Below are 59,347 nucleotides of genomic sequence, written 5' to 3'. Positions count from 1 at the left end.
CAGTTCTGTGACATATTCCAAGGCTGATATCTGACACAGGGTAATGTAGTGTGAGCTGGATAGTTAAGAATGAAAGTTTAATCTCATGACATGAAACCGATGGCACAATCGGAACATAAAAAAACATTAATATTAAACAAATTACATTATTCTTTTCTTTTATAATGTCATTAATAACTGGCATATGGTAGATGGCAGAGTATTCTATTTGAGCAAAAGATTGCTTTTAAGTCATATGGAAGATAGTATCTAGTACTTTTCTTCTAGAAGAAGGTGAGGTCTGCAACCTACTGTAGTGCCTACTCTCAGATGATGAATTCGAGAGCCAATTGAAATTCATATGCGGTCTGCTGTGAAACTTCATCGATTCATTTTCTCACAAAACAGGCAAAGGTGAGACCAACATACATCTTGGCTTAAATGTAATACACATACTAACTAATTGATATACACATATATCCTTTGTTTTTCAAATTTAAAAGTTCCACGAACATGCAGCTGTTCACAGACTGGTGAATTGTTTCCCGAAAGAATTCACGTACTTCTGCAACATGTAATATCTGAACTACGCCAACTTATTTCAGTTTATATAAGACGCTTCTTTACACCTCAATACTTCTTGAAGGCCAATCTAACATAAGAGAACCTCCTTGCTTCTCAGTGACAGTAAAAAAACATGTTATTTTATTTATAAGTTCAATGAAGTGGCAAATATGATTTACTATATATTTTGTATTTTGGATCCACAAAATAGAGGGCCAAAATATTTGAACCTTTAAATTTTTTTACCTAGGGCTATGAACGTTTCCAATATACATCAGAAGCATGATTCATGTGCACTTTGCCAGCTGAACATACTGCCAGCTGATACACATAAACACAAATTTTCCCATGGGTCATTCTAATCCGCATCTCGAGGCTATATTCTGTGTAAAGCAATTGATTTGCTCAAACTAATTGACACGTAATAAAATGTTATTGAATGTAAAAAAATACGTGTTCTCAGAAAATAACACACGCAATTAAAAATTAAATGTGATAATATGCTAATCTTTAAGAAAAATGCAGCATTCATAAATTGTCCCTGTCAGAAAATAAAAGAAAATTCGCATGATGTTCTAAAATATTCCAATTAAAATAGAAACCAATTTATTACATTGTTGATCAACTATACATCAACATAATCAATACAGTTACATAAATTAATATATTTAATACTGTCCCTAAATTAACTATCAACCCGTAACTGCACAAAAATTATGATCCCACAAATCACATGACCCTGAGCAGGCAATATTATCAGCATGGGAGAAGATATTTGAATACCACCTGAAATTACGTGTCTGAATAACAGTTCATATAGTTTCTGCACAAACTTACCTTGGGATACATAGAGTACTTTACAAGTATCAACCATGTGATATGACGTAAATAAGAAAGCCAGAAATTTTTCCAAAAACTGTTTCATAAACCCCAAAAGCCCTTTACGAGAACACATGTGCTCTCATTCGGTTTACTACATGGGAAATAAATACCAAACGCTGCTATACATCACAACTCTGTTAAAGGTCAACACAGTATTATGTTTAGAGTAACAGAGTTGTTTGGAAGTAACAGCGTTGACTTTTGCACAAAATGTAAAAGGCATTTTAATGGAAAAAAACACCTTTACATGCACACACATATATTATTATATTATATCTTTCTTTTTTTTTTCTTATATATAAAAGTCTCCGTGCGCTCGAGCTTGCGGGGGATTTGGCTCTCGGACGGTGGCCTTCACGTAGAAAAAAATTTGCCGGGCGACACGCCCTAAGCCCCACAGTGGGAATAGGCTATTCCGTTTTCCTATCCGTACACGTTAAAGTACTTTAATTAACAAATTTGTGCCGTTTCTATTATTAATTATTTACTTATTGTGCGCCGTCGACCGTACCAAGTGACGCCAATTGCGTGGGGGGGGGGCGGACCCTACCAAGTACTGTGCGTTCGCTCCAGCTCACGGGGACATTTTATTTCATGCGTTTAACACGGAATAAATATACACATCACGTTGCCGATTTCTCTTCACAGTGTGATGTCCCCCCCACCACCCCAATGCGTGCAGTTACAGCTATAAAGTTCTTAGATATTAACTTAATATTCTTAAAGCGCTTACATAGTATTATTCTGCCTCGGGCGGGGGGGATGGTGGGGGGGTAGCGGCCCAGCCAGCAGCCTAGCAATGTCTCACCTCCTCCGGCTTGCCAAACTAGGCGAGGCCGCAGGCTCTGCACGGGATGAGGCATCACCATGCCAATGTAAAGTACAATTGTATTGCATCTTTCGCTAAGAACTGAGGTGTATTGTTTACTATTATTAAACAAATAAGTTTACAAATATTACAATGATAATGTTTGTATGCACATAACAACTCTGCTTCGTTTACTATTATTAAACTAATAAGTTGCCTAAGATTCCAAAGAACACAGGATGAGATGTTACTATCCTTTGTGCAAGCACTTCCAAGAGTTCATGAACAGTGAGCCTGGTGAAATTTGGGGAGCGCATCGTCAGTAGTGAACCTTTGGGTCCTAGGGTGTTTCGGCCTTTCACACTATACACCCTCCCCAAAGGCGGCCAGCGACAGGGTGATCAATCCTACGCTTGCGTCCCATTCCCAATTAGTCATAGGAGTTGCCTTGTTGTTGATAGCCAACATCCCATGGGACTATGCATGGCAGGGGCGTCCTCCTCCCTGAGTCAAGCATTGTTGACTGCATACCTCCTGGCCCTCTCACTTTGGGGCCCAGCTGGGGTCTTTCCTCTTCATCCAGAGCCACAATTATAATGTTCGTGTGCAGAAACTACATGCGTCCCTAAAGTCCATGTCTGTGTGTGAGTCCATATGTGTTTGTGTGCGTGTAAGTCCATGGGTTTCTACGTGTGTGGGTCCATGTCTGTGTGTAAGTCCATGTGTGTGTCTGTCTTTTTCAAACGGACAACACCCCATGTGTGTGTGTGTACGTACAAGTGTGTGTGTGTCAGTCCATTTGTGTGCGTATCAGTCGCTGTGTGTGTGTTAGCCCACATGTGTGTGTAAGTCCATACATGTGTGTGTGTCACTCGATGTGTGTGTAAGTCAATGCGTGTGTGTGAGTCTATGTGCCTGTTAATCCATGTGTATCTAAAGTACATGTCTGTGTGTCACAGTCCATATGTGTATGTGTGTGTGTAGGGCAATGTGTGGGTCAGTCTATGTATTCTCGATTTGAAGCTTTCGTGACTGCAAAGATTCATATTCTTAGGTTTTTTCGGTTAAGTCACGTAAGTAAAACATCAAAATAAAAATAAAATAAAAATAAAAATCACGACGTTTCGGAGGCAACACAAGTCTCCGTCATCAGGTGGGACCGTCACAGCCGAATTAGATGCAGCTAATTCGATGCAGCTAATTCGGCTGTGACGGTCCCACCTGATGACGGAGACTTGTGTTGCCTCCGAAACGTCGTGATTTTAATTTTTATTTTATTTTTATTTTGATGTTTTACTTACGTGACTTAACCGAAAAAACCTAAGAATATCAGTCTATGTAGTTGTGTGTAAGTCCATGTGTGTGTGTCTTAGTCGATGTGTGTGTGTAAGTACATGTGTGTTTACGTCAATGTGTGAGTCCACGTATGTCTGTGTGTGAGTCGATGTATGTGTGAGTCGCTGTATGTGTGTACGTCGATATGTGTGTGTAACTCCATGTGTGTGTATCTCAAGTGGATGTCTATGTGTGTGTGAGTCCATATGTGTGTGTGAGTGATGTGTTTGTGTGAGTCGATATGTGCGTGTGTGTTAGTCGCTGTGTATGCATGCGTCCATGTTAGTCAGTGTAAGTCCACTTTTTTCGCGTGTCTGTAGGTCCATGTGTGCGTCTTGGTCCATCTGTGTGCTTTATAGACCTGCTCAAGGCATATGACACCATCAGTAGGCCTGGGCTCTGGGTTGTTCTTCGTGCTTTCGCAGTCCCTCACCCTTTGCTCACGATCCTAAAGGACCTTCCTGCTGGTGAGTGGCCCCACGTCAAACTACGTGGCCGTCAGTCAGAGCCATTCCCTCTACACCTTGGGGTGTGACAGGGATGTCCTCTGGCTCCCACATTATTTAACATATCTTTTGACCACGTAGTTCGTGAAGCCTTCGATGGCTGTACCGGAGGAATTACCATATGGTACAGATACAATGCGAGGCTGATTGATGCCCGGTTGCGGTCAAGGGATGGCTCTCTATTGCTCAACCATGTTATGTATGCTGATGCTTTGGTGATTGCCTCTCACTGCTGCTGAACCTGGAGCTTGCCACTAAGAGGTGGGGCCTTACCATCAGCCCCACCAAAACTAAGCACCTGCCTGGGTATTTTGTACCATGGAACAATCCACCCCCACAACTCACAATTGGTGATGCAGCAGTTGTGGAGAGATTGCCGAGATTCCCTTACCTGGCCAGTGTGCTCATGACCGGCTCCGGTTTAACAGCAGATGTCTCACTCCAAATCAGTCGAGCGCCATTATCTTTTCATCGGCTGCGTTACGCTGCGTGGAAGCTACCTGGTCTCTCGCTTCGCATGAAGCACCAGGTCTTCTCGCCCACGGTAATTCCCTCCCTTCTCTACGCTTGCGAAACGTGCACCGCCCTAATGGAACATCTTCGCCGGTTAGAAACATTTAGGCAGGCCTGCTAACGATCCATCCTGGATTTAACCATATATGTGTGTGCGTCTAAGTCGATGTGTTTCTATGTGTGTGGGTCAATGTCTGTGTGTAAGTCCATGTGTGTGTCTGCCTTTTTCGCCCGAGCAACGCCGGGTACTTACTGCTAGTATTGTACATACATACAGTATATCCCCCTATAGATTTAACAGACTGCTGGAGCAAGTGCTGTTCGCAAGCATCGATAAAGACCAACACAAGTGGTGTGGCGAGCACCATACCTGGCCACCTATGTTTCCCCAGTGGCCATAGTATCTTCCCAGTGATTCGACCTCAGTAGCAGAAGCCCAGGTCCGATTCAAATATTCGTCACTGATGTTGGCCATAAGCGGAAATCAAATTTGGGTCACCCGGTTCAAAGCGTGGCACATTAAACACTACACAACTGCATGGTACACATTAACAAAAATGTGCACATGTGCATATAATAATGCAATTTATAACACGCACAATATTCACAGACATAAATAACCGTGACTCTGAGGCATGGAGCCAAGCTCAATGTCGCTTAAAATCCAGGCTAAAGAGGTGGACCTTTTCATGTCTCTTCAAAGCAGACGTAAATTGAATGCTGTGAATTTGCAGCGGGATGGCATTCCAGATGGCGGGGGCTGCCATAAAGAAACGATGCCTGGCAGTGAAAGTCCTGGGGTCCAAATACTGAATAGCTTATGCAATTCAAAAATAAATTTTGGTTGTTAAAGTGGTTTATGGTTGTGGTTATTTGAGCGCGTCCTGTGATGTATGGTTGTGGTTATTTGAGGGGGGGGGGGTTGTTGGTAACTTTAATAGTTCTTTGGTTTTATCGGTAAAGTCACGTATAAAAATAAAATAATAAATTAAATAATAGCATACGACGTTTCGATTGCAACACAAGCAATCATCATCAGGTATAATGAAATAGCGACATAGAATATAACCAGAAAACTATAGACAGACATATAAGCAGACAGATATCACCAAGATACATAGAGAGAGCAACCCAGGTACAGAGAGAGGTGATCGTCTCTGTGGGGTGGCCTTAAATAGACAGAGGGGGGCGGAGGCAGAGAGAGGGAGAGGGTAGGGAAAACATTTACATGTCAATGAGTACGAAGGGAGGGGAGTAAGGTAAGCAGGCTTAGAGGGAGACAGAACACACTAAATTAAATAACCTAGCAAAGTATCGAAATGTTATGTAAAACGACACAGAGAGTCGGTCAACACACAATTAACGCATTGCCTGGTCGATTACGTATTTCAAAGATTGCTAAGTTAGAATTTAAGTGTGAAAATTCCAAAGAAAGACAAAACATAAAAAAAGAGGAACGGAGACACACAGACAGAGCAGAACCTAAGAACGATACAAAACGAGTGTAGACAGAGAAAATTACACTAAATATACAGGCAGAGAGAGAGAACAAGAAACCCAGAGAGAGAGAAAAAGGTAAACTTGGAACTTCCCCGTAGAAGTGGTTCAATCTTAATTTTGGAGCTTTCGTGACTGCAGGAATTATTCTTTGGTTTTTTCGGTAAAGTCACGTATAAAAATAAAATAATAAATTAAATAATAGCATACGACGTTTCGATTGCAACACAAGCAATCATCATCAGGTATAATGAAATAGCGACATAGAATATAACCAGAAAACTATAGACAGACATATAAGCAGACAGATATCACCAAGATACATAGAGAGAGCAACCCAGGTACAGAGAGAGGTGATCGTCTCTGTGGGGTGGCCTTACATAGACAGAGGGGGGCGGAGGCAGAGAGAGGGAGGGGGTAGGGAAAACATTTACATGTCAATGAGTACGAAGGGAGGGGAGTAAGGTAAGCAGGCTTAGAGGGAGACAGAACACACTAAATTAAATAACCTAGCAAAGTATCGAAATGTTATGTAAAACGACACAGAGAGTCGGTCAACACACAATTAACGCATTGCCTGGTCGATTACGTAATTCAAAGATTGCTAAGTTAGAATTTAAGTGTGAAAATTCCAAAGAAAGACACTCGTTTTGTATCGTTCTTAGGTTCTGCTCTGTCTGTGTGTCTCCGTTCCTCTTTTTTTTATGTTTTGTCTTTCTTTGGATGTTTCACACTTAAATTCAAAACATAAAAAAAAGAGGAACGGAGACACACAGACAGAGCAGAACCTAAGAACGATACAAAACCAGTGTCTTTCTTTGGAATTTTCACACTTAAATTCTAACTTAGCAATCTTTGAAATACGTAATCGACCAGGCAATGCGTTAATTGTGTGTTGACCGACTCTCTGTGTCGTTTTACATAACATTTCGATACTTTGCTAGGTTATTTAATTTAGTGTGTTCTGTCTCCCTCTAAGCCTGCTTACCTTACTCCCCTCCCTTCGTACTCATTGACATGTAAATGTTTTCCCTACCCCCTCCCTCTCTCTGCCTCCGCCCCCCTCTGTCTATTTAAGGCCACCCCACAGAGACGATCACCTCTCTCTGTACCTGGGTTGCTCTCTCTATGTATCTTGGTGATATCTGTCTGCTTATATGTCTGTCTATAGTTTTCTGGTTATATTCTATGTCGCTATTTCATTATACCTGATGATGATTGCTTGTGTTGCAATCGAAACGTCGTATGCTATTATTTAATTTATTATTTTATTTTTATACGTGACTTTACCGAAAAAACCAAAGAATAATTCCTGCAGTCACGAAAGCTCCAAAATTAAGATTGAACTTTAATAGTATTTCCCACAATATAATAAACTATTATAACATTAACATTGCATTCTACTTAATCATCAACTCTGATAACTAACATGGTTAATACTATTTATAATATAATAAACGATTTAAATTATAAACATCACCGTGCTCCCCTCTGCCACACATGCTATTTTATTGCGTGCCTCCCGCTGCTGCTTCTACTAAATGCCAGGTTCATTTCATGGAGGTGGACACCACCCGCATCATAAACGAGGCTGTCCATCTCATCAGACGCTCGCTCTTCTCCCTAAGAGATGGAGCTGCTACTGCAGCAGAAGTAGGGTCTGTAAAATTGGTGCCAAATCCCTTTTGCAGCCGATGGGCTGGTGGAGCAGGGAATGATGACACCGCCGTCTATGTCTACAAAATGGCTGTTCTGCACCCAGGGACTGGGGCGCCACTGTGGAAAAATGTTAACAACGTCGCCTGGTGTACAGGAGGCCATTGGTTCAATCCCAAACCTGGCGCCTGTATATTCGGAATTTGCATATTCTCCCCATGGTCGTGTGGATTTTTCTCTGGGTCCTCCGGTTTTTCCCTCCACATTTAGAAACATTCTTTACAGTATTTGGCTGCTATACATTTCCTCATGATAAGCCACTTCGTTGAGCTATTATTTGTGGCCAGGTCGCTTCTCAAAAAGAGCTATATCGCTCAGTGGACCATACCTGGTAAAATATTTATTGTTTACATCGTAACTTCTCTTTTCTGACTTCACATTTTAGTAGCATACGCAATCACTTCCTGCTTACATTTAGGTCATTCTTCTGTACTCAGGCCCCTAGCATTTGATGTAGAGAGTAGGTTGTGAGTTTTGCTGCATCCACCGTATCTCTCCACACTGGGGAGTGTTCTTCCATATGCTGTAGTGCAGGGTGACAGGAGCAAACAGAGATACTGTGGACGACCGAAAATAGAGGAGCGATGGCACTGGCAGTTGGCGACCTTGTAGCTGACCCTGCTGGCGATGTGAAGTCAGTGGAGGGTAGCAGGGGGAGGTGAGGGAATCTAGCCGAGAATGACAGGCGCCGAGGATGACACGGGCGAGATTACACTGCAGCCGGTGTAGTTTCTTGAGGATACGCAATGAAGTTCGAACTAGGACAGAGTTGCAATGTTTAAGGCGAGATCCGACTATGCTGCAGGCAAGGTTATCGGCGATTTCGGTGGTGGTGAGTGGACGGCAATGACGTGAGTGCCCTGAGGTGGTAGTTACAATATATGATATGGTTCATCTTCTTGGTTCTTTCGGTAAAGTCACGTAGAAGGGAAGTAATAAAATAATAAAAATAAAACATAATAAAACAATTCTCACGACGTTTCGGCCACAACGCAAGCAGCCGTCCTCAGGTGAAAACCAGGTCCGTCGAGGCGACAGAGTCTGAATGAAACAGCACACGAGCTTGGAGCATATATATAAGCTGGGCGCATTGACAAAGGAATTTGCATATCAAAAGGAATTTAGCATATTTATGGGAAATGCAGGAATGTGATTAGTACTGCATATGCATGTGCATTATGCAGGATTAACAGCATCAAAGGGAGCTGCAGTTACTGCTGCTGCTGCAGTTGCTGCTGCTGCTGCAGTTGCTGCTGCTGCTGCACTTGCTGCTGCTGCTGCACTTGCTGCTGCTGCTGCACTTGCTGCTGCTGCTGCAGTTGCTGCCTTATCCATTTTAATATAACACTATGTATTATTCTACCCACCCTAATGTGTATCATACTGCTATATGTTTACTGTACAATTACGACACCATACATTACTCTGCACACTGCACCATGCCAGTGAGTGGAACGCGGTCTGAAAGTCACCGTTAACGTGAACACAATCAGTTAAGATCCGAAATGGTTTATTACGTCCTTCCAATGATTGCTAAGCCAGAATCCATCTTCTCGGTTGAAATTGTCTCTGTGTTTGTATATGTGGATCGCCTCATGAACGAATCTGGCTATCATGAGAGATTCGTTCATGAGGCGATCCACATATACAAACACAGAGACAATTTCAACCGAGAAGATGGATTCTGGCTTAGCAATCATTGGAAGGACGTAATAAACCATTTCGGATCTTAACTGATTGTGTTCACGTTAACGGTGACTTTCAGACCGCGTTCCACTCACTGGCATGGTGCAGTGTGCAGAGTAATGTATGGTGTCGTAATTGTACAGTAAACATATAGCAGTATGATACACATTAGGGTGGGTAGAATAATACATAGTGTTATATTAAAATGGATAAGGCAGCAACTGCAGCAGCAGCAGCAAGTGCAGCAGCAGCAGCAAGTGCAGCAGCAGCAGCAAGTGCAGCAGCAGCAGCAACTGCAGCAGCAGCAGCAACTGCAGCAGCAGCAGTAACTGCAGCTCCCTTTGATGCTGTTAATCCTGCATAATGCACATGCATATGCAGTACTAATCACATTCCTGCATTTCCCATAAATATGCTAAATTCCTTTTGATATGCAAATTCCTTTGTCAATGCGCCCAGCTTATATATATGCTCCAAGCTCGTGTGCTGTTTCATTCAGACTCTGTCGCCTCGACGGACCTGGTTTTCACCTGAGGACGGCTGCTTGCGTTGTGGCCGAAACGTCGTGAGAATTGTTTTATTATGTTTTATTTTTATTATTTTATTACTTCCCTTCTACGTGACTTTACCGAAAGAACCAAGAAGATGAATCCCTGCAGTCACGAAAGCTTTAAATCGAAATATGATATGGTTGGTGTAGCCGTCGAAGGAAGAGATGTAATGGGAGAATTGGAGAGTAGAGCCAGCGATTAATATGCGCGAAGGATGCGTGGAGGTGGCGAGGGGCTGTCTGGTGCCAATCAGGATGGCTTCCGATTTGGAACCATTCAATGAGAGATTGTTGACCCAGAACCACTGCTTGCAAGGCGGCGGTGCACTCTGAGAGCCTCTATAACCCAGAGGCATCAGTGGAATCAACAGATGTAAACAGTAGAGTGTCATCTGCACAGGAATGGCATTTAACACCTGAGCTCTCAATGAGGCAGCCAACAGAATATACCAATAAAGACAACAACTCCACGCATAGCCTTAACAGACTGTTGGGGCGAGTACTATTAGCAAGCACCTATGAAGACTGGCATGGCACACGAGCAGGTGGGTGGGCTGCACCATGCCCAGCCGCCTTTGTCTCTGTAGTGGCGAAGTTTACACACCGCATCAGGTACTTATTTAAGGTTGAGTCGACCTAGGGGAGGCCCAAGATCAGTTCAAATAATCGTTACTGATGTTACCCCATAGCTGTCAACCGCTTATCAATGCCTACCTTATTATAGACCAATTCAGACCTTATTGGTCACCCTGTGCCCTTATAAATCTCAACGTTCATCCTACAAAGTTCCATCACAAGGGAGAAACACCAAAAAATTTACACATTTTTTTAAACTCAATTTCCCTGTACAAGAATACAGGTAAACCGTATGGGTTGACAAGTATGTTACCCGTGAGTGGGAATCAAACTCAGGTCATCGGGTTGATAGTGCAGCACGCTAACTGCTACACTATCGCTCCCACCTGCATATATAAACATTAAAGATCCCCCATATAGCCTTAACAGATCATTGGGGAAAGTGATGTTAGCGAGCACCTATGAAGGTCGGTACGGCACACGAGGGGAGGGGGGTGGCCAGCATCACGCCCGGTCGCCTTTGTCTCCCTGGTGTTCATGTTTACACATCTGCACCAGGTACACACACACATATATATAGACAGTAGAATCCCGATTATCAATCATAATTGGTGCAGGACATCCACAGATGAGTGAGAACCCAGTTAAAGAGAATCCAGTTATTTAAGGTGCTATAAACCACTATAATGGGATGGAGTGGTGGTTTAGTGGTTAGCGCACTGCACTCTGAACCCTGTGACCAGTGCTTGATTCGCAGGCACAGCTTATATCAGTGGCAAACGATATCTGAACTGGTCCTGGGCCCCTGTTCACAACTCCCACTGACCAGCATAGTGAAGTATGGTCAAAACCCCCATGACTAACACAGCACAGAGGCCTTCATCCAGTAGTGAATGGACAAATGACTGTAAATTGTTATAATTAATCACTATATAGCAACAACAAATGTTTAAAACTATAGAATTTCGATTATAAGTATATATTTTTTTCTTCCCAGCTCCAATAACTAGTATCAGGCTTTGCTTGCTTTTTTAAGGGCTTTAACATCACATTGTGAGAGGCGAAATGCCTGATTAACTAATAATGTGCATCATATATTTTTAAGTGTTCAGCATGACCAGGGGTCAGCAACCTGCGGCTCCAGAGCCACATGCAGCTCTTTAATGACTGCTTCGTGACGTTATTTATTGAGGACCACCATATCGTATTCACATGCATTGAGGCTCTTGAAATACAATATTGAGGGGTTTTTTCCCCGAATTAAATAAAAAGTCTCTTCTTGTTATTTTGGTTCCCGACCCCTGAGCATGACAATTGAAACAATTTCTTAATATAATCAAGCTCCAGGACATATTTTTAGGGGGAACGAATATAAACATTTTAGTTCTATGATTCTTTTAGTTATAAACCTGAGCTCAACTATATTTGTGCCAATATTTTTCCATTCTATTCCACCTAGAACATATTAGATGACAGGAAAGCAGCTTTACTCCCTTGTTGAGGCTCTCGAAACTCCCATCTCAAGTACCCGGTCACACTTTATTGAATCATTCCACATGTAAACATGTGTTTTTACGTGTCAAATGGATTGGGGAAAGAGTGGTTGGCTCTTTCCGTTAGAAGGGATTACGCTATGGCATATGATATTTCCCGATGACCAAATTACCCAGAATGCACCTGATCTTGTCAGATCTTGGAAGCTAAGCAGGTTTGAGGCAGGATTGTGCGTGGATGGGTTAATTTAATCTCCCGGTTAAATAAGGATACAAACACTTTGGACACAGGCGTACAGCTGTATTGTGCCGTAACAGGATTTAGAGGAAGTCTGGTGTCCCAGATGTTGACTCAGATGTTCCCCCTGCTACAAATTTAGCATGAGTAATCACGTATTATACTTCTGAAAGACACAGGAGACAGTCAACCCCCAGTGACATCTCTGGAATGTGTTATGGCAATGCGCTTTGTCACATTTTGACATGTGGGGAAAAAATTCATGAATGAAGCTTCAAACTCATGCGGGACTGTCTGAAATAAACAGACTAGGTAAATAACTACAAAACTATAACTATTCGTTGTTTCGGACTGCATCTGCCTTTTAACGTTTACAGTGAATGCATAATTTGACTATGACTACACCCACTGTAATAATTGTTTTATAGTCTGAGCCTTTTTTTAAGTTGTGCAACATCATAAATGCAAATACATGCTGCATTTACAATAGGTACTAGAGCAACGATGTGTAAAACATTAATTAACTGACATTTCATAATAATAATAAACATATACTTCATAGAATTAAAAAATAAAGTTAAATTGTCCCACTGCTCAAACAATCACGGCGTTGGTGCGTATGTTTAATGGTGGCCATGAGTTTGTGGTAATTCTACATCACCATAGCGAGGGCTGGCCTCTCATTGTACGACTGTTGACATCCCACACATTGGTAAATAGTGGCAACCATAATAAATAATCTAACAGTACAATTCATTACTATTAAGTAGATGTCGATAACAATTTTATAAACAGCCAAAATGTATATACTATAGGTATGATCATATATTGTATTATTATTACAATGGAGCAGCTTAAAGTAATGAGATCTATGGGTTGCTGCAGCTTTATGTAATCTAGCTGCTATTTTATACACAATATTCACTCAAAACTAGATTAAATTTTTTAAAAATAAATTCCAGTAAATTCAATAAAAAAATAACTCATGACTAATAAATGTATATCTAAAGCTCTAATATGCATTGTACATGTGTATGGGAGATAACTCTGTGGCCATACTGCCCAGAAAATAATCAGTATGAAGACTAAGCGTGTGATTCATGTTGGCAGGGGACTTATTAAGTCTGGCAGGGTACTCAGTTTGGCACAACCAAGCCAAAAACAATTCATATATTGGACACGTCCGCCAGCAGAGGCTGATTGAACATTTTTGTGTGATCTGACGGCCATAGGACCATGACAAAGGGCATATTCTTCATAAGTCAAATGCACATCTACCCATTGAGGCTGGAGGATCTATTACATATTTTAAAGGGATTCTCCACAGAAAAAGGGGCATTTCCTGGGCAGAACGATGAAACCTAATCCACAATTCACATCCTGAAAAAAGCACCAGCCGTGCTGAAAGATCACTCATGTAGCCGATCCAGGGGCCCATGTGTAAATTCAGGTTTAAATAGGGAGGCATAACTTGCTATTCAGAAATAGTGATTGTGTTAGTCTATTGTAATAGAGAAAAGCAAGTGGAGAGAATAGAATATAGAGGCACATTGCACACACAGCGGATCTAGCGAGAACAGAGAGAGATCGAGGGTAGAGAGAGAATAGTTATAAAACAGAAGACATATAAACAATGACAATTAAAGCAACATCAATACAAACATCACTGATCATTATAGTCCATCATTCTCATGTTTCCCAGAACCATACTATGGCAGCATTCGGAAACTTGGGTTATTATATAAACGTTTTAGTCTCATTTGAAAATGTGGTGGTGGGATGTTAATATTATGTATTGGGCACATACACTGCCCCACGGGCATGCCATGCACAACCTATGATGAGCTCTTTGCGCTGGGATATGCTGATGTCGTGACACCAACACTATCCAGCCCACAGCCTGATTAGTTGGTGCCACTGGAGGATGTCTGGCAGATCTGCTAACTCATCTCAAAATATGAGATTGATTTGAATGGAGAAGCCTTGGTGGAAATCAGATGATTTATGCCAAACATTTTATAGATCCTCTACGACAGTGCGAAATGCCTTATATAATTTAAAAATGAAAATGTATTGTATACAAGCACAGCATAAAAGTTGCCAATTCTCTCAGAAAACTGTACACATGGGGGGATGCTACCATGGTGCAATGGTTAGCAGACTGGACATGCAACCCACAGGTTACCGGTTCAATCCACCCACCTCTGTCCACCCAGAAGTATAAATGGTTACACCACGGTTAGTTGAGTGGCAGGTTGCATGTGGTAAAGTATAGTATGGGTATTCCCACCTCTTCAAAGATATCTGGCCAGCATGGAAGAGTAGGCCAAATTCCTTCTAGAGGAGCTCTCCAGAGCTCCCCCTAGGGGAGGCATGTTATGTTTCCAGTGGCATGAGCAAGTAAATGCTGGGCTGCACCCTTACCGTTATCTTTTTTACTGATCATTTTTATGAACAGTTACTTGTACATGGGGACATCGTGCTTAATGAAGTGTAAGGACTGTATTTGTGTATAGTGGCAAAGTGAATTCACCATACCCTTCAGATCTGTGGGTCACATAACGGCTGGCAGGCACAGGAACCTGCATAAGTCCTGGCCTCCGCCCTCCCGCTTTGGCCTGCTGTCTCTCGAAACCACCACCGTCCTGAGGGGAACCACCACTTGAGAAACTCTGCGCAACTTCAGCTGGCCACGTGCCAGGGCTTAGGGCTGAGCCTGTAAATTTCAAGAGACATAATTTTAAAACATTATAGATAAGAATTGGTGCGGATGCCCTGGGGTTTAGATATGCAAAGGCAGGCTTCTTAATCTACATTCAAAGCATGTGTCAAATTCTAAACACATTTGGGGCCAAATACAGTTTTTCTATTTTAAACAATTTAACTATGTGCACTTATTCATTTACCTAAATAAAATGTTGATGCATCAGGACAGTTTATCCATTGTTAAAATTATTATTTCAATGAAGAAACATTCATCTAATCGTGCAGGTAAAATTTATATTGTTTATGATTTATGGAAATTTGAGGTAAACAAAATACTGTTACATTTAGGATAAAAGGGCAAACAAAACTGTACAAAACAGAACAAGATGGTAAAAACTAGACAAAGTTAATTAATTCTTGAATCAAATTACAGCCCTGAATCTTGACAATTCATTGAATCGCCAGAGACAAATAATTCCATGCATATTATACAGGACAATAAGTAAGAAGCATGGTAAAACTTGAACGATGAAAAGTATTTTAAAGTCAAACATGTTGAAGGAATATTTTTTTACATGCTGGCTGTTAATATGCCACCTGCTCTATGAAAGAAAAACATTTCACCAAATCATGTAGTACTTTAACAATTAAGCAACACTACATAACAGCAACCATTTCAAACTGAGGCACATTTGGTTACATTCCATCCGATCTGGTTTATGGACATTTCTAACAAAAAAATCCACACAATACTGTGCACTGCATAATTTAAATCTTTCCAAGGCAACAGGAGCATGTGACCTTCTTTTGACTATATGCCCTGTTATTTAAAATTGGCAACCCTACATCAAGGTCTTTGGTGACAATAAATATAATTGCACATTTTCCTTCACTTCGGTGGCAACAAATGTAAGAATTACATTTCAGCAGAAGCACAGGCATGCAATTAACCGACGGCTGACATGCAATCTTTTTTCCTGTGTAACATCACCAGGGATTCAATCAAGAAAATGTAATGTAATTGGTGAAGGCACTATTTTGCCCAGTTTTACCTCACAAATATTCATCTATTCATTAGTAAAATTTGTAACGCACATAAATTATGCAGAGGGAGAGGTGGGAGTGAATTCCAGACGAGAGCTATGGCAGAGAAACAACCTCGTCTGGTTCGCGCTACAGGGCTTCACAAGCAGACTCACTTGAGGCAGATTAATCATTAGAAATGAATAGGGGTTAATAATGGCTTTACTCGGTTAAACTATACACGAGTCTCAAGAGCATTTCAATGGTCAGTTAATAGGTCTGCAACCAACAGTAGTAAAATGTTTGCTGTTTTTTCCCAAGCTTTTTGATAGAGATACCGGAGGGTGTCTACAGCACCATCTGCTGTCAAAGTGAAATAGTTCAGTTTGCTAAATCTCGGCTGCATACTTTCCCATGAATTTAAGGTCTGAAATGGCAGTGAACATTACACTGAAAAAAATGTGAAAATGTGGAGTCACTACAAATGCCTCAGACCCATTCTATATATGTGAGTCTCACCAGGTTATAGACACCAGTAATTAATATTAGAGCCGAGAAGATTAGTCGATAACTAGTTGACTTTTTGTGGCCGATTACTTAGTTCCCTTTAAAAAAGTGTCAATCTCCCTTTCAGTCCATGGCTTAATATGAAGTAAGCCATGATATGGATAACGTCACCAAGCCCTGCCCATCACCTCCCGTCCAGCGTCACACCTGTCATTTTTTCTCCGGGTCCTCTTGGTTTTTCCCTTCACATTTAGAAACATGCATTTCTTATTATTTAGCTGCTATAATTTTCCACGTGATAAGCCACTTCGTTGAGCTATCATTTGTGGCCAGGTTGCTTCTAAAAACTAAGTTAATTGCTCAGTGGGCTTTACCTGGTAAGGTATAATTAGTTTAGTTTTATTTGTATATTTTGAAGTAATTTGTTTACCTTTCCTATACTTTGCACTCCTATCATGTTTTTGTAGTGTTTGTTATTCTAACGTACTGACCTGCCCCTACCGGACATGTGAAAGAGCTTTATGGCTCATCGGATTGCTCTATTATAAATATTTTGATACTTTTTTCCAAACTATTTTTCATGATATCCCATTTTCTGAGTAATTGTACCGATAAGCGGCTTAATTAACCATCTACTACCCCAACTATGAATTGATTTCTCTACGCACAATACTGCAGCTGCCAAAAGTAAATTTCAGCAGTACATGAACTCACCAGCAGCCCCCCACTGGGAAGAATGACTGGCGGGGCTAGCCAAGGTCTCCATTAGCTCACCATCAGAGGGCTCAGAAGTCATGGGTTGTCGGACACGCTTCCTCTTGTTAAACAACGGTATCAATGGGAGCCCTGCATATCGTAAAAATATATAAAAGTACCGTTACAATTAAAAAAAAGTAAATGTGCAGCCCTGCAATTTCTGGCTCACGCCACTCCTTGTAGAAGGGCCCTCCATTAGAGGGAGCTCGTGTCCCTCGAGAGAAATGGTTCACGGAACTGTTGCAGATACCTAAACTTTTACTGCCCACAAAACACTATATTACGACTGCCTGTTGCGCAACTTTTTAGATGTTATGTGAGCCAATAAAAAGCAAGTTAATCGTTTTCTTGGCTTTTTAATTAACATTTTATGACACTTTTAAAGTAGTTTTATTATTTTCATTGGTGCATGATGGCCCGCAAAAATGTTGGTGGTTGAAAGTCCCCTGCGGGACCAAAAAGGCTAGGAACTACTGATCTAGAGGGTATATTTGGCCTACTCTTCCATGCTGGCCAAACATCTCGTAAGAGGTGGGAGTACCTCCATTTTACCCCACCACGTGACCTTCCGATTGGGGTGCACCCATTATACTGTTGTGTGGATACAGTGGGATTTAATAAACGTGAGACCACTTCATTGCAAGTCCAATGTGCTTATCATTACACCACAACACGAACATACCATTACACGTTTCAACATATGGTGAATTAAATGTCCAAATGGGTTTAGTGCATGTCACGTGTTGTACCATTTTACAGTGCTCTCGTACCTGAACCTGCTCCACGGCTCTCTGAAAAATCTGGGTTCATTTTATATCTGGTTCTCCCTTACTCTGTTTACAAAACAAGGGGAGAAATTACTTTTTGTATTACATGGTACATCATTATTTTACAGTCGTCTTTTACAGTACAATGTGGATTTATACAGCGTAGAAATACATCTCAAGATGATGTGTAAATGCAGATCATTTTTCTTTTGGAGGACAAAGAACAAACAGTCGAATACTTCAAAGCAAATAATTAAAGGAAATTACTTTATTGTGAAAGAGCTCAAGGAGACATTATATAGGCAGTCAACAAAGGCAGAAAATAAATTGAAGGTCTTCAGACTGTACTTGTAAAGGGAGTTAATTTAGGAGTGTGGACAGCCAGGAAGAGGGAATTCCAGATAACACGGGCAGCAGCAGAGAAAAATAATCCTCCCATTGAACAGATGTTGACAGATGGGAAGTGAGATTTACTCCCTTTCTGTAGGAAACCGAGGACGAGGTGCAATTTGGAAATTAGTTAATATTAAGGGCGAACTGGACGAGTGCTTGTGGAAAATTCATTATCATGATGTTATTGAGGCAGCCTGAACAGGTATGGCACAGGTGTGTGTGTGAGGATGCATTTTAATTATTCTTGAGACGGGAAAGTAGTTGAGGGTGGTATAGGTGAGTGAATATCGTGGTGTATGTTGAGTTGATTTTGCTGGGAGATATAAGATTAATTTACAGGGTTAGTATATGGATAAATATTTATCTCCATAATATGGGTTTTTTTGGGTTATATCGAGTAAATATGTCGTTAAACCCACCACCACCCGACACAGCCAATTAGTAAGGTGTGTCACGTAAACAGAACATGCCAATTTGTTACTAGTACAGCACACCGGTGTGTTGGAGAGCAAATCCATTATATTTACAATCTGAGTACTTAATGCCACATTTATATATTTATGCAATCTAACCCAAAAAAACCTGTATTATGGATATTGGTCGTGAAAGCCTACGTGTTAAACCAAATATTTATGATTACAAATAAGTAACAAGATGACATTTCACTGGCATAAATAATTAAGTCAAGTGAAATACAGCATTTGACTAAATACAATAATAGAACTGCATACATGAGACGTTACTGTAAAAATATAAAGATGTGACTATGATTCTGGATTAATTCCACATGTTTTTCAATTGTTACATGCACACTAACTGCCCTTGCACAAATAACTTTAGATCTTTCTAAAGATACAGATTTGCTGCACACAACAAAATCTAGACTATTGCCACTTTTCATTAAATTGCCATTAGGTTAAAAAAAGTGTCTTGACGGTGTATTTTGAGTCTAACCAAAAACGGATTACACTCGTAATTGCCTCTGTAGATGCACCCATAATACAACCATGCTATGGAAAATCCAAAATGCCTTTCCTTTCACCATCAGAGAAAAAGGCACGGCCAATTGTATGGATTCTATGCAATAAAATTGCCCTCGTCAGGCCTCAATCAATACACACACACACGCGTATTTTATAACACACAAGAGAGAGCTGGCTCTCTGTGCTGTCAGTGCCGGCCACATGCCACGAGGAGATTGCGTGAGTGTAGGGCCATTGTTATGGAAAACCCTCCTTGTCTGCCCATTGACATCCCGCGTCTGAGTGCCACCTCAACCCACCCAAGGGTGGCCCCATTTGAACCAAAGTCACGTGCTCGCCCTTCTTCACCATGGCTCACTTAAAATTTACTCGCAACGGGTCAACCACTCTGGGTACAATAGCATTGAAAGGCTAAATAAAAACGGAAGCATACAATTGGTTTTCTAATTTTCATATTCGCTCCAATAAGTGGTGTCTATTCACACGTGGGCATTTGGTAAATACGCCATAAAAACTGCATTAGATACAATAAAAGCCCTACCCAGAATATATGTAGAGTTAATATGTTTTGAAAATGTTTTAGTGTATAATATGCACGATTTATTTAAGTATTTTTCATCATTAACATGAGCAATACTTTTGAGTGAAACCCCACTTAATAGCCATGAACACAAATACATTGAAAAACCAATTGGAAACAGTTGGGATAAAATGTTCAATATTTCACATGTATTTTACAAATAAAAACCGCACGATAATACTAATTATCAAATGATTAATTACATTATAAAGTGTGGGTATTATTCTTGAAAAGGAAACATTCAGCACAAATGTAAAACATCGCCTCAGATGAAAAAAGGGGTTAGCAGTGGTGCAGCGACATGCATTGTTGTTGGACTGTACTATGATCAACCTGCTATGCTCCTCGCCGTGACCAGAGTGGTTAAGTATTCATACTCTTAGGTTTTTTTCGGTAAAGTCACGTAGGTAAAATAATAAATAGAAATAAAATAAAAATAATAGAAATAAAATAATAAATCACGACGTTTCGGAGGCAACACAAGCTTCCTTCATCAGGTGTAAAAAGGCACAGCAAAATAACTGTAGTTACTTTAGTAATTGTAGTTATTTTGCTGTGACTTCTTACAACTGATGAAGGAAGCTTGTGTTGCCGCCGAAACTGTCGTGATTTATTATTTTATTATTACTATTTTTTTACCTACGTGATTTTACCGAAAAAACCTAAGAGTATGAATCCTTGCAGTCACGAAAGCTTCACATCTAGAATGGTTAAGTATTGTCTAATAGTCATCACGACCAGCAATAGCGTGGAGACCCTCATTTAGCAGTGGATTATGCCCGTGTCAAATTATACAAATCTGGTTTCACACAAATACCGGATTATAACACGCACACCCAAAATTATTATGTTAAATACAAAGGGAAAATGCGTCTTATTATACGGGGAATGCGGTACAATAATTGGATTTTGTTCGAAATTGAATAAATATCGAAAATTCGGCAGCGATTAAATCGCCTCAGGATTCGATATTTTTTTTTTACTCTGCCATTTGGTCCACAGTACTTTTACTATCTCGTTATTTCTATTTACCTTACGGTAAAACCTATATATCGCAGACGACACAACACCTTTAATAAACTCGTACAATATTTAAACAGTCTTAGACGGATCAAATTCAATCGAACCTCAAGCTCACGACACTCCAACGGAATCGAATCGGAGAAAAAGCGCGGGAAACGGCGGGATTGTATTTCATAGACCGCATTAGCCCGATTGGTTCGGCGCGGGCGCACGCGACACGGCCGCCGGGCCGCGCCTATGCGGTCTATGAAATGTCAGGGTGACGTCACGCGCCTCGAGGTGACCTTGATTTTTGTAAACACCGGCACGGTGACCTTGACCCTTGTAGACACCTGTACTTTGACCTTGACCCTTTAAACACCTGGGCAGTGACCTTGACCCTTGTAGACACCTGTTCGGTGACCTTGACCCTTGTAAACACCTGTACGTTGACCCTGGCCCTTGTAGACACCTGTACGGTGACCTTGACCCTTTAAACACCTGTACTGTGACCTTAACCCTTGTAAACACCTGGACGGTGACCTTAACCCTTGTGGACACCTGTACGGTGACCTTGACCCTTGTAGACCCCTGTATGGTGACCTTGACCCTTGTAGACACCTGTACGGTGACCTTGGCCCTTGTAGACACCTGTACGGTGACCTTGACCCTTGTTGACACCCGTACGGTGACCTTGACCCTTGTAGACACCTGTATGGTGACCTTGACCCTTGTAGACACCTGTACGGTGACCTTGGCCCTTGTAGACACCTGTACGGTGACCTTGACCCTTGTAGACACCTGTACGGTGACCTTGACCCTTGTTGACACCTGTACGGCGACCTTGACCCTTGTAGACACCTGTACGGTGACCTTGACCCTTTAAACACCTGTAATGTGACCTTGACCCTTGTAAACACATGTACGGTGACCTTGACCCTTGTAGACACCTGTAGGGTGACCTTGACCCTTGTAGACACCTGTACGGTGACCTTGACCCTTTAAACACCTGGACGGTGACCTTAACCCTTGTGGACACCTGTACGGTGACCTTAACCCTTGTGGACACCTGTACGGTGACCTTGACCCTTGTAGACACCTGTATGGTGACCTTGACCCTTGTAGACACCTGTACGGTGACCTTGACCCTTGTAGACACATGTACGGTGACCTTGACCCTTGTAGACACCTGTACGGTGACCTTGGCCCTTGTAGACACCTGTACGGTGACCTTGACCCTTGTAGACACCTGTACGGTGACCTTGACCCTTGTAGACACCTGTACGGTGACCTTGACCCTTGTAAACACCTGTACGTTGACCCTGGCCCTTGTAGACACCTGTACGGTGACCTTGACCCTTTAAACACCTGTACTGTGACCTTAACCCTTGCAAACACCTGGACGGTGACCTTAACCCTTGTGGACACCTGTACGGTGACCTTAACCCTTGTAGACACCTGTACGGTGACCTTGACCCTTGTAGACACCTGTACGGTGACCTTGGCCCTTGTAGACACCTGTACGGTGACCTTGACCCTTATAGACACCTGTACGGTGACCTTGACCCTTGTTGACACCTGTACGGTGACCTAGACCCTTGTAGACACCTGTACGGTGACCTTGACCCTTTAAACACCTGTACTGTGACCTTGACCCTTGTAGACACCTGTACGGTGACCTTGGCCCTTGTAGACACCTGTACGGTGACCTTGACCCTTGTTGACACCTGTACGGTGACCTTGACCCTTGTAGACACCTGTACGGTGACCTTGACCCTTTAAACACCTGTACTGTGACCTTGACCCTTGTAAACACATGTACGGTGACCTTGACCCTTGTAAACACCTGTACGTTGACCCTGGCCCTTGTAGACACCTGTACGGTGACCTTGACCCTTGTAGACACCTGTACGGTGACCTTGACCCTTGTAGACACCTGTACGGTGACCTTGGCCCTTGTAGACATCTGTACGGTGACCTTGACCCTTGTAGACACCTGTACGGTGACCTTGACCCTTGTTGACACCTGTACGGTGACCTTGACCCTTGTAGACACCTGTACGGTGACCTTGACCCTTTAAACACCTGTACTGTGACCTTGACCCTTGTAAACACATGTACGGTGACCTTGACCCTTGTAGACACCTGTAGGGTGACCTTGACCCTTGTAGACACCTGTACGGTGACCTTGACCCTTTAAACACCTGTACTGTGACCTTAACCCTTGTGGACACCTGTACGGTGACCTTGACCCTTGTAGACACCTGTACGGTGACCTTGACCCTTGTAGACACCTGCACGGTGACCTTGACCCATGTAGACACCTGCACGGTGACCTTGACCCTTGTAGACACCTGTACGGTGACCTTGACCCTTGTAGACACCTGTACGGTGACCTTGACCGTTTGTAGACACCTGTACGGTGACCTTGACCCTTTAAACACCTGGACGGTGACCTTAACCCTCGTGGACACCTGTACGGTGACCTTGACCCTTTAAACACCTGGACAGTGACCTTAACCCTTGTGGACACCTGTACGGTGACCTTGACCCTTGTAGACACCTGTACGGCGACCTTGACCCTTTAAACAACCGCACGGTGACCTTGACCCTTTAAACACCTGCACAATGACCTGCTGCCTGCCTTCAGTCGCACTCAACTGGCACTGGCGCGGGCACCACGAGAAGGACATGCAACAACATCCAATGCAGTGATAGAACGAGGCTGTAAGTCTATGCCCATCCGCCCTCACACCCCACAATGGCCAGCGTGATGAAGTGACCGGACGGGTGGCGCTGTAGCACGATAACGACAGATTGCCCCGCCCCCACCCACCCATATATGGAAGGGGGCGTGGCGTTAGCGGAAGGGGCGTGTCTTTGCCCATATATGGTCATTGTTGATCGTGAATCGCGAATCATTGTATAGATTCCCGCTCACTCGATCCGGCACTATCCAGCTCAAAGTCGATCGGGCTTGAAAATGTACGATTTAATCTTACGTTAAATTACACGGCTCACAGATATACAACAACGGTATTCGTGTCCGATTTGTACGTGACTTTTTATAGTAGTTTGTTCATGCTGTGCTAAATCCCTGTTCAACAATGTCCTTTTTTACGCTTAGAAATCAATGTTATGCTAATGTACGATTTTATCATAGCCCGTATTCAGTGTATTTTGATTTTAATATGCGGTCCACAGATCATAGAAAACAACAATATTGATGTCCGATTTTGTACGTAAATGTTGACAATAGTTTGTTCATATGGTCGATCAAAGTGCTGTGTTAAATTTCTCCGTAAAAATATAAAATTGTCAACTTAAAAATCAATGTTATGCTAATGTTCGATTTCTATAATAGCTGCGATTAAGTGTATTCTGGCCTCCAACTTGACTGTCAGATTTTCTATTCAACTTCAACTCGGTGAGTGCATGCAGCAAGGCGTCCGCATGATGAACCATGTGGACATTCGAGGTTACCGAATTTCTGGAAGCAAATGAAGAAACTATAAAGGTCGTCACACTTGTTTTCATTTGGTTAACAGATAACGACATGCCGCTGTAAATGCAAACTATGACAAACACAAAAATGGAGATGTGAGCAGCACATCACAAGGTTGCCACACACTCCAGAGAAATAGAACTGTAGTGGGCCCAACTGGGTCGCAGACATTCTTCTTAGAGACAACACATTTATTACACCAACACGAATACACAAAGGGGTAGCTGCTGCCCCTTTACCAGATAACAGCCTAGGGTGTTGGACCACCAGGCTAACTACACTAACACACTGGGAGCTGGCTACAACGGACCGGACCCCGGCTCGGGTCCCGGACCACGTGTTGGAGGCTTCTTCTTGACGTAGAACGTAGCTCTTCAGATGACGATAGCAACGACGACTGCGGTCCCTTGCGGGGACCCGGCTTATATGCTCCCGGGCTGGGGCCGGCTCCGCCCTTGGCCCCGCCCACCTTCGAGAGAGCTCTGGCTCTCTCTCGATTCTTCTTGAGACAACTTTCCCCGGACACGTGACCGCCCCTGAGCCCCCATCTGGGCCCCCCCCCCGCCCTGTAGACTTTACCGATCACGTGCCTTCGGGGTCAACCAGAGTACCATGGCCCAGGGTAACCCTGTCCCTGGGCTGACACTCTCCCACTCCCTCCGGTAGGAGACAGCACTGCACGCCACACGTGGTGCCACTGCACTATTGCAGTGCTCACCAAGCCCTCACTAGGTCTGGTACTACACCCACCTACGGGGTGTCCGCGATGACGATGCGTCGCACGCCGTGCCTTGCCAGAGCCGGCATTACTTGGTGACATACATGATGCTGCTACATACGGGATGTCCGCGATGTGAGTACATCGCACGCCGTGCCCCTCTAGGGCCGGCACCATACAGTGACATCCGCAATGTCACTAAAGAACCACAAAGACATGTGCATAATAAGGCGTAAAGTCAGAACTTCATACGCCTATGGCCCTACACAATCCTGACACACACAAGTCCACAGAGGCCATGTCTGCATAGCATGTCTGCTCGACTGAACTTCAGCTGGCAGGCCAACACAGAAGCTTGTCATGTTGCCTAACCACGGAGGGCTGACGGTTGGGGTGTATCGCGTCGAGCTGGTGTTAGACCACTCGGCTGTTAGGGATGTCAGTTTTTAGTTCTACCTGAGCTGACACCGACCACCCCAAGCAGAGGAGTTATAGCCTGGGAGCAGGCTACCACGAACATCAAACGAATACAAATCAACACAAGATCACCCACACACATCCAATCACACCTAATGTCCCTACCGCTTTCCCGAGACTCACACACAAGCTTTAGGGGAAGGGGGGGGGGGTCATCTCCTTCCCCAATGCAATTCGGCTTCACAGAGTGCCCCGTGTTCCTCCTTCGGGGTTTCCACCCCTCGCCTGCTAACCCCTCTTCAGACAGTGGGAGATGTCCGTGGGCAGCCAAGCAGCCACCCCGGTCACCAGATGGTAACCGATTTCACTCTTGGCCAGTGCCAGGCTGCAGTCAGCTTGGTTCCCCATTCCTGCCGCTCTTGGCATGGTCAAGCTTCGTCCCAGACGTCCCACCGGCCCTGGTTCAATGCCCAGGTCGGCCCCTGGAAGTATATAACAATAACTGTCACCTAACGTTTCCCTATAAAATATGTATTCAGTAGGGTTGGAGACAGCCCTCAACTGCTGCTTACAGTGATGATCCCCTGGTCCTCTCACTCGTGCCGCTGCTTGAGGGTGGGAGCTCGCCCAGCCACTCCTGCTGCCGCCGCCGCCACCACCACCGCCACCACCACCACTGCTGCTGCTTCTGCCTTGAGCCCCCACTGCCGATTCGGGCACCCCTTTTCTAGGGCTGCTCAGTCTATTATTTAGTCTCTGGGTCAATCACGTTGGAGATCCCTCGATAAATAGTCTGAGATTCCCTACCCCTGGTTAGAGTGTTCTCCTCAAAACCTGTTCCCACACCAGTCTGATCACGCTGTGGTGGTTCAAGGCTCCACACAAAGGACCGCACCCAAAACCACGAGTTTCTCTCTCTCCAGCTCACGGGATATGTTTCATGCACTATGCCACAGCTTCAGCTGTCAGCAGTTTTTTTTAGGGTAGACAGGCCTGGGCTGGATCCCAGCTCCTCCCGCTCACTCTGGTACACCCACACGCCGCCGCTCTATGCGTCGCCTCCGGCTGCTGCAGCTGCTCCCAGCCAGGAGTGCCTGCCTACACGCCATCAGGAAAAAAAAGGCAGAGGGAGAAAACCACACTCTGTCATCTTAACATTCCATTCACCACACTTCAAGAGCCGAACATAGTGAAGTGAGCATGAACTGCAGGTTTACTGTATTTACAGCCGGCTCCACTGCCCTACTCGCTGCTGCTGCTGCCTGTGCCACTGTTCTGCTGCTGCTGCTGGGTGCTTGTGTAATGAATGTAACTCTAGGCAATAACACCTCTACTGGCCACATGCACAGCTGGTCACTCGGCATGGTCCCCTCGCCCTCACTCGTCTCCGCCGCTGGCTGGCGGCGTGACAATGACGGAGATGAAGCCCACGCAGGAGATCTTCCACGTGGCCTGACGATGGCGAGAGATATCGGTGAACAGCAACACAGCCAGGACCCACCGAGCTCCATGCTCCGGGTCCGCTCCTTCTTATATCCCCCCAGGTGTGGCTAAGCCCCGCCTCCGGCCGCGCCCTCTCGTGGATCGTTTGAACAGGTTCCCGGAGCATCTCGGCTGACCCCACCTGTGACCTTTGCCCCAGATACGCCTCCTTCCCTGATTGGCTGTTACCTCTGTGCCTGTACCCGTGATTCTCTTCCCAGGCCAGCAGGAGTCACGTCGTCATGTTAGCAGGTGTAAGACTGTCATAACACTTGAACCCGTGACAAGGAACAATAAGAAACTGATCATTTCTCTGTCGTACTCTTAGCGAAAAAAAGTCCCGCCCTTGTCTTCCAGCTAGCCCAGCCTGTAAAAGGAAACTCACGTGAAATAAGCAGAAGTGTAGTGACATAAGAAGGGAGGGGCTGCTGGGGGCTCTGGGACCCTGGGCGGGCCAGGCGCTTAAGCCTCTTGGCGCCTGGCGCTGGGTTCCCAGGCGGGTCAGACGCTTAAACCTCTTGGCGCCAGGTGTTGGGATCCTGGGCGCTTAAGCCCCTTGGCGCCGCCAAAGGGGGGGGGGCTGTGTGTGCTTTGTGGAATATCTGGGGGCACACACGGCCCCACCCCTCGTTGGGGACTAGGCATAAAAGGGGAGCTCCCTGGACGATCAGGGCCAGTTGTAGCTCAAGACCCAAGACCAGCCATCTGAGGACCCTGAGATGATGTGAGAGCGAGTGGTGGGACTCTGGAACTCCCGACTCTACGACCTTGTGAGGCCGAGTTCCAGAGCGTAGCCAGAGTAGTGTATCTAGGCTGTGTACCTAGGCTGTGTACCTGGGAGCTGTTACAGAGTATCAGGACTGTTGGACTGTTGGAGTGCTGTTGGATTGTAATAAAGAAGTTACCTCTACAAGTGTCTCCGGAACCCGTTACAGAAGCACAGAGGTGCCAACTCTGCAAACCTACCGACTACCTTCAGAGATGCGTTCATGAAGCCATCCAGATATATAAACACAGACACAACTTCAACCGAGAAGATGGGTACAAACTGAGCAATCATTGGAAGGACGTTATTAACCAGGTAAAGTCTTAACTGCCTATGTCAGCTGTTATTTCCGACTCTCTGTGTCTCTCTCTTTGGATTGCACTCTCATGTTCACGTCCTTGGATTGCACTCTCACGGTGCTAATCTCTCATTCACACTGCTGTTGTGCGCATATGCGGGCATGATACTCTTATCGGAAGCTCATTCATGCTCATCTCCATCCCTAATCCCTCTCTCCATAATCTCCCCCATTAACACAACTGAGGTGCTTGCGTCCGGGAGTGGAATTCCTTTCCTGCTCAGACCCCGCTTGCTTGCCCATCGCCACATATATAGCCTTGTTGTAGCTGCTCTCTCACTAGTTCAGCAGTTCCACTGCTGGATTATATTTTTTCCGCCTGAGGACGACCGCTTGTGTTGCGATCGAAACGTCCTGATTTATTTTATACCTACGTGACTTTACCGAAAGAACCAAAGAGTATGTGCCAACAATACTTTCACATCAAAATTCTCACTTGCCACGAGTCTACTACACTTTAATTACATTTTGAGAAAGATAACAGATTATACAAATTGTCTTACGTTTGCTCTATCATTGTCCCACCACCACCACTGTGACCAACAGCGCGATATCAAAAAAGTTACCTACACCTTATGCATTTGGTCAAGTTGTTGTCATGGACAGCTTCTAGTGCACATGCATTTGTATGTGGAAAGTATCTTTGACTTAACGCATGTCCAACTTATATATTTATTTTCAAACAGCTTGCACGTATTTAGCCATGGTGCACATCACTATCGTTAATGGCCATCCTCTAAATCAGCGATCAGGAACCTATGGCTCGCGACCCATATATGGCTCTTCCGGTGACGGCATATGGCTCCCAGACAATTTTGAGTTGAAAAAAAAAATCAGTTTGGAACTGATTTTAAAATACTTGTGATATTGCTTAACAATACTGTGTCATTCTAAGTAAACAGAAATTAGTTTTGAAGATAAATTTCACGGGTCACGGGTCCCGTGACCCGTGACCCGTGGGTCGGGTCGGGAACCAATGGCTCGTGAGCATGTCACGGGTCATTGTAAAGGTGAAGAAATCCATTTGATCAGATAGCCAACTAGTTTATCCGCTTCAACCCTTGTAACGGAAAAGATGGCGAAAAGAAAAAAAGACGATGATTACCGTGCATTCCAGGCTGCGTGGACAGAGGAATTTGCATTTGTGGAGAGAGCAGGATCTGCGGTATGTCTAATATGCAATGATAAAATTGCATCGATGAAACGGTCAAATATAAAGCGGCACTTCGATACGCACCATGCTTCATTTGCATCGAAATATTCAGCGGGGGACAGCAGGAAAAAGGCATGCGAAGAGCTACAGCGGAGAGTGCAGACGAGTCAGCAGCAACTACGTGTGTGGACCAAGCAAGGTGACGGGAATTCCGCTAGCTTTGCGGGTGCTTTGGCAATAGTAAGGAATGGAAAGCCATTTACAGATGGCGAGTATGCCAAAACATTCATGCTGGATGTGGCCAATGAACTGTTTGATGACTTCCCAAATAAAGACAAGATAATCAAACGAATAAAAGACATGCCTCTGTCAGCAAGAACTGTTCACGATCGTAGCATCATGATGGCAAATCAAGTCGAGGAAACACAAATTAAGGACAACAGACGTTAGCCATCTATCTCAGTTCAGTATAATTGCCAGGTATGCTGCAGGTGACACACTGCGTGAGGAAAGCTTGGCTGTTTTGCCAATGAAAGGGACAACAAGAGGAGAGGATTTATTCATGTCTTTCATGGAGTTTGCTAAAGAAAAAAAACTACCGATGGATAAACTTATTTCTGTCTGTACTGATGGTGCACCCTGTATGTTGGGGAAGAACAAAGGATTTGTAGCGCTTCTCCGTGAACATGAAAAGAGAGCCATCCTAAGTTTTGCGCTCAGACGTGTGGCCAGGAGCTTGGTGAGGTGATGTCGGTCAACTTTATTGTTGCCCGAGCTTTAAACGATCGCCATTTTAAAGCTCTGTTAGAAGAAGTTGGGAATCATTATCCCGGTCTGCTTTTACACAGCAACGTGCGTTGGTTGTCAAGGGGGAAGGTGCTCAGCCGTTTTGCAGCTTGCCTGAGTGAAATCCGGACTTTTCTTGAAATGAAAGGCGTCAAGCATCCTGAACTAGACAACACTGACTGGCTCCTGCAGTTTCACTATCTCGTGGACATAACTGGCCATCTTGTAATGCGGGTGTAAACGGCCCTCCGGAGGTGCCGTCATGAGGGGAGGAGTTAGGTCACGTGGGGGGGAGAGGGGTTAGGCTATAGAAGGAGGGGAACCGGAAGAGGACGGGGAGTGACGGGGAACCAGGAACAGAGAGAGGCCACGAAGGGCGAAGCGGAGCGTGGCGAGATCGCCACGAACACGGGGGAGCGAGGATCGGCACCGTTGGCCAGCGGTGACCGACCCGAAGCAGCGAGGAGGCTGCAGTCAGCAGCGGGGCTGCACAGAGAGTCAGCAGCGGGGCTGCATACAGAGTCAGCAGCGGGTCTGCATACGGTAGCAGCCAGAGGGTCTGCACATAGGGGTAGCAGCGGGAGTCTGCATAGAGGTAGCAGCGAGTCTGCAGGGAGGAGGTTACAGTAGATGAAGCAGAGAGTCAGAGGGAAGAAGGAGCTATAATAGCAGTGAATAGCCGGGGGCTACAAATACAGAGTTATAACAGAGTGCCGTGTGGGTGAAGACGAGAACCCAATAAAAGACACGAAGACAGAAGGAAGTGTCTGAGTCCCTTTTATTACACTGGAGTCAGAAGTGAAACGGCATGGCGAAACAACTGAGGAAAAAGAATATTCCATCCCCGGCGTCGGCTTCATCTTCGGACGACGACGATCTTCCTCCTGCGGTCGGCTTCACTTCGGCGGAGGGAGAGATCCGTGAGGGCCCGGGCGTCGAGGAGGTGGCCCCTTCGTCCGACCCATCTGCGTTGAAGGACGAAGATTTAAGATGGACCCGGATGGCGGAGCAACTGGCAACCCTAAAAACCGTCATCACAGAGTTGTGTGACCTTGTCACGCCAAGGGCGGCGTTGGAAGGTGATGGTGGTGATCGGCAGGAGCCCGGGTCGTCTTCGATGGCGCCGCCATCGGCCACGCGGCGTGAAGACGCCATCTTGGGCGTGGCGCACCACGGAAGGCGGGAAGCCGCCATTTTGGGGCCGCCGCGAGGATCGTCCGCCATTTTGGCGACACAGCGTTGCGACGCCTTGCTGAACTTACCGCCGGAAGAGTCAGCGACGGACGGAAGCAAGCCAAGGAGTCGCAGTCGTCACCTTACAACCGTCAAAGAGTTCTCCATCGGGGGCGATTGGAGTGCGTTCGCCTGCAGATTTTTGGCGGCGGTACGTACGGCAAGGTGGACGGACGCTGAGGCACTGGAGGTGCTCCCGACTCTTCTTGATGATGAGTCCGTTCGTTTTTTTCGCTCTATAAAAGCTGCGAAGAAGAAAACTCTGCGAGGGGTGTTCGAGGAAATGGCGGACGCGTACGAGCCACCGGATGACGCCCATCGCCGATTCGTGCAGCGGCAACGCGCACCTGAGGAGTCACCTGTAGCGTACAGGGGCGCCGTGTTGGAACTCGCTATGGCCGCTTACCCGGAGACGGAGCCTGACCTGCTGGAACCACTCATCTTGGGGAAGATGTTGGAGTTGTCCCGAGATCTCGGCATTCCTATGCCGGCGTGCGGTCACGAAAAACTCACGTCCAGGACCGCAGCCAAGTGTTTGGACGCCCAGTTCAATCTCCGCCGCTGGAAACAGGTGACGGCGTGGACGGGCGGTCCTGTCGTCGATGGGGGGGCCGTAGGGTGGGACCCTACGAAGGCCGTGTACGTGCCGGATGCGACCGGCCCAAAGGAGTTGTCGGCCGCCTCCACTCCGTGGCCGGCTCGAAGCGGGCCAGGGCCGCGGGCTCCGCCGCCGGCGCGGCCGCGTCGGGACGGGGTGCCCGCTGCGCGCCGCCCCGACGTCGACTGCTTCCGCTGCGGCCGTCGGGGCCACTATGCCAGGGACTGCTGGGCCCGGGTTCCGGGGCCGCCCCAGCAGGAGGCCTCGACAGCGGACGCCCCAAAGAAAGACCCTCCGGCACAGACAAGCCGGCCGTGACAGCGCAGGGAGGAGGACGTTCCGCTCGTGGGATGCCGACCGGTGCCGCGGAACCCACGGGACCTGCAGCTCTTCCTATCCCTCCGCGGACGCGAGTACGGGATGTCTCTGGACGCGAGCGGGACAGTGGCGGGCCTCCAATGGCGACGGAAGAACTTGCGCCCGTCGCCCCTAAAACCCTTCCACGTTCCCGCTCGGCGGGTGGGCTGCCGACCGTCCGGGACGGCCCGGCTACCCGTACTCGCTCGAAATCCCTCACGTTTCGTTAGATTGTGTTGTGTTGTGTTCATTGTTATATTGTTCTTGCATGCTTCGTGTCTTTTTACGTGTTGGCCCTTTACACCCGCATTGCTTTTCAGGTTGCAATTCAGCCGAGGTCGGCTGGATTTTCTTTATGGGGGAGGGTGATGTAATGCGGGTGTAAACGGCCCTCCGGAGGTGCCGTCATGAGGGGAGGAGTTAGGTCACGTGGGGGGGAGAGGGGTTAGGCTATAGAAGGAGGGGAACCGGAAGAGGACGGGGAGTGACGGGGAACCAGGAACAGAGAGAGGCCACGAAGGGCGAAGCGGAGGGTGGCGAGATCGCCACGAACACGGGGGAGCGAGGATCGGCACCGTTGGCCAGCGGTGACCGACCCGAAGCAGCGAGGAGGCTGCAGTCAGCAGCGGGGCTGCACAGAGAGTCAGCAGCGGGGCTGCATACAGAGTCAGCAGCGGGTCTGCATACGGTAGCAGCCAGAGGGTCTGCACATAGGGGTAGCAGCGGGAGTCTGCATAGAGGTAGCAGCGAGTCTGCAGGGAGGAGGTTACAGTAGATGAAGCAGAGAGTCAGAGGGAAGAAGGAGCTATAATAGCAGTGAATAGCCGGGGGCTACAAATACAGAGTTATAACAGAGTGCCGTGTGGGTGAAGACGAGAACCCAATAAAAGACACGAAGACAGAAGGAAGTGTCTGAGTCCCTTTTATTACAATCTGAACCAGCTCAATGTGAAAATGCAAGGTATTGGAAATACAATCTCATCCCTTCAACAAGCAGTGTTTGCATTTGAAAGCAAGCTGGAAGTCTTTCTCAGGGACATTGGAACAGGTCGTCTTCTGCACTTTTAAAGACTGCGACAATTTAGAGATGCATGCTTAGCAAGTGACTCCACTCAACATCTGGATCTCCAGCAGCTAGCTGGCTTTACGTCCAATCTCCTGCAGTCATTCAAAGTACGTTTTGGAAAATTTCGTGCGCGCACTGGTCTTTTCAAGTTCATCACTCATCCACATGAGTGTGCAGTGGACAAAGTCGACCTGACATGCATCCCCGGGGTCTCTATTGGAGACTTTGAGCTGGAAGTTGCTGACCTGAAGGCATCAGACATGTGGATGAGTAAGTTCAAGTCACTTAATCGAGAGTTGGAAAGTCTTGCGCGACAGCGAGCAGAGCTGGCGAGGGAACACAAGTGGACAGAAATGAAAAATCTTCAACCTGAAGACCAGCTGATTCTTGAAACTTGGAACGAGCTTCCTGTGACATACCACACAATGCAGCGTGTGAGTATTGCCGTATTGACCATGTTTGGCTCTACATATGCATGTGAGCAGTCATTCTCGCATATGAGGAACATTAAGACCAACCTACGCTCAAGTTTAACTGATGGAAGCCTCAACGCCTGCATGAAGCTCAACCTCACCACGTATGAACCAGACTACAAGGCCATCAGCAAAACCATGCAGCACCAGAAGTCGCATTAAAAGTAAGACATATTTAATTTATTATACGTTAAAAATACTATATGGCTCTCAATTAAATATATTTAGAAATATTTGGCTTTTATGGCTCTCCCAGTCAAAAAGGTTCCCGACCCCTGCTCTAAATGCTAATTAATTAATTATAATTATCAATCGAGCAAATGTACGTTTTAATGGGCTTTCCAAATCTTTGGTACAGGCTCACTAATGCCTTTGCAACTGTGTCGGCGGTTTTGTCAGGGAATGCTTTAACGATGACAAATTTTCTAAACAGACACAGCGACGTCAACAGATATCTGCTACCGTTGTCTGTTTTTGGCATGTTCACAAGATCAATGCCCACCAGCTGCCAAGGTTATAATGCCACTATGAGCCTTAGTGGTGGAGGCACTGTCTGAATAGACCGCTGTCTTTGGCAATCATCGCAGCTTTCAACCCAAAGCTTCGCCTCCTCTGTCACCCCTTTCCAATGTTTCTAGTCATGACCAGCTGCGTTCTCGACAGCCCACAATATCCAGAAGCGTCGTAGCACCACCCAAGAACTTCCATTTTCTCTATCTCGTTCACACAGCAGCGAACCCAAGCATGTGTGCGTCATTTAAAACGTTTTCCAAGTTCCGATTTAAAGCTTTCGTGACTGCAGGGAGTCATCTTCTTGGTTCTTTCGGTAAAGTCACGTAGAAGGGAAATAATAAAATAATAAAAATAAAACATAATAAAATACAATTCTCACGACGTTTCGGCCACAACGCAAGCAGCCGTCATCAGTTGAAGAACAGGTCTGTCGGAAAGACAGCATCTGAATGAACACCACCAAGCTTGGCAGTGTATATTTAAGCTGGGTTAGAGGAGTAGTCACTAATCCCATATCTGCATTTCCCATAAATATGCTAAATTACTCTGTTGATATGCAAATTCCTTTGTAACGGCGCCCTTCCTCTAACCCAGCTTAAATATACGCTGCCAAACTTGGTGGTGTTCATTCAGACGCTGTCTTTCCGACAGCCCTGTTCTTCACCTGAGGACGGCTGCTTGCGCTGTGGCCGAAACGTCGTGAGAATTGTATTTTATTATAGTGATAGGTTTTTACCCTTTCAACTGGTACAAAAACTGACACCTTTATACAAGGCATCATGTTTGCAATAACCACAACACAAGCAGTCAAAATGCAATGTGGTTATTGCAAACATGATGCCTTGTTCTTTGGTTTTTTTCGGTAAAGTCACGTATAAAAATAAAATAATAAATTAAATAATAGCATACGACGTTTCGATTGCAACACAAGCAATCATCATCAGGTATAATGAAATAGCGACATAGAATATAACCAGAAAACTATAGACAGACATATAAGCAGACAGATATCACCAAGATACATAGAGAGAGCAACCCAGGTACAGAGAGAGGTGATCGTCTCTGTGGGGTGGCCTTAAATAGACAGAGGGGGGCGGAGGCAGAGAGAGGGAGGGGGTAGGGAAAACATTTACATGTCAATGAGTACGAAGGGAGGGGAGTAAGGTAAGCAGGCATAGAGGGAGACAGAACACACTAAATTAAATAACCTAGCAAAGTATCGAAATGTTATGTAAAACGACACAGAGAGTCGGTCAACACACAATTAACGCATTGCCTGGTCGATTACGTATTTCAAAGATTGCTAAGTTAGAATTTAAGTGTGAAAATTCCAAAGAAAGACAAAACATAAAAAAGAGGAACGGAGACACACAGACAGAGCAGAACCTAATAACGATACAAAACGAGTGTAGACAGAGAAAATTACACTAAATATACAGGCAGAGAGAGAGAACAAGAAACCCAGAGAGAGAGAAAAGGGTAAACTTGGAACTTCCAAGTTTACCTTTTTCTCTCTCTCTGGGTTTCTTGTTCTCTCTCTCTGCCTGTATATTTAGTGTAATTTTCTCTGTCTACACTCGTTTTGTATCGTTATTAGGTTCTGCTCTGTCTGTGTGTCTCCGTTCCTCTTTTTTTATGTTTTGTCTTTCTTTGGAATTTTCACACTTAAATTCTAACTTAGCAATCTTTGAAATACGTAATCGACCAGGCAATGCGTTAATTGTGTGTTGACCGACTCTCTGTGTCGTTTTACATAACATTTCGATACTTTGCTAGGTTATTTAATTTAGTGTGTTCTGTCTCCCTCTAAGCCTGCTTACCTTACTCCCCTCCCTTCGTACTCATTGACATGTAAATGTTTTCCCTACCCCTCTCCCTCTCTCTGCCTCCGCCCCCCTCTGTCTATTTAAGGCCACCCCACAGAGACGATCACCTCTCTCTGTACCTGGGTTGCTCTCTCTATGTATCTTGGTGATATCTGTCTGCTTATATGTCTGTCTATAGTTTTCTGGTTATATTCTATGTCGCTATTTCATTATACCTGATGATGATTGCTTGTGTTGCAATCGAAACGTCGTATGCTATTATTTAATTTATTATTTTATTTTTATACGTGACTTTACCGAAAAAACCAAAGAATAATTCCTGCAGTCACGAAAGCTCCAAAATTAAGAATGATGCCTTGTATAAAGGTGTCAGTTTTTGTACCAGTTGAAAGGGTAAAAACCTATCACTATATTTTGGCACTGGTAAAGGAGGTCTCATAGTGTATTTTATTATGTTAAATGTTTATTATTTTATTATTTCCCTTCTACGTGACTTTACCAAAAGAACCAAGAAGAAGTTTTCCAAGTTGTTGTACATCTCTTCAATTGACATCTTTGCTGCCTATTGTGCAGAAGGGGCATGAAGCCATGCTGTAAATATTTTATTATTATAATATGCTCACATGTCCACCCCATTCTATCATGCAGTTTTGAGACGTGTGTGTGTATAAGTAGGATACCAGGAATTACCTGGGTGAAGGTCTGTGGCAGAGGCCCACGGGTGCCGTCGGAAAGTCAAAGCTTTGAATTGTCTCTGGGAATTAAAAAAAGAAAAAGAGTTACGATCCGATGCCTTTCTTATCCGACTCATAAGCAAAGCCATGATCCGCAACAGAGTCCATAGATTTCGTTGCGATCTTGAACAACATTAAACAAGTGCATGAACAGACAAGTTTTATATGAAATCGGACGCAAGAACACCATTAAACTCTGCACACCATTAAAAAAATGCGCTAACAGTCTTAATTTTCATTTAAAATCGGACGCAACAATCCATAATAATTGTAATACCAACAATATAATAATCAAAAATATATTGATCAATGGATGCAGTTTCGTATTTGGCAGGCAACGCACAATCCTGGCGATTCATTGGCAAGCACCACTTGGATCGAGTAATGATGTGACACGTGCCCCCTTGGTTGGCTAATACCAGCAAGATCGGTGATTCCGTTGAAGTCCGCTTTTATTGTATCACAGCGCGCCACGGTGGTTTGGAGATGTTAGGGGCCGTCCATAAATGACGTCACGCGAATTTTGACGATTTTTGACCTCCCACCCTCGTCACACGGCGTCACAAAAGTCAGACCCCCCCCCTCAAATACGACGTCACATAGCTTTGCCCCCCCCTCCCCCAAAATAAAACATGCTTCAAATCGCTTAAACTATTGTCATTGTAGTGCGTATTTAATGTGGCGATGCACTCTGATGTTGTGGGAGAAAACATTTATTAAAAAGTCAAATTAAGTAGAACGTGTTGTCTATATTTATTTAAAGTTGCACATTTTGATGTGACGTCACATTTCTCAACCCCCCCCCCCCTCGTCACACATCACAAATGTATCACCTCCTCCCCTCCCTAGGTGCGTGACGTCATTTATGGACGGCTCCTTAACTACCTCGCCTGGTCTACAGAGGTCGTGGGTTCGATCCCGACCCTAGCGCCTGTTGTGTCTGTGGAGTTGGTCTCTCTCCCCGTGGTCGCGTGGATTTTTTTTGGTCCGGGTCCGTCCGTTTTCCCTCCATATTTAGAATCAACATCACGCGTTTCGAGTATTTGGCTGCTGTGAATTTCCACACGAACGATAAGCCACTTCGTGGAGCTGTCAAGTATGGCCAGGTATGAGCTGCATAGCTCAGTGGGCTTTACCTGCTAAAATGTTAAATATTTAGTTGAGTTCATAGTTCGTGTAATGCAGCGTGAAGCTATCGTCAGCTGTGCTCTTTGCACAACAGAGAGGTGTGACGTGGAAAGGGGTTCACCAACCTAGCGTCGAAGTTGTCACCTTACTGTGCAATGAGGGATTGTTGCTTCAAACCTCTGCGTTATCTCCACAGGTATTTGCAAACGTGGCTGTGGAATGTTTCTGCTTTGAGACAGCTTTAAAACAGTTTTAAAAAACCTGCATTTCTCTGCAATGAGCCAGCTTCCGTTGAGGGGCCGTGTTTAGCATGGCCTCTGGACGCAGTGATAGTACAGTACAATAATATGGGACGCCCGACGACATCGCCAATCAGAGACCTGCCCATATATAGGACAACAAACATAGACGTGCTGTGGCTCAGCCGTGTCTCGGGGGGCCTACGGCGTGGTGGAGCAACGTTGAGCAGCGTCACTGGACTCGCAATCCACGGCCCAACGGCTGGACTCCACCTGCCGGCGCAGCGGTTGAGAGACTCCGCTGCCCACGCAGCAGCAGCAGGAGCAGAATCCATGGGGAGGTCACCACAGCAGGGCGCGTGTGGTGGGGTCACGTGTGGATGCTTCTGCCTCTTCCAAGATGCCTGGCCAGCATGGAAGAGTAGGCCAAATACCCCCCAGAGCGGACTCGAGAGAGCGCCTACTCGGTGATGCACTTCCACAAGCAGTGACGCAAGCGAGCAATTGCAGGTCTGCGCCTTTACCTAGTTACAAAGCAATGCTTTGATGTTATACACTGTACAGGATTTACACGTGTCTTTTTTGTGGACTTTTGTGCCATGCATTTTACATTAAACCGTGTTCGCAGTTTGTAGTCGTAGTTTACACTGATTGAGAATTGTAATTGGTGCACAGAGTGTGATCGTGGTGGGTGTTGGCGAGCGGTTAGAGCTACGCTGCGCTACGAACCCGGCGACCCAAGTTCAATTCCCGCTAACGGCCAACACCAGTGACGAACATCATGTGAACTGGGCCTCCCCTAGGTTGACTCAGTCTCAAGTGAGTATCTGGTGTAGTGTGTAAACATCGCCACTGGGGAGACAAAGGCGGTCAGGCATGAGGCAGGCCACCCACCCCCTTGTGTACTGTGCTGGCCTTCAGAGGCGCTGCTCGCTATTAGCACTTGCCCCAAAAGTCTGTAAAGGTTATACGGGAGATCTTTGTGTTTACACAAAGCGTGCGTCTTCAGGTAGGGGGGGAGAGTGGGTGAATGGAAGCCTGGCTTCATGAACACAACCGATGCTGTTATAACAATGAAGGTGCTGTGATTTGACGAACATTAAACCTGGGATCTTTGGAGATGTCACTGCCACTGTTAAATTGATGGTTAATCGAGAGCTTTATATCAGTCCACAGATGCATGAAGGCCTCCACTCACCGTGTCGTTCCTAGAGTTTGTATGACCATACTTCACCACCCTGGTGAGTATGGGTTGGTAACGAGGGAGGGACCAGCCCGGACCGGTTCGGAGATCTCACCTCGCCACTTGGTTGGCCGAGGGTGGGAATTGAACTCGGGTGACCCAGGTTCATGGTGTTTTGCGCTAACCACTGCGCCACGACTCCAACTTACAAATGCGTAAAATAACAAAGACATCTCAAGTTGGTGTACGGATTGAGCGGTGATGCAGACCACCAAAGACAAAGCCCCTCCCCCACCCCCCGTATAACCTTAACAGACTGTTGGGGAAAGTGCTGTTAGCGAGTACCTATGAAGGCCGGAACGGCGCACAGGGGGGGTGGCCAACATTACCCCCGGCCGCCTTTGTTTCCCTCGTGGCGATGTTTACACGCCGCACCTGAGACTCATTTGAGGCTGAGTCTATCTCGGGAAGGCCCAGGACCGGTTCAGAATCGAACTCGGGCGCTTCACTACCGCTCCCCACGCTGACTGTCATCACTTTTGTCAATGACGACAAAAGCCAATCACAACAGGCCGATAAAGCCGTACGTTACAAACGACAGATACTGAGGTGTGTAAAAAGCACACGGGCGCTTTGTATCAGCAGTTCCTAAAGAAGTGCATTGCGGGCACGAATTGTTCACGTGTCTGCGTGTCGCTTCAAGCTGACGATACACATTATTGAACCGTGAAATGGTATAAACGCATCTACATTTATAGTGTGGGGCGGGGATGGGACACACACAAGAGCAGCAAACAGATTGGGTTTGGGACTTAATTCCCACCAAAGCCACGTTTTACATGTTTTGTAAAACTCTAAATCCCAAAGGGTGAAAGCTGCGGTAACACATCGGGACAGCCCCAAGAGTCGCGGGTGGAACGTGCCAAGATGCCGTGTGTGGCTGGCTGCCTTTGCTGTTTTGATTTCCGTTCACAAGCCCAGCAACAGCGCTGCATGAATCCATAACTCGAGCGTCGCATATTGGGGTGGGCGTAATTATCAATAGATATTGACTCGCTGCAATAATCATGCACGCGGTAGATTGCATGTGTACGTTGTGCCATAATCAGATGTAAATAATGCAAATTAAATCGCAATGCATTTAGAGTCATCGTCATCACCCGTGTATTTCGTGGTCGCATTTTTTTTAATAGAGCGTCACAGTCGGAGACAATTGTGTTTATCTAATTGACCACTGTCATTTGCAGTGTCATTTTTCAAATTCGGAAATTTGTACCGATGAGGCTGACACACAATGGCCTACTCCTGGTCGAATAACATCACGGGAGATCGTCAACGTCCACCATTGAAGCTGACGGCACACAGCACAGTAAATATGTTTTTCATTAATGCACCCGCGATATATTAACCAGGGCGGCCGTTAGGATCGAACCGCGAACTTCTGCAGCAAGCGGCGAAACGTGCCCGCGCTGAGTCACGTGCCGTGGTGGGCCACTCGGCCTACCACGTGGTACAACGGCTCCTGCGTGCAGAGACATCGCTCAGCAACAAGCAGCAGATTATTCACCGCACACTTAAGGCTCACTGGAGTGTTGCGTGTACTTTACGTCTATTATATACCTGCCTAGTGTTTATTTTAGCGACAATGTATGAACTGACCATCAGCCGTGATCTTTAGGACTTCACTGTGTGTGGTTTTATGGCTATTCATTAGTGGCGGTGTTTGCCAGGTTCGCGGCTTTGTCGCAGTCGGGCTCCAGCGGCCGCCCTGGTTAATACTACGGCGGTGTGTAATAACCATAACACCACGCGCTGCCTGCTTCGGAGTGGACGTTAAAGATCCCGTGACGTCGACGTCATTCGCAAGGGTAAGCCATTGTGTGCCGGCGTCTTGGGTCCAGAGAATTTCACCAATTTCACAAATTTATATCGCAAATTACTCAGCGACTCCCCCCCCCCCCTTCCTCCTACTGGCAGACTGATACCTGCAGATCACGTGATGTCATTTATGGACGGCCTCTTACCTGGTTAAAAACATTTGTTTATAGTTTGGAAATACGATCTCACGTGTTCAGTCACACACGGCATTCTCTGTTTCCTTCCGAAGCCATTACAAAAATAATCATGCGACTTTGCCAGTGAAGAATCTCGTTCAATCAAACTGTCAACCGATTTAATGGCACACACATAATGAATAGGGTTGACATGATTTCTCATAAAGGTGGAGGGGGGCGGAATGGTTAGCGCACTGTTATGAATCCGGTAACCTTAGTTTGGGGCACAGCGAACCGAAATGTGCTATGAAGAAGGACCATTGCCCGAAACGTCGCCTATTATATGTTTCGTTTTTAAGGCCACACGCGGTGTTGTTATTACTGACGGCATGTGTCGAGTGTTTAGCCACGGGAAATATTGGGAACCACTTAATCATCATCGTCGTCGTCGTCACACGACTGATGTTGACGGAGAGCAGCAACAACCATGGACGTTGACATCGAGGTAGATGAGCCCAAGGTGATCGCGCGAGTCGTAGCGGACACACGGACACTCGTGTGTGAGTGTGTGTTGGGTGGAGCGGTGGTGGAGTAGGTTAGCGCCCAGCGCTACGAACCCGGCGACCCGTGTTCGATTTCAGGTCACGGCCACCAACACCAAGTGACGATTATCTGAACCGGTCCTGGGCCTCCCCTAGCTCGACTCGGCCTCAAATGAGTGCCTGGTGCGGTGTGTAAGCATCGCTACTGGGGAGACAAAGGCGGCCGGGCGTGGTGCTGGCCACCCATCCCCTCTTGTACCGTCCCGGCCACATAGGTGCCGGTCAGTGAAGGCGGCATGTACACCAACTCGTCATGGCAAAACCTAGGCTCGTCAATTGTGGGGCCAATCCAACGGGCTGTGAAGTAGATACAATAACGTTCTCATCCAGAGACCGCTACACTCACCACAAAGTGAGGGGCCGTCCATAAATGACGTCACGCACCTGGCGGGGGGGGGGGGGTCAGACATTTGTGACGATGTGTGACGAGGGGGGGGGGGGGGTTTGAGAAATGTTACGTCACATCAAAATGCGCAAGTTTAAATGAATATAGACAACACGTTCTACTTCATTAAATAGACTTTTTAATAAATATTTTCTCCTACAACATCAGAGTGCAGCGGCACATTAAATACGCACTACAATGACAATAGTTTAAAGCGATTTGAAGCATGTTTTATTTTCAAAATGGAAATATGGTTTTTGGGGGGGGGGGGCGTCAAAAATCGTTCAAAATCGCGTGACGTCATTTATGGACGGCCCCTAAAAATACCGTAATCGATAATTGAATGGAATCCCATCAGTCCGCATTGTCAGCTGGTTGTGGAAATGGCATCGATAGACACGGAGAAGAGAGAGGGGGACACGTGGGTGGAGCAGAAGAGGTCACACGCAGGCGAGAGAGACTTTCATTCACAAGCTGTGATGATGCAATGTCAGTGTGGGGCTAGGGCCGGACTCGTCACGCCTCGGGGTCAAATAATGACAACGGAGTGGCGGCGGCGGCGGCAGCAGCCTGCAACGAGGACATGGAACGCGTCCGAGAGAGGGAAGCCAACGTGGGAGACGGAGCCATTCCATGAGCCGGTGGAGCGTGAACATCAGGCGCGTGGCGAGCGTCATTAACATAATATATGCTCGCGTGAACGTATGGACACCCTTCACAGAAGCACACTAGCCACATTAACATAATACATGCTATCATTAACATAATAGATGCCCTCATTAACATACTACATGGAATAATTGGCAGCACATGGTGCCGTTACCCGCGGTGACAGCCAATGGCAGCGCGGAGCGGGCGACGCCGTCACTTCCAGGCAGAGGGTTTGTAGGAAGCGCTGTGCGAGTGCGTGCGGTCCACACACCGCACGGGCCCTCTGAGTTATCTTCAGTCGGTTAACACATCACACACACACACATACACTTCGTGTGTGGATATGTATAGTTTATAGTGTGTCCGGCTATCGACCGCTGCTTGGCACTCGCGCTAACGGTCTGCTGAAGAAGGCTCCACGCCGAGTCGACGGGGACCGCTTGTTGTGACAGTCGGAGGGGGCGAGGGGGTTACCGCCACTCAGCGGTCAGCAGCGTCGGTCATCAGGGTCGCGAGTGTCCCTCTCAGTGGGGAGGTCACTCCACCGGGGGAGGTCGGTGACCTGCGGGTGACCGGTGGATGCTCCGAAGGTCGGACGGACACACGTGAGTGTACAGGTGATACACGTGTGTGTGTGTCAGTGTGTACAGGTGACACACGTGTGTGTGTAGAGGTGAGTGAGACACGTGTGTGTGAGTGTACAGGTGATACACGTGTGTATGTGTACAGGTGATACACGTGTGTGTGTGTGTACAGGTGATACGCGTGTGTGTGTATAGGTGAGTGAGACACGTGTATGTGTGTGTACAGGTGATACACGTGTGTGTGTGTAGAGGTGAGTGAGACACGTGTGTGTGAGTGTACAGGTGATACACGTGTGTGTGTGTACAGGTGATACACGTGTGTGTGTATAGGTGAGTGAGACACGTGTGTGTGTGTGTACAGGTGAGTGAGACTGTGTGTGTATACATGTGATACACGTGTGTGTACAGGTGAAACACGCGTGTGTGTGTGTGTACAGGTGAGTGAAACTGTGTGTATACATGTGATACACGTGTGTGTACAGGTGAAACACGCGTGTGTGTGTGTGTACAGGTGAGATACGTGTGTGTGTGTGTACAGGTGAGTGAGCACGTTACAATATTTCGTTACAATATTTCGAGCGGACGTGCATCATAATTACTCTTGTAATCATCATCCAGCCTTGGTCAATCCACTGCTGGATGATGGCCTCCTCCCCAATCCGCGGCGTAACTCCGTCTCGTCGGTGGGTGACAGCAAGCAGTGGCATCCATCACCCCGTGCTGCGGATCGGCAATTGAAAGATGACGTCATAATACAATTACTATTATGACGTCATTTACCGTGGTGATGAAATCGAGGACAGACCCGGTATCGAGCGGCTCATCAATGAAACGGCGACGTGAGTCCGTGGAGCCGAGGCTGACGTTCACAATTAGTGTGCGGGTCAGATGGTGTGAGTAAGCAAACTGTGTGTCGTACACCCTCCTCCACCCTGACACAGCCAGTGAACAGAGTTGTCACGTGACGAACGAACGCGCAAGTTTTTATCACCGCTTCACCACCGGTATCAACTTCTTGGTTCTTTCGGTAAAGTCACGTAGAAGGGAAATAATAAAATAATAAAAATAAAACATAATAAAATACAATTCTCACGACGTTTTGGCCACAACGCAATAGCCGTCCTCAGGTGAAGAACATGTCCTTTGTCAAGGCGCCCTTCCTCCCCTAACCCAGCTTAAATATACGCTGCCAAGCTTGATGGTGTTCATTCAGACGCTGTCTTTCCGACAGACCTGTTCTTCACCTGAGGACGGCCGCTTGCATTGTGGCCGAAACGTCGTGAGAATTGTATTTTATTATGTTGTATTTTTATTATTTTATTATTTCCCTTCTTTGTAACTTTACCGAAAGAACCAAGAAGATGAATCCCTGCAGTCACGAAGGGTTTAAATCGAAATTTCACCGGTGTCAAGTTTGGTCACGTGAGAACTTCATGAATTGGCCGTGTCGGGTGGAGGAGGGTTTCACGACACATCGTAACGTCGGTGGCGAAGGCCTCTGCGTTGAATTCAGCCCGACCCCGTCGAGACGACCGCCCACCACGTCGCGAGGTTTACTCGTTGAGCACAGGTGAGTTGCCACGGCCGATGTCTGGGTGATCGTGCCGGCCAGGTATGTGAGTCAACGCCATGTTGTGAGGCCTGTTTAGCCAGGAAAGCCTCACTGAGCCTCGTGACTCAGGAAGGGCCGACCAGGTTTGGGCTTCATTCAAGAAGTATCCCTCTGGGGCATACAGCATAACGACCAGTCTGTAGAAACACAGCAGAATCCTGTGCATACCATAACGCTGTGCATTCATTAAATATAGGGACCAAATCCCATATACAGCGACTGTCAAGCAAATGAAAACCTTACTACAAAATAAATGGCACCTAAACAAAAAGTACAAAATACAAAATAGTGTCTACATCATTAGACCTCCTTTGCCAGTACCAAAATATAATAATAGGGGTTTTCCCCTTTTGTCTGGCAACAAAACTGAAACCTTTTTACAAGGAATCATATGTGCATTAACCACAATACTTGTGGTCAAAATGCAAACAAAAAACACACTGATAATATATGCATTGTCCTTGAAACTGATTGGTCCACACCAGAGACAGCTTTCTTTTGAGCCTCGTCTCCATTGGTGCTCGACCAGAGGACGCCAAAATGCGTACAGCTCAAAGACAATTGTGGTTAATGAACACATGATTCCTTGTAAAAAGGTTTCAGTTTTGTTGCCAGAAAAAATGGGAAAACCCCTATTATTACACAAAATAGTGATCACAATAAAGATGACGATAACTGTCACGCTTTTGGCAAAAACGTTTTGGACCTTGGCCTTTTTCTGTCCTTGGCTCTGAGATTTGGGATGCTCTCTGCCTGCAGAACTGCACCTGGCCACTGAGATTCTTCTAGTTAGAAAGAAACTAAAAACTTCTTCATTTTCAAGGCTATGTTAGACAAACTCATTGTGCGTGTGTTTTTGTATACATTTTACTGTAAGGCGCACCTGAAGCCCTTTACCGTGTCTTTTGTGCCTTTCAAAACGTCAATACATAAATAAATGAACTGAAGGTCGAATGCGACTTTGAAACTCCCTCTCCGTGGCCAACCGCACGCAGACACCCTGCCGGAGCGTTCTCCAAGCGTAACGTGAGCAGGAAGCGGCGTGTCGACTGGGCAGAGAGTGGCGCGTGCAGAGACGAGAGCGGCCGAGTGCGCTGTGGCCAGGTCGCAAACACTGTCCTCCGGGACCCGATTAGTGCGCCTAAGATGCTCGCGGTGACGGATAAGTATCGTTAGCGGGCCGCTGTCAAGTGGTCGGCCATGTTTGGTCGCGGTCCGTTTGATTTGTGTGAAATGAAGTTGCGGGCCGCAGATTCCGCGAGCCCGGCGGGTAACCCGAGTGTCCACGGCAGGTAACCCGAGTGTCCACGGCAGGTAACCCGAGTGTCCACGGCGGGTAACCCGAGTGTCCACGGCGGGTAACCCGAGTGTCCACGGCGGGTAACCCGAGTGTCCACGGCGGGTAACCCGAGTGTCCACGGCGGGTAACCCGAGTGTCCACGGCGGGTAACCCGAGTGTCCACGGCGGGTAACCCGAGTGTCCACGGCGGGTAACCCGAGTGTCCACGGCGGGTAACCCGAGTGTCCACGGCGGGTAACCCGAGTGTCCACGGCGGGTAACCCGAGTGTCCACGGCGGGTAACCCGAGTGTCCACGGCGGGTAACCCGAGTGTCCACGGCGGGTAACCCGAGTGTCCACGGCGGGTAACCCGAGTGTCCACGGCGGGTAACCCGAGTGTCCACGGCGGGTAACCCGAGTGTCCACGGCGGGTAACCCGAGTGTCCACGGCCGGTAACCCGAGTGTCCACGGCCGGTAACCCGAGTGTCCACGGCGGGTAACCCGAGTGTCCACGGCCGGTAACCCGAGTGTCCACGGCAGGTAACCCGGGAGAGATCGGCAGCTCGCAAGGCTCGTCGTGTCCACGTGGGCAGGATCAACTCGCGGTCCCCTTTGTGTCTTCCTCAGCATGGCTGCCGGCACAGAGGAGGGGACATTGACAACGCCCGTGAGTGGACACCAATTGCACCCCCCACCTCTCCTTTCCGTTTCTTATTCATTTTCAATCCACTGCTGGATAGGGCCCTCCCCACGCCGTGCGGGTATGCGTGGGCGTTATTTGACCGCGCTGCTGAGTGGGTGCGGGTCGGTGCAAGAGCCGTGTTTACACGCATCAATGTGACATTGAAACAGAGCACCCCGTATACATTCAGCGGGCCTATGACCGACTTATCCGGAGTGCGCCCGATCTCATGAGGCCTCGGCAGCTAAGCGGGGCGGGGCCTGGATAGTGCTTGGGCGGGCGACCGCTACCGTGCGCAAGTCGTCATGTCGTGGTGGAGGGCCCTCTTCCGGCAGTGGATCCACGGAAAGCGCCGTACACGTTTAATATTCACCACGCCGCTGTTTGCAGGTGTCGCCCGAGCACGACCCAGACAACGAACATTTCTCCTTCCAGAACGACTACCCTCCAAACCCGCAGCAACGCGGCACCGTGCTGGGTGAGCAATGCAAGGACAAATGATCCCCCCTCTAGCCTGAACAGATTGTTGGGGCAAGTGCTGTTAGTGAGCGGCGCCTATGAAGGCTGGCACGGCACACAGCATCACGCCCGGCCGCCTTTATTTGCTCTCTCGTGGTGATGTTTACACACCACAACAGGTACTAATTTGAGTCGACTGATAGTTCGATTCCCGCTCACGGCCAACGCCGTGAGCCTCAACGTCATGCAAAGCCGCTGTGTCATCACAATGGTCGCCTGCTTCAAAGGCCAATCAGGAGCTACCATTAAATTATTTATTCACCTGGGAAGCCCACTGAGCTATATAGCTTTTTTTCAGAAGCGACCTGTCCACAAATAATAGCTCACCAAAGTGGCTCATCGCGTGGACAGTTATAGTAGCCAAATACTCTAAATGCAAGTTGATTCTAAACTTGGAAGGAAAAACCGGAGGACCCGGAGAAAAATCCACGCGGCTTTAGGGAGGCCATGTAAACTTAAATTATACAGGCGTCAGGTTTCAGAAATGAATCCACGACCTCCTGCATACCAGGCGAAGGAGTTAACATCTCGCCACCGCTGGCTATTGCACGCCGAGTGACGTCGTGGGTGAATGTGTTCAGGGAACAGACCCAATGTTCTCCTCATGCGGGTTGTGAAATTACAGCACGCAAAGGTGCGCTCCTGCTGCTACCGCTCACAAACAGCAAGAAGGCAAGACTCCCATCATGCCTTGCGCGCAATGTCATGCTAAAACCGCTTTGCCTGCTCATTGATGGGACTGGGAGAATTTTAGTACATGCCGTGTAGTGGTCACATGACATACATGCAAGGGATGATGGGAGTCATGCCTTCCTGCCGTTTGTTAGCAGTGGTAGCAGCACACGTTTTTTACGTGCTGTTATTTGTTATTGTTTACAGCCCACACATAGATTATTCTGGTGTGTTGATGGGTTTTGTTGTCGCTTACGGAACGGGTTTCCGATCGAGCGTGCGGTTTACTGACCCTCAATGTCCACGCTGGCTGCAGCATTCCTGTCGGGTGAAGAGCGCGACTTGTACAGCGAGCACAACGTCAGATTCTGGATGAACTCGGGAACTGCTCCCCACGACAGCCGGGTAACTCGCACAAGGCATCCGCAATCCGTCCGCCGCCCGCCCGCCCGCTCACTCACTCTCACCCGCAAATCACTAACTTGCGTAAAGACCACGCGCGGCAACGTCGCCCCCACTGGCAGACTATACCCATCCGCGAGGCACCGCGCCTGCGGGATGCCATTGGGTGATGAGGATGGTGCAAATACCAAATACAGCGCGATTGGGTGTTTAAAAGTTCGTAACCTCAAGTCGCCACGGTGGCGAGATGTTAACTACCTCGCCTGGTATACAGGAGGTCGTGGGTTCCAACCTGACCCTGATGCCTGTTGTATATATTTGGAGTTTGCATGTTCTCCCTGTGATCGTCCTCCAGTTTTTCTCTCCACATTTATAAACAAGCGTTTAGAGTATTTGGCTGCTATAAATGGCCACATGATGAGCCACTTCGTTGTGCTGTCATTTGTGGCCAGGTCGCTTCTGAAAAAGAGCTACATAGCTCAGTGGGCCTTCACTGGTAAAATAAAAATTGTTACAAATAATAAAATAATCTCTGTGTTTTTGTTCGTGTTTCTTGTGCCAGCCTTTCGGGAATATTATGAAACACCTGAAGGAATTGTTTCCTGGCGCCAGCCATAGCACGTCCATCATGAAGTTCCTCGCACACGTGGTCCGCATCGAATGTGAGTGACTCGGAGTTCATCTTTTTCCGGGATTATTCGCCGCAGTCAAAGCCTGGCAGGGCCTCTAGGCGAGTGGGGGGGGGGGGGGGGGGGGTCAGTAGGCAGCGTCGCAGGTTTAGGTATCAGAATCTTTATCAGAATCGGAATGTTTATTTCTACTGGAGAAATCTGATGAGCTATGAAGCTCTTTTTCATGAATGTCTGGTGGGGGCGGGTCAGAAAGTTACAACAACAAACAATACAAAAAAATTATAGGACTGCAAAGAATAGGACAGGTAAGCAAATTACTAAGATAAATACGTTAAATAGACAATGTAGTAAGAACAGTCCCAGACCCCACTAAGACAACACCACACAGTGCCTCTGTAGTGATGCACTCAGAGACACGAGGAGGAGGAGGCACTCTATTTATCACAGCCTTCACAAGTTAACGACACTTCAGTCAGGACAGCCGACAGACTTGGCTGACTGTCAACGCCGAGAAGGGGAAGACGGTGACGAGACTCCAGCAGCCCGACGGGATTCCACTCCACGCAACAGCCCCGAACGTTCGCTCAGGGTCCCCTTTTATCCTCCCGGTGCGCCCTCGCTACTCCCCCGGCCACGCCCCCCTTCCAGAACCTGCTCGTGGGTTCCCCGCTTACCTCACATGCCCCCTCTATCACCTTTGCCCTACATCTCTCTCTGCTTATCACGTGATCTGCTGACAGACAGGGCTGCTGCAACCGCAGATCCCCTTTTCTGCCAGCAACCAGCGCTATGTTCCATAGTGACCCATTCCATGTCACTACACCTCAATACACGGGTAAGGATAAAAGTTACCCAGAAGGGTAAGCAAAGGCATCCCGTTATCTGCACTCCTCAGCGCTTGTTTGTCGATAAACGAGAATTATTTTTTCTTCCCCTCTGTTTGGTTTTTCGCCGGTCCGCTGTGGGATCCGGTTTGGCCCGAATGTTTGAACCAGCTGACCAGAGCCCTGCTCCGGGTTTAACACAAAGCACTCAGTAGGGAAGTGTCGAACGTCACTGAATGTTTGAGAATAAACCAAAATAATACATTTGTCATCGTAGCCAAAGCCGTCGATGCCTCCACACCTTGCCCAGGAGAAAGCCTCGGGGAAGCTTCCTCCGTTAATACAATATCTCTCTTGGCCTTTCCCAAGCGACAGGCTGCGTTTGCATGGGGGAATGGAATGGAGTGTGGCGTGTGGACCCTAGAGGCCGCTAAGTACGGGCCACCTTTTACGTGGACTGTGTTATCCACGGTCAACACTCGATTATGAGAGGTAATTGTGGGGATAGGTGGCCCGGATAGAACACACAACACAGATAATGCCAAACGCGGGAGATAATCTACGAGCGCGTACCTACGGTAAAGAGTGTTGAGTTCAACACTCCTCGGATAAATGGGGCAGGGGGGTGAAGATAAGATGGAGAAGGTGTCGTCCGTTTCCCTCGCTTGTCATAGCAGTCGACGAGTGGGGAGCAGGTAACAATGACTCAAACCAGCATGCTTCGTCGAGGTATATTTTTTTCCGTAAGAACAGTTAACTTGCAACCTGGATACAAAAGTAGAGGTGCAGCCCCACTATACAGAGCGCCTCTACGGGTTATTGAGGCCTGCTCTTCGACGCTACTGGCCAGACATCTTCAAACTGGTTGTCGTACTCGCGGACCGCTAACTGCCACACCGCAGCATAATTCCGGCACGCGCTCCGCATAACGCGTTTGTCATCACGCCCTCCGCCGTGCCTCACTGTCGGTGGCCCGCAGACCACACGGAGAGCATCGTTCGTCTGTCGAGCTTCTGCGACCTGGTGCGCTGGTTCGGGCCCTTCAGGGAAATCGTCTACAATCAGAAGAAGACGTGCGTCTGCCTGTGCAACGTGAGTTCCGCTCGTGTAGTCACGCGGGGATGGGCCGCCGGGCGTGCAACCGAACAGACGGCCCGGTGGGAATTGCGAAATTAGCGACGGAAACATTCGTCAACCAAGCGTGTTTATCTTAGTCAACGATGACCGTGAGTGGATGACAGTTGTCGAGCGTGACGATGACTCCCACTGTCCACTAATACCACCACCACCACCACGACCATCATCATCATCACTATCACCATAATAATCACTGCCATCATCACCACTATCATCTACTCACCAGAGACCAGAGTGCGACTGTGACGAGGTGAAACTAACGAGTCTGAATGAAGACGGAGACTGAGGTAACTTAGTAACGTCATCGGAGACTGAGGTGCCCTGAGGAAGACCGATGATGGTAACTGGCTGTGGATGCATTGACAAAGATTAACCTGGTTCACTGGCTGGGAAGGAAATTGTGCGCCCCTCTCATCAACATTTTAAAACTCTCAACGCTGAGGCGACGCTCAACCTCCCCACACAGAGACTGAGATTGAGACTAACACAATCCTCGCCGATGAACAAAGTGATTCTGTGTTGTCCTCTTGATGGTGTCTTCCCGCACCAGCTGGAGTTGCTCATGACGGAGTCACAGGTGCTCGTGTCGAAGCAGAAAATGAGGTATGGGCAGAGGAAGGAGCACACAGATCGGAGGTCAGAGGTTACACGATGCAGAAGCACTGGAGTTGGGCGGCTGAGCGGCACCACGTTTTTCACCGTAGTTCATACCCAGTGGCCGCCCTGGTTAATACCGTTCACCATAAATACTACACGCCGTGCACTTCACAGTGCACGTTAAAGATTTCGCGACATTTTAGGAAAACAGGATGCCGTGTGTGCCGGCGTCGTTGTCCAGATTTGCCAAATTAGTAAAATGACCTCGACGATTAAGTGGGAAAAGCCACGCGGCAACATCGCCCTCTGCCGTGAAACGAACGCAGACAAATACCGAAGCACGGCCCTCCGTGTTGGCCTCGCGCTGTGCGAGCGGCGCAACTACGATGTGCTTATGGTCTGATTTAATTTTCAGTGCCATTAGCCGGCAGATTTCTTTCATCAATTTGACGGTCGCACGATGGATTGTCTATGAAGCACAGGTCGCATATCTGACCACCACGTATCCGCCCCGACCAATGAACCACCCCCACCCAGTGCAGTACTTGTACACGCTGGAACTGGCATCGTCCGTAGATTTTCACATATTTGACCTCTTCACAAATCCGACTGTACCCGAGTCCCCAACGATTAGGATATTGAATACGCGACGTGGTATTGTATCCCGTGCCATGGGATTTTGCCATCGGGCCATCGTGATCACACTGGACTTGCAGTGTAGGGATCGCCGGTTCGATTTGATCTCCCGGCGTGCCAGTTAAAACAATGGGCACGTTTCTTAGGTCCCACCACCTCTGTCCACCCAGCGGTACAAATTACTTCACCACAGTCGGTCGATTGTAAGGCGGCATGTGGTGGGGTAGAGTGTGGGTGCTCCCATACCTTGCAAGATTTCTGCCCAGCGGGGAAAAGTATTCCAAAATTCCCCGGTGGCGAGATGTTATCCGCCTCGCCTGGTATACAGGAGGTTGTAGGTTCAATCCCGACCCTGACAACTCTATATTTGAAGGTTGCATGGATTCTTCTCTGGATCCAGTTTTTTCCTCCACATTTAGAAACATGCGTTTAGAGTATTTGGCTACTATCAATTGGCACGTGATAAGCCACTTCGTTGAGCTATCAATTGTGCCCAGGCCGCTTCTGAAAAAGAACTTTCTAGCTCCGTGGGCCTTAACTGGTAATACAAATAAAAATATAGTTTAGTTTATTACAAAATTTCCTCTCGAGGGGCTCTCTAGTGCTCGCTGTGGAGTGGACGGTGGATGTCCCTCTGCCACACCTTCCGCCAGCGGTGGCACGAGCGAGCAATTGCAGGGGCTGCGCCTTCACCTTTGCGCCTTTGCCACGCCCCCCCCCCCCTTTTCCTCTTAGCTGGTTCGCGGGTCACATGAGCAGCGCAGCGGCGGAGGAGAAACTGCGGGGGCAACCGAGCGGCACCTACCTGGTGCGCTTCTCCGAGTCGGAGCGCGAAACGGGCAGCTTCGCGCTGTCCATCAATGTCGCTGACGGTGGTGGCACGGAGCACGTGACCATCCAGGTGAGCCGACTTCACCGCCCCACCTCCACCTCCTCTTCTGCCACGGCGACCGGGGTCCCTCCTGCCGCAGACCGTTTTCTCCACTGGTTCGTTGCAGAGGTTCGCGGTTCGATCCCCGCGGCCGCCCTGGTTAATGCTACCCCGGGCTATTAACCGTTAATGCTGCACGTTGTCTGCTTCGCGGCGGACGTTAAAGATACCACAATGTTACGTATGTATGTTGAACCGCTTCCGCGCCGTACGCAGCCAACTATGCCAATCGGAGGTGCAATCACGAGTGAGAGGAAGCCACGTGTACTGATGTCGTGGTCCAAATTTGCCAAATTATAATAATTGTCTGCAAAATAATGATAATAGAGCCCCCCGATTTGTAGGCCGGTGCTGCCTGCAATTTGTGGCACACGGGGACACCTGCCATGAGACGGTCCCCTTGGCGAGACCGCAGGCAGGGCACTGGAATTCTTGCGATGAGAGGTGATGTGAGGTGCTCGTGAATTGCCGAGGCATCTTAGCGTCCTCACAAATGCAGTTCCTTATCTTTAACATAAATATTGGCGTGGGAGTGGTGGTGCAGTGGTTAGCACAACTTTACGATGAGCCCAACGGCCTGGGTTCGATTCCCGGCAGCGACTAACATCGGTGGCCAGAGGTGACATCCATGCCGGTCCTAGACCCCAACCCCTGCTTCACCAACCTACACCGACCATTGTGGTGAAGTATGGTTAATAAAAGTTCCCAATGACGTACACAACATGGGGAAGCAGTGCAGTGGCACGAGTAAATTAAGGCATCGGTAGCATGCCTGCGTGTTAAACGGTATTGTGCCTACATGTTAAACGGTACCGTGCCTGCATGTTAAACGGTATTGTGCCATTGTTTCTGCTATCATCAACATTAACTCTGATGTGGGCCTCACCATCGCAGGCAACTCAACCTCCGTGGGCTCGTGTGCCGTGGGCTCGTGTACCGTAGATTCGTGTACCCTGGGCTCGTGTACTCTGGGCTCGTGTACTCTGGGCTCGTGTACCGTGGGCTCGTGTACTCTGGGCTCGTGTACCGTGGGCTCGTGTACTCTGGGCTCGTGTACCTTGGGCTCGTGTACCGTGGGCTCGTGTACCGTGGGCTCGTGTACCGTGGGTTCGTGTACCGTGGGCTCATGTACCGTGGGCTCGTGTACCGTGGGTTCGTGTACCGTGGTTTCGTGTACCGTGGGCTCGTGTACCTCTGGGCTCGTGTACCGTGGGCTCGTGTACCGTGGGTTCGTGTACCGTGGTTTCGTGTACCGTGGGCTCGTGTACTCTGGGCTCGTGTACCGTGGGCTCGTGTACCGTGGGCTCGTGTACCGTGGGTTCGTGTACTGTGGGCTCGTGTGCTTTGTAATCATTTCCACCGTTGTCTTCCCTGCGAGCCATTCCGCTGATCACTTCCTCCCAAGCTCTCTCCATCCTGTTTCATTCTTGAACGTTCTTCTTCGGTTCACTGAGTGCCCCCCTTGCTTCCTTGAAGTCGTCAAGCAGCATTCTCCTGTCTCTGCCTCTTGGGGATTTTGCCAACAATCTTATCTTTGATAATTGGTTCTTTACCCTTCTATCTGGCAACACAACTGACACCTTTTTGCAAGGAGTCATGTTTGCATAGACCGCAATACCTGCAGTCATAATACAAACAAAAGAACATAACTCTGATAATGTGCACTGTCCTTGCACATTATCAGAGTTATGTTCTTTTGTTTGTATTATGACTGCAGGTATTGCGGTCTATGCAAACATGACTCCTTGCAAAAAGGTGTCAGTTGTGTTGCCAGATAGAAGGGTAAAGAACCAATTATCATATTTTTACTGGCAAATGAGGTCCCCATAGTGTAGATGCTTGCCCCGAGCTCTCATACTCTGATGGTGCATTGTCCTTGAGTTGTGCGCCTTTTGGCGTCATCTGGTCCAACCCATATGAGACTAGGCTCGAAGGAAAGCTGTCTCGGGTGTGGACCAATCAACTTCAAGGACAGTGCACATTATCAGAGTTATGTTCTTTTGTTTGTATTATGACTGCAGGTATTGCGGTCTATGCAAACATGACTCCTTGCAAAAAGGTGTCAGTTGTGTTGCCAGATAGAAGGGTAAAGAACCAATTATCATATTTTTACTGGCAAATGAGGTCCCCATAGTGTAGAATCTTATCTTTCATAACTCGACGACTGTCAGGCTTGACGCCTGTTAGGAATGTGCCCAATCCACACGTTTAGCTTGCCTCGTCTGGGTGACCGGCAGGAACTGATTTACTTTTGCCATGTGTATTTATATACTTGATCTATTTTTACATTTCCTACACTTTGCACTCCAGTCGTTTATAAAGTTTGTTATAACTGTCTGACCCGTTAAAAAGTGCTTCATAGATCATCGGATTTCTCCAGGATCAATAAAGATTTTGAATCTGATCATCAACTTGTAGTAGATGCTCACCGCCAATATTGTGATTCATCACTGATTATTTGGTTATAGATTTCATTCGGACTTCATGGATCTTCACCTATCCTCAAGCCGTCCTCCGCCGTGTCTAACTGCTACATTCGTTTGCGTGAGAATTATTCTCACTGCCATTAACAATAATAACTGCCCCATCGGTGACCGTTTGTACACCGCTTGGCCATCTGATTTGTTTGGCTGTGCAGGGGGGTGGAAGGTTTCACGACAGATTATTTTTCCTCATCATTACGTGGTGTGTATGAATCATACACATCATCATCAGCCTCATCAAACACAGCATCATCATTAACATCAACAGCCGCGGTTCGCTACTAAGTTGCGGTGATGTCAACACTACGCTTGTGCCAGGCTATGTGCACTTTGAGACCACTTGAAGTGTTGAAGGCTCGCTGACAGATGATCACGGGACAGACGCAGCTGCCATGGGTTGACTGGCTGAGATGACTGGCAGATCCACCAGCAGCGTCCCCCACGTCAACTTGCTGTGTTTTAGCCACCCAGTATTCTGTACGTTATTGTGAGCATCGCTCCTCTGCTCTCCGTCGTTGTTGGAGAGCAACTGCCTCCATCTGCCCAGTAGCATCCTTCACAAGCCTCCTCCATAGAGGTTGATCTTGACACCGCTGGTACCCGTCATTGCCAAGTACACTCAGCTCCACATCCTTCTGCACCAGATCAGTCCATCTTTTCTTGAGCCCCCTCTATCTGGCTATACAGAAGCTGCTTGGGCATGCGCTGGCTGGGCATGTAGGCCACGTGACCCAGCCAACGCCTTACCTGCCGGAGGAGCTCACCGATGATGGTACTGTGTCCAGACCTGTCAAAGATCTGTGAGCTCCTCACAAATTCTAGTCTGCAGGTTAAACCCAGGATGCATCGTAAGCAGGCCACCCTGAATGTTTCAAACTGACGCAGCGTCATCACACTCATCGTGCGTCATCACCGGCATCCTTCCATCCTTCCTTCCACAATGTCAATCCGTCAAACCTGTTGAGAATGCGTCCGATCGTTTGCCCTTCCCTGGATTGTTTTGTCGAGACTTCTCTCCTCGGGAAACGCCTCTCTAGAACCTCCCCGCATTACTCGTTGGTCTCCCCTCCCTCCCTTCCCCGCGCACGCCGTCTCGCTCGCTCGCTCGCAGGGCGACCCCAAGATGGTGAACTCTGAGGTGGCGGCGAAGAGAGACGATCCCAACCTGTGGCTGCAGTACTGCGCGGACAGCGACGGGCGCACGTACCCCAGCCTGCCCGTGCTGATGAACAAGCGGCTCATGGAAGACTCCTTCCACGATGACCACGAGGACACCGCCTGCGAGACGGCGTGCCCCGACCTGCCGCTCAACGCCATATTCAAGGCCTACAAGAACAAGACCTGAGGCCTGCATCACGTGGGGCCGTCTGCGTGCTTCGGGAGCATTTTTGCCACGCGTATCGGTTGTAAAACGATCACTTTTTTGTACCCGTCATCTCCGTCGTCGTCAGCCGTCGTCCGCACACTGCATGAAGGTCTCCCCAAGCCGTCGCCATCTCTCACCGTCTCAGCCCGCACGGAGCCGGCAGCGTCACTCCATCTCTGCGGCGGTGTCCTCCCTGGCGTGTTCCCTCCTTGCCAGGCTGTGAGCGCCCGACTCGCAGTCAGACGTTTCGTGCGGCTCTGCAGCGTCCGTAGCTGCACTGATCGAATACCGGAGGGGAGTATTTTCGACCTCACAGCCACAGCATTTGTAGTTTTAGCGCCACGCTCCCTTCACTTCTCCCACTGCCAGGGGCATGTTACCGAGACAGAAGTGGCAGAGGTGTGAATGTTAACGTTTGTTTGACCACCAAAGTTATTTTTTAAATTTCCGCTTTGGCCCTCGGTAAGGAATAGGTTCCCCACTCCTTGCTTACACCTCTCACACCTGAACTGGACCCATTCAACAGGGGCGCAGCTATGGGGCATGGCAGCGAATGCGACGCACCGGGGCACAGTTGGCCACAAGGGGGCCCCGAAGCGACAGATAAACAAGTAACAAAATGTGAATAAAACGTATTTAGAAAAATATGAATACAAAATTACAATGCGATCTACCGTGGACCAAGCCCGTATCAATAGAGCAGCATCGAGTTGTTTGATGCACCTCTTTGAGGAAATCCTCGAGCGATGGGCTGGCATGAAAGACGCAACGATTACTTAATTGTGAGTATTGAAACCTTTACATCTTTTTGTTATTAAGACCGTCACCGTGAGACTGGTGTTGTGAGATACTTCACAACAACATATAGTCCTAGCCTACATGCTATTGTATACGAGGTTAACAATGATCCGTAGCCATTTCAGTAAAAGTGAGTCGGGAGAAAGGAGGGGGGGGGGCACATTTGGATCTTGCATAGCCCCCCCCACTCCATTGAAATAGGGAGTTGTGCCCCTGCCATTCCACTTCACTCTCAACCGACGTCACCCTCGCTGAACCTCACTCACTCTTACTTCCCGCTCGCCTGCCCTTTCCACATATGCATGCACGTTGAACTTCGTTCGCACCGTACGTACCCAGGCCACGCTTGCAAGCGAGACTTCTCCTCGCCTCTTGAGCTCTCGCCTGGTCAAACAAAACAAACCCGACTTGATTCTGCCACGCTCACCCCTACCGGAGGTGGTCCTCACCGGCAACGTATCTGCCTCGCCGCACGCTACCGCTCCATCACTTGCACTCGTTGATCTCTGGCTGTGCCCTCACCAGCTTCATTCAATCCTCACCCAGTCTCACCTTTTCCGGCGTTGCCTGCATTACTTTGCTTTCATCGCTCAGAACCTGTAAGCAGAATTAAAATCAGAAAATGTATTTAGACTGCCATTCGATGAGCTATAATATAAAGCTCTTTTTCACAGATGTTCAGTCGGGGCGGGTTAGAATGTTACTACAACAAACAATGCTAAAACACGACAATAGTGAAAAGTACAAGAAAGGTAAACAAATCAACCAAACACAAACAAATACAACAACTCAACCATCCTACCAGGCAAAGCCCACCGAGGGATTCACTCATTTTTTAGAAGCCACCTTATACAATCGGGCCTAACTTCCTTGCTAATGTCATCAACCAACTTTGCTAATCTTATCCAAGGCATGCTTTTTCAACGGTTCTATTTAACTTCACCTGTGTTTGTCGTGGCCAGATC

The 59,347-nt window shown here is 47.3% G+C and overlaps 1 protein-coding gene and 2 long non-coding RNA genes across 10 annotated transcripts; 1 reads left to right on the top strand and 2 right to left on the bottom strand.

Moving 5' to 3' along the window:
• Positions 1-10,884: 10,884 nt before the first annotated feature.
• Positions 10,885-21,264, bottom strand: LOC133348809 (uncharacterized). Of its 3 annotated transcripts, none has more exons than XR_009755835.1 (5): positions 20,262-20,373; positions 18,106-18,168; positions 17,294-17,425; positions 14,882-15,059; positions 10,885-11,161 (listed from the first exon to the last, which is right to left on the bottom strand). It is a non-coding gene; the product is annotated as an uncharacterized LOC133348809 (long non-coding RNA). The 3 variants fall into 3 exon arrangements; XR_009755834.1 differs by lacking the exon at positions 20,262-20,373 and adding an exon at positions 21,186-21,264 and having other exon boundaries at positions 10,886-11,161; positions 17,354-17,425; XR_009755833.1 differs by lacking the exon at positions 20,262-20,373 and adding an exon at positions 21,186-21,264 and having other exon boundaries at positions 10,888-11,161.
• An 18,334-nt stretch (positions 21,265-39,598) lies between these two features.
• Positions 39,599-57,775, top strand: LOC133348796 (dual specificity protein kinase shkA-like). Of its 6 annotated transcripts, XM_061561808.1 has the most exons (10): positions 39,599-39,653; positions 41,326-41,463; positions 47,244-47,370; positions 47,776-47,863; positions 48,893-48,981; positions 49,541-49,640; positions 51,414-51,526; positions 52,122-52,174; positions 53,540-53,705; positions 57,330-57,775. In XM_061561808.1, the coding sequence occupies exons 3-10, from the start codon at positions 47,332-47,334 to the stop codon at positions 57,561-57,563; spliced, it is 882 nt and encodes a 293-aa protein (XP_061417792.1). In that variant the 5' UTR covers positions 39,599-39,653; positions 41,326-41,463; positions 47,244-47,331; the 3' UTR covers positions 57,564-57,775. The 6 variants fall into 6 exon arrangements, with proteins under 6 accessions (XP_061417792.1, XP_061417793.1, XP_061417788.1 ...); XM_061561809.1 differs by lacking the exon at positions 39,599-39,653 and having other exon boundaries at positions 41,168-41,463; positions 47,331-47,370; XM_061561804.1 differs by lacking the exons at positions 39,599-39,653; positions 41,326-41,463 and adding an exon at positions 43,121-43,832 and having other exon boundaries at positions 47,331-47,370.
• Positions 47,260-57,826, bottom strand: LOC133348811 (uncharacterized). The gene is made up of 4 exons (XR_009755838.1): positions 57,722-57,826; positions 53,610-53,766; positions 49,565-49,704; positions 47,260-47,335 (listed from the first exon to the last, which is right to left on the bottom strand). It is a non-coding gene; the product is annotated as an uncharacterized LOC133348811 (long non-coding RNA).
• Positions 57,827-59,347: the final 1,521 nt, after the last annotated feature.

Source organism: Lethenteron reissneri, chromosome 28, assembly GCF_015708825.2.
Source record: "Lethenteron reissneri isolate LAM-NWPU_2019-01 chromosome 28, ASM1570882v1, whole genome shotgun sequence".
NCBI lineage: Eukaryota > Metazoa > Chordata > Hyperoartia > Petromyzontiformes > Petromyzontidae > Lethenteron > Lethenteron reissneri.
Note: the sequence above shows the minus strand (reverse complement) of the source record. Positions and strands in the feature narration are given on the sequence as shown.

Bases quoted from the DNA above. Each gene is read 5' to 3' on its own strand.
- LOC133348796 (XM_061561804.1), top strand. From the start codon at position 43,807: ATGCTCCGAAGGTCGGACGGACACAC. The intron at 43,833-47,330 runs GTGAGTGTACAG...TGTCTTCCTCAG, and splicing joins CGAAGGTCGGACGGACACAC to CATGGCTGCCGGCACAGAGG. The intron at 53,706-57,329 runs GTGAGCCGACTT...GCTCGCTCGCAG, and splicing joins CGGAGCACGTGACCATCCAG to GGCGACCCCAAGATGGTGAA.